The sequence below is a fragment of the Phragmites australis genome, chromosome 3 (assembly GCF_958298935.1).
Source record: "Phragmites australis chromosome 3, lpPhrAust1.1, whole genome shotgun sequence".
Lineage (NCBI taxonomy): Eukaryota > Viridiplantae > Streptophyta > Magnoliopsida > Poales > Poaceae > Phragmites > Phragmites australis.
Window position 1 is genome coordinate 6943640 of NC_084923.1, and position 70734 is coordinate 7014373.

Sequence of the window (70734 nt, forward strand, 5' to 3'; positions counted from 1 at the left end):
ATGCATGAGTCACCTAGTCTGGCTCGAAGCATTTCCAGAGTTTGTCTCGTTTGGTGTTCTCCTATTTGGAGGCCGCGCACGTTTGAAAGTTTGTTTTCCATCTAAAAAACGAACTTGATTCAATATATCATTCCACGTAGGATTGTAGGGAAGCAAGCTTTTTCTCCCCAGCCTCCACACCCATGTGTCCCGTGTTCTCCTCCCAAGCGTCTCCTTCTCTCAGTGTCTCGGTTGGTGCATGGCCTAAGACTACTCCCGGTGCATTGTATCATGTGTCACGTATGAATTTTTTCTGACATGTTAAGGAATTAAAGATGAGAGAAAAGAAAGATGTATCTTCTATATAATGAATAAGCTTAATTATCCTCACTTATAGATTCTCTAGGAATTACAAGACCGGTCATCCTCCTCTTAAAGAAAAAGAGAAGAAAACCCCAACACCAGACATTCTCCTCTCAAAGAAAAAAAGAGAAAACACATACCCAAAACTGCCACTAAAAGCCAGTTTCATCTAAAGGTAGGCTCTACCACTCGGAAGTGAGAAGACGGCTCTGTCGTCGAAAGAGCCTTAAAAAGGGTTAATTAACTCGTGTGAGTTGAGCTAGCTTAGGTCCTCAACTTAGTTCGTATTTGGGCCATCCCGATTTCCCAACAGGTTTGATAAGAACATCCCATATACCACGTCACATTAGGTTTGGTAAGATCATCGTATACACCACGTCACATCAAGTAATAAGGTCATCACATATACCACAACGGTTCTAGTAAGATCAAATCAGCAAGGGTTAGGGCCTTGTGCCCTATAGGCCTGGTGCCGGATTAGGAGAGGCTGAGGTGGCAATGACCGGGATGCCAAGGACTGGGGATGGAGCGATGAGGGCCGAGGTAGTGGACAGGGGTGAGGCACCGAAGGCAAGAGCAGGAGCACTAGCAATCAAGTGTGGGTGCCTAGGCGCGGGAAGGAAAGTCCATCACCTTTGACGAGCAACTTCTACGATCCTGTCCATCTTGGCAGCTTCTTTCGCTACTTTCTTCAAGATGAGGATTTTGGGTGCATCAATCTCCTCCTAGGGGCGGAGTTAGGATTAGGCGATAGGGGGACTGAAGAGAGATAGATTTGAATCGATTTTAGAAAAACAAATTATATGTGTTGAGATGAATCCATTTTTCATGATCAACTTAAAATATCTTTATTCTTGTTCACATATAAATTCATCTATAGTAGTAAATGCATGATCTTTTATATAATGGATGATGATATCTATCTATTCAATGTTTTGATATTGCCTTTGCTAGTTCGATATGGGTTTACTATAAAAGTTGCTAAAAATCTTTGTAGTTAAAAATAGCCAGAGCTCAGATCAATAAAGACTAGAATAATTAAACATGAATAATGAACATTAAGAACAAACACTTTATACTTAGTAAAGTTTAGCAAGAAAAAAACACTTCTTTACATGCATTTACAATAACCGCGGGTAGAAAATTTTGTGTTAAAAAAAAGACATATGATACTTAAACATATATAATAAATAAAATGAGTTTATATGCCAGTGAGCTTTTAAATTCTTTAGCAATATGTTGCTCATCTAGAAAATATGAGGCTTATGTTGGTTCTACCAATGTTAATAATAAGTCTGATTCCGCGATTAAAGAGTTGTTGCCAAAAAAGAGTATAACGACACGAGTTAGAAATCAAGCACATATATCGACTTGCAGACAACCAAAGTTTACAGACATATAATGTAAAACAATATCAGTCCACTGATTGGTTCTAGGTGTTAGGTTATTAATTTATTTTCTTGAGGAGAACAAATATAACTTTCACATTGCTAATAGATGCATAAGAGGGCTGTCCCCTTGTCTCCGCCACTGCCTCCTCCTCGGTCAGACAGAAGGCAATACACATCTTACCCTTCTTGTTTCTATTGTACCGGTAGGACTTCCCAGCTATACCACTATAATTTACAAAAGAATATATAGATAAGAATGCACCGAAATTGTAACACCCAGGGACTACCATAAGCCCAGAGTACTACTAAATCTAACCTACAAGACCATCGAACATTAAAAAAAATCGCAACACCTCCCCTAAAATCAAAGATACAACTGACATAATCACACATAGAGATAAATAATAATTTATATATTAACACACTATCAACATATAAATCATAACAAACAAGGGACAAACCTCAATCATACAAAAGTACCATAACATGTCAACCATACAACAAAAGCGTCCAAAGAATCACCAAAAAGATATCACAACAGGTAAACCAAAAGATAAATATGATTGTATAAATGACGTGCAGCTATCCAACCCGCATGCTCGTCATCATCTCACAGTGCACCTGGAGAGACAGCAAATGTGAGATTCGAAAATCCCAACAAGTGAATTGCTTTAACAAGTTACTAAGCTATAGTTGATTAAACATTCATCTTTACCAATGATAATAATTGAACAAGTTAACTATATCTAAAAAAACATAATTAAGCCTGATAAAAATAGAAACAATCACATATTATCATCTGCTAGCTATGATTCACCATATCAGTTCATTCCAAAACGGTATTAAAGACTCTTTTGCAATATAAGAACAACATCGAAGCAATTAAAGTAAAGACATCCATATGAATACATATGTATACACATGATATGATCTTACTCACACTTACCCTCCATGTGCAATGTAAGAGTGTACGCCGTACCCCTCCACGGGCAACGTACGACGTTGTACCGGTACAGCCGCGGTCATAAGACGACGATAAAACTTCCAATACATAAGATGCATATGTATGACATGCTTCATGCATATGTATGACATAACTTCTGAAGATATGCATAACCCTTCAAGAGTTGCATACTATGATTAAAAATACAACTGCAAGAGGATTTATGTCACTTCTTTCACTTCTTAATTCAAGATCTAAGTAAAATTTGGAAATATAAATAGTAAAGTAACAAGTTCATGCATAATCCGAAAGACAACTTCCAACATAAGTATATACCCCATGCTTCGCATACGAGGAATATAAACAATTGCAACAAATAAAACATATCCCACTACCTATACCTCATAATCTGAGGAAAACATCTAATATTCATAAGGCGAAAAGTAACTAACATGTTCACATTTTAATTTGATAAATCATTAGTAAGTACGGCAATTAAAAAATATAAGTAGCTAAATATCAAGTTAAAGCGTAGTCATCCGCTATATTCACTTGCCTTCACCGACGACAAATACGGAAGTTAGCTACGTCCCGAAGCGGCACCACTTGAACAAATGCATAAATTAGAACCAAAGGCCACAACAGCAAAGTCAAAAGGAGACATGCTCCTAGGCCTGAAAAACCCGCATAAAAGGCAATAACGAAAACGTTGGAGAAATATCTACTGTTTGACTAGCTCGACGAATGACCACACTGTTTTATCACTTACTCCAAAATTGTCCATCCAAAACGAACAAGACCAATGCCATCGGAAAGATATCAACGAGACCCACAACTTTCATTTTAACTATATGATCGAATTCAACACTGATTAGACCTCAATTTCAAATTAATTCGTTGCACGCTAAGTGGGCCATCGAACACTAATCCGACAACGAAATCGATCGTTTCCACCCATCTACAAGCATCTGAGGACTATTTAGGAAGTACCCTTACTGTGGAGATCGACGATTGAGGACAAATTTTGACATATCTTGAGAGAGCCCCTTTTTCTTCTTCGTTTTTCTTCTTTTTCTTCTTCTTTCTTCTTCTTCTTCTTTCTTCTTTGCTCGGTCGGCCCCCTGCCTTTTCTCTGCTCCTCCCGCCCCTGCCCCCCTGATCATTGATTGGTGGTGCTCTGGCCAGGCGACAGAGGCCGAGTTAGTGACGGTCGACGGGTGACGACCAAGGACAGCGGGGTCTGCTGGGGCGGCGACAAAATCGGTGACCGAAGGTGGCAGCTAGACTAGGGTTTGGTTGGAGCCGATCGAGCATAGGGTTGAATGGGGGAGTCAAGGTGAGGACCGATCCCCCAATCTTATCTTTTTTCTTTTTAAAATTTTTTCTTCAATCTAATGATCTAAATTTGTTGGGAAAATTATAAAAATACCATCGCAAAAGAGTGTTTGTTACTAAGTACCATTGTAAAGTTGCTGAGTTGCTAAATACCACCGCAAACGCGAAAAACTCTGAAAAATACCATCGTCGGCGTTAAAACGCCATAAACAGTACTCGACAGCTCCAATTTCAAAATAGTGGTCTTCTGTTACTCCAAAAATCTTAAAAATTTTGTATGTGTTCCATAATCCATGTGCAACCCATTTTAATTAGATTCACCTAAAAAAACCTATGTATAATTTAAACTAAAATTCTCCAAAAGACTACTTTTATAACTTCTAATAATTATTAGGGCATCAAATAAATTCCAAATAATCTAGGAAAATTTACTAATATTCTTATTATATGATGGAATAATTTCTAAAATTATTTCCTCTATTAGGTTATATGGTGAAAAAATGAGTTTCTTTGTAATGCTCTATTTTTATGCATTTTTATCATTTCATGTGATATTCTTCTTTTAATTAAATTTGATTGTCACCATATAACTTATAGCTGAAAATAATTTTAGAAATTTGATCCATCACATAATAAGCATATTAGTGAATTTTTTCAGATGTTTTGAAATTTATTTGAGGCTCTAATAATTATTAAAAGTTATAAAATTAGTCTTTTTTAGATTTTTAGTTTAAATTCTACATAAGACTTTTTAGTGAATCTAAATAAAATAGGTTGCTCATAGATTACGGAACACGTACAAAAAGTTCTAAAATATTTGGAATAACAGAAAACCACTATTTTGAAATTAGAGTTGTCGAGTACTGTTCATGACGTTTTAACGCCAGCAATGGTATTTTTCAGAGTTTTTCGCGTTTGTGATGGTATTTAGCAACTCAGTAACTTTGCGATGGTATTTAGCAACAATCGCTCTTTTGAGATAGTATTTTCATAATTTCCCCAAATTTATTAGGATCGTTACGGCTTGTCCAAACAGAGCGTTGGATAGCAAAACGGAATCATCTCGATGAGATCTACGCATCCGTGGTCTCTGATCATCTAGACGAGCAACGATTCAAAAGGTCAAATTTCTGCTCCTCGCAGGTCCCACGGTCAACATCTTTTTTTTTTTAATTTCTAGGGTATTACAGAAATAAGCGATAAAAAATGCATGTAATAAGATTACTTTGTAGATTCACCGAGATGTCCAAACAGAAGTCCAAATCAACGATGCATTTCACCTAAGGAGCTACCACACCACATAAAGCTAAAACACACATGTAGGCAAGTTACTTATACTCTATACGGCATATCATCAAATACCTTAGCAGAAAAGCATAGAGAAGCATACTTCTATCACTCAACCAGGGTACAAATGGAAGTGGGAGCAATAGAAAATGTGAAATAACTCTGCTAGCCTGGTAATATGCTTGCACCAGATGTCCAAAACGACAGTATTATTATGACCGGAGGGAGTAGCTTTTAAAGAGAACGACAATAGTAGTAGAAACAACAGGTGTCTACATGTGCTACAACAAGAAAGCTCAGCTGTAGATGAGATGGATCACAATAACCTTTATCCATTCTTCAAAGGAGATTTGGATTGCGTTTTTGCTAAGGAGATTTGGTTCAAGACTCTTCAAAGGGTCCGTTTACAGGCTTTGGCGCCGGGTGCCATGGACAGCGATTTCCAGTCTTGGTGGTGCAGAGCGCAGCATAGAGTGGCCAAGGAGGTTTGCAAGGGCCCAAACTCTTTGATTATCCTTGTGGCGTGGTACATCTGGAAACATCGCAATCGATGTGTCTTTGAGGGGGAGCGACCGTACGTTGCTGACCTGTTAAGCGCCATCCTCGAAGAAGCCTAGTTGTGGTGTTTGGAGGGTGCTATAGGGTTGCGTCGGCTGTTAGATTGAGTATGTAGAACTGGGTCATTCTTTGATGTCTATGGCGCGATATAACTCAAACTATAACCCGGCCGTTGGCACAGTTTTGTATTTTCAACTTCACTTCTCTTAATATAATGATACGTAGCTCTCCTACGCGTTTGAGAAAAAATAATAATCTTTATCCATTTATCATCAGTTGCCAAAAGCAAGCAGAAAAGTATTGTATCACTTGTGACTCAGGATTACCCATCAGGTGGAACAAGCTTTCAGATTTAATCAGAATCAGATGCACATAGTGAAGACAAAATGTATACCGCTGCAATAGAAGATATATGCCCATAAAACAGCACACAGCAACATTCGATGAAATTTGTAACAGATACCACTAAGAACCAAATCATCCTCACCACTTGTTCTTGAAAAGGGATTTAAGAACACAAGGGTATAGTCTTATAATCTGCAGGAGGGCAAAACAGGATAAAAACCATCAAGAATGACAGTCTGGCTGAATTGTGCCTCATCCCGTTAAATCATCAGGTGCAGATATCTAAATCACTTGACTCAAAAAATTTCATTAGGTGAAACACGCTTTGATATTTAATCAGAATTAGAAGCAGATAATGAAGACAATGTATATCACCACGATCAAAGATATATGTCCATAAAAACAGCACATACCAACATTTGACGGGATGTGTAACACATAGAACCAGAACCAAATTATCTTCACCAATCCTTCATGGCACAACCCCCACGGCCCCACCCCTTGTTCTTAAAAAGGGTTTTAAGAACACAAGAAGGGGTAAAGTCTTATAATTGGTAGGTGGGCAACAAGGTAAAAAACGATCAAGATCGACAATCTGACTATGCTGTGGCAATTGGAAAACGCAAGAGAGGACTCTCATAATGTCTATGCGTGTCACTGCAGTACGTGAAATTTTTCCAGGTGGTTAGTGAGTGAATCTGAATTCCCTCCTCTAAGAAAGAGAAATTTAATCAAACTGAAATTAAAGAAATTTAATACCAAAAGAAACAAGGGTAATTTGGCCAAACAATCATAATTGTCCATTGCGTATACAATTTCCACAACATGATAATTTGGGAAGCAGTACTGGGTCCTTCTTCGCAGGAAGCCGAAAGCCATCCAAAATCCGCAGGTAAAACGAACCAAAATGCAGTAACAAAATGTTGAACCCTCTATCCAACCCCCTCCCCCTCCCTCCATTCCTCCCTCTCACTATCCCTCCATGCGACCCCGCTTCTCCCCTCTTTCTTTCCCCTATGCCGTAAACCCCTCTCAACTACCATCCAAACCCCCATTGTCCCGATCCTACAACTTTCCTACCACGGAAACCACATCGTCCCGGATCGAGGGGAGAGGAGGAGAGGGAAAGGAAGGGTTCTTACAGAGTCATGGTGTGGGCACAGGGGTGGTGGTCGGCGGCGCCGACACGGAGACGTTGGTCGGCGGCGATGATTTGGAGACTTCCTGCTCCTGGGTGGAGCGGAGAGTGGCGAGCGAAGCGAGTGAAATCGCGCGTTCCGTACGGCGGATATTTATAGGATGAGATCACCCGGGTGGAGGAAACGAAGCGCTGGGTGGTTTCTGTCGTCATGCACGTCAAAGGAAATCGGGTCGCTGGGCTTCCTGGGCCGGATTGGTAGGCTGGGAGAGTGGCCAGGCCAGACTTTTATTTATATATTTTTAAATAAAAATTACAAATATATATACGTTCATTCTGAAAAATTACAGATCCAGACTCATATCGTATTAACGGGAGACAGGGGTTTAGATCTGTAATTTTTAAAATGAACACATAAATTTGCAATTTTTTATTTAAACGATAAAAAAATAAAAAATCCGCCAGGCCATTGTCCACCTCCACCGAAGCTACTGCCATTTTATTTTTTTTATTTTTTTTGCGATCACCATGTTATGGGTTTATTTTTTATCAGTTAGAACTTGTGTCAATAGATTTCGATGCATATCTGGAATTGGATGTGATTTGTCAGAAGCTATTCCATACGAAAGCTATTGCGCCATCAAACACTAGTAACAATGCATGTTCCTCCAAAGCAGATGACTACATAGATCTGCATTGAAGCGTCTCGGATACAAAATTACAAACCTTTGGGCAACCCAGAAGGTAACATGAACAATCAGGATGAGTGTGCAACACTGCACGACGCAACAAGTACTTCAGGACAATTAATCTCTATGGCATTCTCATTTCATATGCTATTTTTTACAATATAGACTAGCAACTATGTGTGTGTGTGGGGGGGGGGGGCAGTAGCTGAGTGCTTGATCTCTCGTATAAGTGCCAACAAAAATGTCATTTACAGTTCCCGCCCTTCAAAAGTGAGCGCCACCGTCAGCTAAAGCCCTGTCATTCCTTGCATATGCTTCTTCATTGCCCGATCTCTCCTGTGATGATTCCGGCCACCTCTCCTTCCACCGCTGCCACCACGAGGAGTTGGCCCTCCTCGAGCAAAACCCTGTGCTGGATCATGGTCTTCATTATCCTCAGTTAAATGGTCATGGTTCCTATCGCCTTGTCTAGCATCACGGCCAAAACCTTGCTGGCCATTAGGGTTCCCATGTTCCTCAGCCGGGCTGCCCTGATTCCAGCCCCCTCGTCTAGAACCACGGCCAAAACCTTGCTGGCCATTAGGGTTCCCGTGTTCCTCAGCTGGGCTGCCCTGATTCCAGCCCCCTCGTTTAGCACCACGGCCGAAGCCTCGTCCATTAGAGTTCTCATTCTCCTCTGGAGGGTTGCCTTGACCTCTGCGACCTCTTCTGCCTCGGCCGCGGGGATTCAAACCTCCTCTGCTGAAGTTGTTTGCATCATCAACCTCCTCTTCCTCCACATCTATATGCTGCCTGTTGGGAACTCCAAAAGGAACATTTCCTCCACGGCCAAGACCATAAATTGTATCTTTTTGAGTTTGCCGAATGACAGCTGCTTCTCGAGCACTAGATACCGCAACTGAACCAGCAACCTTATAACTGTAATTTTTCCCATCCTTAACAAAAAACTGAGGTTTCTTTTGTGAACTCCATCTTGGGCCCTGTGATGAAGCTTCGGTGTCATTGGCATCATCAATTTGCTCATAACTTGACTCTACCACACTGAAGCCAAGATCATCAAATGAATCATCATACTCATCTTCATATTCATACTGGGATTCAAGGACAGCAGATCTAACGGCATCTTTAGCTTTTTTTGACTCCAGAGTTGCAGTGTCAGGCAAATCATCATTGGCCTTCCTTGTAAATCTACCTTGTGGGACAGATGATACAGATGAGGATGGGCCTTGGGATGCTGATGAAATTGAAGATGGGCCCTGGGATGCTGATGAAACTGAAGATGGGCCATCTTCAACAATGTAACGTGTCTCAGCAACTTTATAGGGTTTGTTTCTAATTTGAGTCGCAGTCTCCACTAATATGCCCTTTCCTTTATCTTTAACAGCAGTTGGTGCGAGTTTTTTCTGTGGCATCTCTTCTGATGAAGTATCCAGAGCTAGAAGATCTTGATGAAGTGTGCCTTCTAATATCCTTTGGATAACTTCCTCGGGGTTCAGGTTGTAGGCTTCCAGGCAAGCAGCAAGGAAACCCTTCCCATAATCAGGGAAAAGGTCCTTTATCTGACTTATCTTGGACTCAATTATCGCCGTTTCCTCATCCTTCTGTTGTAATTCACCACCAGAAGAGACTGGCAAATCAGGTACACTATTCCAAGATGTGTGAGTAGATCCACACAAACGCGATATGAACTGGAACTGCTCATCATCCATGTATATCCATCCTGTTAAGAGTGGGAGGAACACAAAGTACATTTCACAAAAGGTTTCCGGCATCAAAATGATTTGAATGTACAAGAAAATGTGGCATATAGATCAATTAAATAATGCTTCTTTACATGACAGAATCTAGAGAAAACTGATACAAGTGAACACTTCCTTATGAAATCATACTCAAAAGTATCAAGGATGATAGCAACAAAAGTAGAAGCACCACAACAGTTGAAATGTTGAATACAAGCTTTAATGGGGGTAAAATTCTCCTTTACTCCAAAATTGACTGCTAATGCAGCACCACATTAGTATTCAGTTAAAATATTAGTCCTCAGATCTAAAATACCTAGGACACGCTTTGATCAGACGGCTTTTAAGTGAAATGGTTGAGGTTTCTAAAACGGCATGTGTGATTTCACAAAAAGACACCCTTCCATTAAAAGACAACTCTCTATATCACCCTTTAGATATAAATAGTCTAGAAGTTTTAATATGCAATTAAACATCACTGAAACAACAGAAAGCAAAGCGCGGGCTATAACACGAACAACAACAAAGCCTTTTCATCCCAAGCAAGTTGGGGTAGGCTAAAAACACAGGCTATAAGCTAGTGCTAAAAAAACTCAATTCAAATGAAGACATCAAAGACTCGCAAGCATGAAAAACTCCTATTGGATGGTGAATCTGACAAGAACATTTCCTTTTAACAAAGGATAGAGAGTTCCTGTCTTCAAAAATTTGCCGTAGAATGAGAGCTGATACTTTCTAAAACTGGAAGTTCTAAGCTTCTAACTTTCTAAGAAACAGAACTGAAGCTTACCAGCTTTTCAATTGTGTTAACTAACACAGTGATTGTAAGAGCAGGCATCATAGCAGGATAAACATATTTGATGAATATATGCTGAAAGTGTCCTCATATGAGGTATTAACACTTTATGATGACCTCTACAAATAAGTTATAGATCATATACTAAACATTATAAGCACTGGGTAAGTATTTGAGTGAGAATTTTGATTGTATACCTTTGTTCCGGATATTGCCTATCCGGTTCATTAACTGAAATTCATTTTCAAGAGCTTGGAGGAATGTATTTCCATGGTTCGCTTGAGAAGTGTTAGTGGCTTCTCCATTCATATCCTTGAGTGTTTGAACCAAGATATCTCCCCTGATCATAGGGTCTTCAACTTTAGCTGGAAACATCTTAGTATAGTCTTGAGTATCATGCTCCCTAAGTTGATCATTTAAGTAGCAGTAGTGCAATAATCTCCAACCAAATCTGACTGCTCTCTTTGACAACATCTTTATACCTAGAGCTATGTCGCTAAGTATGATATCAGATGATGCCTCTCCATTGCTCTGGGACCTGGACATAACTTTAAACCCCTGAAGCAATGATGGTAACAATGAACCATACAGTCTAGAAAGGGTATTCAATAATTCGTCAACCCCATAGCTGCAATCAAACATAAGTATCATTACAGAGTGAGGAAACAGGGGGAAATATCAAGGGAAAGCACAATCATTGCAATGAATGAGAAGCTTACCTCATTTCAAAATTAGTACAGAACAATAAAGAAGCAGGTTGATAAGCACCAACAAAGGAATCCAAAGTGACAATTGCATCATTTATAAAATCTAGCACCTGAGGTACATTGAATTTATCATCAATTCAGGAAGATATATCAAGCAAAAATATAGCAGGCACATCAGAATAAGTCTGGCACTGATAAAAAGTAACCTCCAAGAAGTCTTTCTGAAGCTGGCCATATCCATTAGCATTAGATCCAGGTGAAGTGAGCACCTGCAATTCAACTGTGATTAAAATGGTTCATACATATAAGACATCAGAAAAGAACTAATATCTGATAAGTGAAAATGCATGATAAAATTCATTATTGGTACTATTGGTCTCAATGTTTAATCACATTAAGAAAAAGACTTGAGTTATGGTATTTTAATACAAGATTTCTTTAAAAGGAAGACGTGAACTCTTAATCATAATCATTGTCAACTGCTGAGTATGATAATGTTAATGCATGTTCTGGAACAGCTAATAGATCATGTCAACTGTCAGCAATAAAATCACTTAACCAAACTAAGCATGTACCAGGACTGCTCAAAGGAGCAGGGAACAGAGTCAATGAGGAAGAACAGAGAGTATGAGATTATATACATTATTCTAAGCTGCCTACATATTGCACTCCCAAAGGATCAGGAGCCACAAACAATATGACTAGATATTGCACAGCACAGTGGAACAGATAGAACAAGGAGACCAGGAAAAGAGGGTATTTTGCACTTCAAGGAAGTGGCATGGTAGTGAATGTTGAAAAATATGGATCACCCTTCACAACAGAAGAAAAAATCCACAAAATTATATATTGTAAGAAATCCAGGAATCCGGAATAAGAATCATTGAGAGGGTAAATGAATGAACTGAAATCATCCACAAACAAGGCCATAAACTATTCAAAAACTTGATTTAAAAAAGAGAACATGTAGTAAAGGAGATATGAGATGTTCTACCACACCCACGTGATTTCTCCAGACTAAAGCATGCAAACAGTGATTATCAAATGATGCTCTGGAATGTTGCTACAAGATAAATAAGGAGTGAATACAAGGTATAAAAACAAATGACAAAAGATCACCTGTAATGATGTCATGCACCTATCATGCATTGTGTGGAAAATGCCGAGGAATTGAGGAATGGCTATATTAATGCTATCCAGAACGTTTGGCTGCACGTTGATAGCATTTGTAACCTGGAGATACAGAAAAAGTGTGCTCTTTATCAACAAACGTGTCCATATTTAAGAAAAATTAGCCAAAGACATATGAAAGAAATATAGATCGCATTCAAAATTTGTAAAAAAAAAAAAGAGAGAGAGCACAAGACAACAAAAATAATAATTCAGGAACCAACCAGTGAACTTGTCAACTTGCTGTTGTCATGCTCATAGATAGCACATATATCCAACAATTTTGGAAGATCAAGCAATTTTTTCTCCAGCACAAGGGCTACAAAGGAACGTTGTGGAACCGTAAATATTGTATACTTAAACCAATGATGCACCTCAATAAACCCCACTCAATGAATAAAGAGGTAGTAGAAATTTCACCTGTATGCTCCGTCGTACTAAGGGACTCACCACGGCCTGCTCCAGGATCCTTGTTTGAAGATCTACAACACAAATAAGAAGCATATCATAACAAAGCATGCAACTTAGTGAAAAGGTTGTAAAGAAAATTACAAAAAAGATGGGAAATGATAGAAATCTCACATGCGGTAGAGTACCATAAAGACACGACGGCAAAGCTCAAGCTCCCCAACAACCAAACCCGCTACTGTCCCTTTTGGGCCTCGGTGTGGCAAATCATACCACCGGTGCCTAAATTGTAGGTAACTATCCAGGAAGTCATGCAAAGAAGTATTCTGTGCCACTGGGAAAGGGTAAAAATTAGCATTAATATGTCATTCACAGTTTAGACGCATCTGTCTTCATAAGTACCAATTGTGGAAGATTGTCGTATCAAATTAATCATGTTAACTCGTCTAGTGATTCAGTTATTGTTTATTGGGATAACTTGAGTTCAAGAATCACGGACATGTGAGGACGGATCCTTATGCGGTTAAATCCAAACAGTAGTATTGGTAGCCGATAAGTCTATAAACATAATATTTACCCCTTTTCTCTAACTGCCTATTCAAGAATATGGCAAGACCCTGCATGTGCACAACTATCTAAGTATCTAGTACTTAGTGCAAAATAAAATGGGATTGTTAATTGTCTGACTAGTAGACTCCAGCTAGCGCAGTTCTTCTGTGCCAACCGCCATAACTTATATGTAAACCACTGCACAGGCATTTCAGGTGTAAGACAGTGACTTAATGCAATTCTGATTGCATTTTAAAGCTTTGAACAGATTGTCTGAGGTTTCTATTACATCATTCTGAGCATAATCGGAAATACAACTAGTAAATAACTAATAGCTAGAAATATGTTTTCCTGGAGCTCTCACTTGAATTAACCACAACGAACTGGTATAATTTAAATTGCACCGCAAACCATAAATTTGTTACGAACCATGACCTGCAACTTTACATATAGGCAGGAAACCATCACAACAATGCATGTATTATTTCAGAACAGGAATCAAGTTGTTCAGTAGGAATCAAACTACATGCAGACTCTAAGTGTTTTACAATCTTATCATATAGTACAAGTCCAACCACGAATCCTCAATTTAAGCCACTAAATTGTACACATACCAATACATAACAAAAGCTACAGTAAATCACTGAAAGAGAACTACAAAATTAGAACCCCTACCAGATCCCAAGCATCTATCCTTCCTACCAGAATCAAACGTTTCCTAACAAGTCAATACCCACTAGAATTTTATGCTTAATCGGCAGCATTGACTGATTACACAAAAACGCATAGGCATAACCGCATAAGAGAGATCATTAAGTTCATTCGAGCAACACTAAAACGCATAGGCATCCAAACAAGCACACCGAATTAACAGATTCGATCAGCGACTAAATGCACAAGCGAGTGTATTCGGCTACCCTGGCGCCAGAACTCGCGGGGCTTGGCGCGGAGGAGCGCGGCGAGCTCATCGTTGAGGAGGTCTACGACGTCCTGTGACTCCTGGGCGTCGAGGCCGCCGAGCCCCGCCGCGACCGCCTCGTCGTGCGGCAGGTACGCGACGAATCCATCGGCCGCTCCGCCTCTGCCTCCTCCGCTGCCGCCGGCGCTGGTGCTACTCCCGCCGGCACGGGACGCGGACGACGACGAGGCGACCGACGATCGGAGCGCGGTGGTGAGCGATGACTGGGGCGAAGGCGAGGCTTTTGGTGCGGCGGGGGCGGCGGATTTGGGAGCGTCGCGCTGCTGCGGCGGCGGCGGCTGCCTTGAGGCGGGGTGGTGGCGGCGGTGGTGGGAGGAGGAGGTTTTGGATTGCTGGGCAGGCGGCGCCGCCGACGACATGGCTGGATCGGGGTAGGCGGAGGAGGTGGATGCGGCTGGATCCAAATCCTCAAATCCTCTGAAAGTTAAAAGAGAACAAGCGATTCGCGAGCGGTAGACAGTAGTGAACAGTAACATCAAATCTTATCCGTCCATACGAAATCAACGACTCATGGTGGAATTGATGCGCTTGCCTTTGGTTAGACCGCTGAGGAAAGTAGGGAACAGAAGGAATTCAGCAGTTAAAAATTGTAAAACCTCACTTGTATAATAGTTTTTTTATTTACCTACTTACAGAAACTTTCAGTTTAATCTTACACCTACGAATTTAAAGTATTTTCAAATACTCTTTAGATTTATATGTTATTTTGATCATCATACGTGTGCGCCACATAGCTGTAGATCCTGCTACATGCCCTCTGTTGGCTCATCCAGTTTGGTGGGTGTGCAAATTGGTTTATCTTCGTAGCTCTCATGGCTTGGCTCCACTGCATCGCTCTCCTCTCAACTCCTGAGCTCGTCGCCTTAGCACACCTCTGCCCAGCGCTGATCTGCTTAGCGTTGAAGTGGCCAGCGCAGATGATCTACCAAGCGCAGAGGGCCTGATCATGATGATCGTCGTGAGAGCTATGGAGATGAGCTAATCCATATGCCCACCACGCTGGACAAGCCAACATAGTCCACGTGGCAGAATACACGGCCATGTGGTGCACACGTGTGACGTTCAAAGTGACATATGGATCCAAGGGTATCCGAAAATATTTTAAATTTGCAGATATAAGACTGAAGTAAAAGTTCTTGTGAGTGGTTAAATAAAAACATCCTATTATGGATAGTAATTGGACCCGTGTGTCCAGGTACCCGCGGGTTCTGTACCAGACGAATTCGGGTTCGGGTTTAGTTTTTCACCAACGGGTCTGGCGGATCGGGTATCTAAAATAGGTTAAGTTGGGTTCGGGTTTTCAGTTTCATCCACAGGTGCCCATGAGTCGCTAAAATCCATTCTCAAATAGTAGCCCATCCCTACTCCCATCTTAGCCCATCAAACACCCAATCTCCCCCCCCCCCACCTCCACGCCTCGACCTCCCCTCTGCCTCCACGCCTCCCCTCACCTCGGTGCCTCCACGACCTCTTGGCCCGGACGCCGCCCCTCCCTGGCCTACCCGCCCATCAGTCGTCCCTCTCCGACTGTAGCAAATATGGACCTTTTAGGTATTTATTTGATTTTGGTGATTAATGATAACATAGTCAATATGACTAACATGTTTGTCAAATATATACTTTAGTAGGTCTTATAGATGCAATACATAAAGAAGCAACTGATGCCGAAACTCAAGAAATATTGAATTGGAAGTTCTAAAAAGATTGCACACGCCGAATAGTCCATCGCTAAGAGATTTGTACATGCCAGAGTGTTTTCAGCAAAAGGTGCTCAGCAAGGTATACACGTTGGATGGTCCGGTGATAAAGAGTTGGCAACACCGGAGCATTTTTTGGAGATTTGCAAACACTGGTCTGGTGTGGGTGTACACACCGGATGGTCCAATGCTCGGAATTATACATGTTGGATGGTTTCACCGAAGCATTTGTTTCTGAGGAGGTTGCAACTATTGAAGAATGGAGATCAACACACCGAATGGTTCGACGACTTGAAGATCTACACATCGGATAATGAACAATGAAGAAGAGGAGGCTCGGTCGGCTCAAGTGTACATGTCGAATGGTCTGCGATAGAGCTGGTGAACACGCCGGAATATCTGATGTTCACAAATGAGTTAAGTAGGGATCCAATGGCTAGTTCATGGATAATGTACACACTGGATGGTCTGGTGAGTATAATTTGTTTACACCAGATCATTCGACGTATACAGAAAATTTGAGCCGTTGCAGCAGCGGCTAGTCTGTGGGTTTAAGGCTATAAATACTTCCACTCCATCATTTGAAGGTGCTGGAGTACAGGAAAGCTCATAGACACTTGAGAAAATATCCAAGCTACCAAAATGCTAAAAGTGATCACCTAAGGTAATTAAGCATGATATTAAAGAGTGATTAATGCTAATATGTCTAAAGAGAGTTGTGTCTAGGTGTTGTTGCCTAGAGAAGGGATCAATAAGTGATTCTAGCTTGTACTAAGAGCCATGCCAGCACTTTGGAGTCTTGATGACTCATCAGCACATTGGGTCTTGGTGGCTCAAACTTGTTGACCATTCGATTTGATATGGAGTGACGATAAGATTCTTGTACAGGAACGCAGAGACCCTTACCTTGATTTCACTTAGTGGCTCAAGCGTCATGAACATGTGTTGTCCAAGATCTATAGCCTAGATAGCTGCTCCAATGTGAACTGAGGGTGGTGTTATGCCATCGATACCACGAGATAAAAATCTCTTGTGTCAAGTTTGCACTCTCCCCCATCTTTACGTTTCCACATTTAATTCTTGCAATCTATCATTGTATGTTTACCTTTATAGAGTAGTTTGTTAGGATTGACTATAGGTGGTAAACCTTTGAACGGTAGAATAGATATGTTTGATGAATCTAGAGCATATTTAAATATAAATTGATATATATTTATCTTGTGAAGTTTTTGGAGTTAATTAGTTTTAAGTGTCATAATTCACCCCTCTTATAACGTCACTGATCCTTTCGCCGACCTCCCGCCCAGCCGCCACCCCTCCCCGGTGGCCAGGTCTTTTGGCCTGGTCGCTGCCCCTCCCCGCCCGACCCTGCCTCCACGACCTCCTGGCCTGACAGCCACTCCTCCACAGCCTCCTTGCTGCCCCGTCGTCGCCCCTCCCCACATAGCCCTGCCTTCACGGCCTCCCCGCCCCGCCTCCCCACCGCCCTTCCCCGGCCGCCCTGCTGTTGCAGCGGGACGAGCTCAGCGAGGCTCTACGACCCGACGGGCACTCGGTAGGTGCGGGTCCCAAATTTCGCTCGTTTACCATTTTAGGTTCGGGTCGGGTTGGGACTATAGAGTTTCGGGTCGGGCGTGGCTTTGCTCCACCCGGTCCCGACCCGGCCTGTTGCCATCCCTACCTACTATCATGCAAGTGGATTTTTGCAATTTTCCCATTTTTGTATTATCATCTATTTCTCGTGACAATATGTTTACTTAATTAAACCCAATAAATTTATATTTTAACTAGCTAAGTGCATGTGTGTTATAACAAAAACATAAATATTGGACGCGGTAACATTAAGTACAAACTCAAAGTATAGAGATGTGGATGTGGTATAGGAGTATCGTCGAACGAATATGTCAAGAGCGATGTCATAGTTTGATTTAGATGGAATCCGAAATATGAGAATGAGATTATATGCTAATTTCACTCCTAATTTATTTATTTATTTTTATTGATAAAATGAGTCATATATACGTAACCAATAACGAGACAATGATGTTGGATGATGAGTATTGATAATAAAAGTGGGTAAATTATTTAAATTTTAGAAATTTTTATTATATATGTAGAAGGAGAGTAGTAGTAGGAAGAACTAATACAGTAACTAACTTGTGCTTTACCTTGCAGGGAGATAACTGAGGACAATAAGAGATAGACATAAAGTCCTGCAGTATTCCAGGAATAAAAGGCGCAACGGTTTATAAAAAAAAAAAAGTGCAACGTGTGTATGATCTTTACTGCACATTTTTAAGGATTGTTAGACAGCGATCGCACCTTTGATTCTTATAAAACGTGAATGATTTCCTAATTTTTCCAGAACAAGAGTCTATCTAAACAAGCCAGAACCTTAATACAAAATGGATCATAACTGTATGATCATAGCGTTCCCATCTGGATAAAACGAAAAAACTTGCAAAATAAAAATAGCTCGGAAGAGCACTAAATTTTATCAGAGCCAGGTTTCGATCCTGGGACCTGTGGGTTATGGGCCCACCACGCTTCCGCTGCGCCACTCTGATGTTGTTGCTTAAAGTGATACGTGCAACATCTTAATCAATCTTTCCTGTGGTAATGGGCCAAATACTCTGATCTTGGGACGTTCACGCGTTTTGCAGGGACAATTCGATAACTTCATTGTATGTCTACGGAATACAGATTGCGTTCCGCCTCATCAGCGGAGTAGTGGTCATTGCTATCGCCTCAAGGTCTCTCCAAAAGCATCTGGGAACAACTATTTCTACAGCAAACCTATAGGAAGGGGAAGAACCAAATCAAAATGTCAGATGAAACATAACAGCGAAAGGGAAACATTGATTATGTTCATCGGCCGAATGCTTCATTCCTCACAGCACAAATAATCAGGTTCAAGATTCAATTGTGAAATTTGGTAATCTCTACAGCATGCATCCGGAGTTGAGATCATATTTCTCTACAGTTAATCCATCACACTGGAAGTTTAAAGTGGTCACCCAAGTCGTGATAGTATGCCAGATCATATCGCAAACAACAGTTTAAAGTGCTGCCATGGAGAAGATAACAGACACCTAGGTCCCATCTGAACTAGTATCCATGCCAGATCATATCGCAAACAACAGTTAAGATTCTACGGTTCCCCTTCTTTGTTTTCCTGAATTGATTCGACAATGCTTTGCTCCAGTTGCCTTTCTTTCTTGTGCTGCGGTAATATTAGAAAACTGGTTAAACAAGGCATTGAAATAAAGCTATTTGAGGATTACATCCTAATTGCAGAAGACAAAAAAAAAAGAAGTGGAGTACATAAAGAACACAAACATAAGAAGCAACTTAACCGAAAAGAAGAATCTAGGGTGTGATTGGTTGCCCACATGTACCGTATATGCAGGCTGAACGAAGTCATATTTGTTAAGAAGAAGAATGTTTGGTTGGTTGTATCTGTCTAGACAGACTGAATTGAGTTTTTGTTTGGTTGTCCAAATCTGAGATCATGTAAGTGGATGTAAGAGTTGAGACTGTGATTGGTTGCTCGCATGAAGATGATTTTGTGACACTGATAAATGGGTCCGCCTGCAGGAGCGGATGCAGGAGCCTGCATCCACCGAGCCAGGTTGGAACAGTGCATACGGACAACCAAGCACGCTTCTCTCTGAGATTATACGCATCCGCTAGGCTAGACTGCTCTCATGCGAGCATCTAATCAGACCCCTAGGGTGTGATTGGTTGCCCGCATGGATGGATGCTGGTTCGGCGGATGCGTACAATCCCAGTGAGATACGTGTTTGATTACTTGCATGCATTGTTTCAGTCTGACTCGACGGATGCAAATATATACCCGTAGCCTGACCCAGCGGATGTAGACTCCTACATCCGCTCATGCAAGCGGGCCCACTTATCAGTGTCACAAAATCATTTCCATACGAGCAAACAATCACAGTCTCCACTCTTGTCGCTCATGCGGTCTCACATTCAGCCAACCAAACAGAAACTTAACTCAGCCTATCCAGACAGATACAACCAACTAAACACTCTTCTTTTTAACAAATATAACTCCACTCAACCTGCTTTCTCTCAGTTTGCATATACGGTCCATGCAAGCAAAACCCATATGGGCAACCAATCACATCCCTAATGTATTTGCTGTGCAGGGATGGATTTAAAAGTGGAGGGAGTAGGTGTTGTTTTATCAAATCAATCATTGCTTCTTCAAGTGTCAGTACACTTATTTGTGGACAGGTTTGAAATTATCTCAAATTAATTGTAAATAACTTCTCAAAATATGCTACTTTAGCTCAATCCAGAGGTACAACAGTTTCATGGAAATATGTTCAGTCAGCATCTCCTTTTGGTCTTAGACAGGATGCCAAGTTGCTCGCTGCTTGGACAGTATAATAAGATGATACTTAAAAAGGTTACTAGCAATAAGAATTTAAATCTATCCTCAATTTTATCACTTGATGCTTAATAAAAATGCTAGCAGTTTTTACCAGAGAATGCTATTCTGCTAGTCATTTGTCCAACATAAAAAGAAAACATTGGACACCTAAAGCAATAAAAGGAAATTATTAAGGACTACCAACTCTAACACTCTAAGCAGAATGGCATTGTTTCCTCTCGTCTTCCATCCCTCATTCTTCTACCATATAATTTATGCACTATATATCTCAGTTCTAAGTGAAATTTCAACAGTTGGCTGGCCACTCTAAAAAAAAAAGAACAAAAAAACAGTTGGCTAGATGGAAAAACGATGCTAAGATCAGCAGGTCCAAACAGAATGGCCTTAGCATTGACACTTTGGCAGCAGCAGTGTAACCTTCCAAATCATCAGTAGGTAGGTGAGCAATGTACCTTTGGAAGAAGCCCTTCTGCAGACATCAGTTCATACAACTTGCGCATGATTGTTTCTTCTTCTACCTGCAGAAAGTGGTAGCAAGGTTACTACATGCAAAAATTAATCCTGAGATGAAATATCAACTTAAAGCTCATACTAACTGAGGCTCACCTGAAGTTTATGCAACTCATGGGACATAGCTCGGTATGTTTCCATTAGTGCTTGATTTTGCTTGTCCAGATGCCTGTAGATCACTTTAATGTTATATAATGAACTGAAGCTATGATTCATTGAGTGCTAAAGGATAGTCAAGAAACTGTACTTGGACATTTCAGCTGAATGTTTTGGGTCCATTATCACGAAACAACTTGATACGGCTTCCTGCAACTTACGTAGACAATTAGACAATCCATATCAAATCAAACTAGAGAACTGTCCTCTATATAGCTGTATAATTATCAGATATCCAAATGCCATGTAATACGTTCTGAGTTATCCAATAGCAATTGCTCTAAATCAAGCTAGCGGATTGTCCACTGTATGAATATGCAGATGCTTGCATGACACATGTAATTTCACTTTTGCTATTTAAGAATGTGCTGCATGCATACATCCAGTCCAAACTGTCAACACGACGATGCTACTGACATCCACCAACTACCATTACCTAGATTAGTTTTTAAATGTGAATGAAGATTGAAGAAGGATCGGAATTTGCTACTGCAACCTATTTGAGATCTGTCAAATATGGGAAGGATTTCAAATGGATGAACACATTCTATCACAAACTTACTGCAGATATTTTTGTAGTTCAATTCACTTTGGGAGGAAATGTTACTAGGCGGAGAAAAAGAGTTTTTCGATTAACAGTTGATCAAACAACCAACAAAATTAGAGGTAATCCTAACAACGATTCAACCACAAAGATTTGGCAGGCTTTCGAAACAAACTCCTATCACTCAATTTTCCTGGAAAATAACCTGCACCCACACCTTCGGTCCGAAGTCCTATGGGACAAGAAATCGATCTTACGCGCGAAGAACAAGAGCTTAATCGAACCAAACCAGAGCCATGGATTAATGACCCCATCATGCATTAAAGCAATGTGCTACTAATTGACGGAGAGGAAGGAAAATCTTTATGCAATTGGTCACATCAATTAACCCAGAACAGAACTCGCTCATGTAAAAACCCAGGCAAGCAAGTTAGGATTACTTACCAACAAAAGAAACAAATCCAAGTTTGGATGGGTTTCCACTCCACGCCAATCCAATAACAGTACAGAGCGCGGAGCGATGGCGTGCACGACGGCGACTACGGAGGGAGGATTTCTTCGGGGTGGCTAGTGTGGTTCGGCAGCGCCAGGCGCCTGCGAAGAAAGCAGAGGACGATGGTGCTTGGTGCAAGCAGAGGACGATGGGCCCGGCCCAAGCTCAGAATAATGAGTTTTTTTTTTTACATTTTTAACATTAATATTTAAATAAATAGATTTATGACAGAAAAAATTATAAAAATAGATACCTACCGTTCTCTAAAAGAGCTGCGGTAAACATGTCATTATGGCATAGGTATCCCTTACCGTTCTCCCCTTACCACCCTTTGAAAGAGCAATTAGTGACCCTACAGCTCTCTGAGTAGCCGGTTAGCCTATCTTTTTATAAAAACAATAAAAAGATTAGAAGCTATGTAAGATAAAAATAACAAAAATTCTAGAAAATATTTAAATAAATATAGATTGTCTCGTCTCGTGATTAATCCCTGCACTTGAAGTTACTCAGTCAATTACGGACATATTATCAGGAACTAATCTTCGACAATGGTGACGGAGAAAATGAAATGTGTGATCATTCTCATCCTCCATGAGAATCATTGCACTACCTGTTCTTAGGCCAATGATAGCGTGAAGCTTTTTCGCTCCTAACAATCTTAGTACCCCACTATCTGTTTTCTGTTGGAAATGGGACCCCCTCGACTTCTAAGCATATCATCGTGGCATAGGTATCCCTTACTGCCCTCTCCTTACCGTCCTCTCAGAGAGCGATTAGTGCCCCTACCGCTCTAATGCTAGCCATCTACATATTTTGATGACGTAAGCATTATTGCAGTTAAGGTTGCATCGTGTTGCTAGATAGGATTACTGTATTTTTTTTAATATTTTCTATGTTATTATACGAATATTACTGAATTTAAATGCATAACAGGCTATTTAAACAGTAAGAATAATAATTAATATCATAGAAATAATAATAATAGAATTAAATACTGCATAATTGCTAAAACAGATGCAAAATTTAAATTCTAGAGGTACTCTTATGCCAGAAAAAGTATCTTCGGGATTTTCTATAAAGTCCTAGCGTTTATACGCAAAATTTTAGGATTTGCGTAATTTCTAGAAACCACATAATCTAATTTGCAAAATTTCAGGCCTTTTTCTTTTCTATTTCTTTTCAATTTCGACCCATTACTATTATTTCTAACCGGCCCATGTATCTTCTTATTTCGGCCAATTTCTTATCGGGCTAGCTTGGCCAATAAGGCTGTGTGGCCCGGTCCGATGACGCACTAGGGTTTACTATCCCTAATTGTAGCTACCATTCGTGCGCATGCTAGTGTGACGGGCCACCGTGCTCAATGCGGCGAGCGCTGGCCAGATGGCATGCTTGCCAGGCTGGCCACGTGCGACGACTCGGGCGCATGAGCTACGACTATTGGGCCCAGCCCGTGCTAGTGGCTGCGCACTGCAGCGCAGGTGGTGGCAGCCCGTAGGGGTAGCCGGCCATGGCTCCTGCCCGATGGTGAGACGGTAGATGGCGCGCGTTGGCCAGCCACGCTTCAGGCAAGAGCTCGGTCAACAAGGGTGGCTACATGCGCGTGTGGGCACGAAGACCAACCGGATTCACAGATGGAACGCGCGCGCATCCCAGCGGCCAGCAGGGGCATCGGCGGCAATAGCAGGTGGCCTCACGAGTAGGGGCGAAGCCAGCAGCCAAACCAGGGGGTGCACGGCCCCTTACTATTCATCGTATGAACAATAAATTATTGTTCATGCTAGCTATTATTAGCAGCGTTTTTGGATCGGAGGGGGTGCCTGTGCACCTACACTTTGTAACGTGGCTTCTCTACTGCTCACGAGGCCAATACGACGGTGACTCAAATGAGGCCGTCTTGACCCGAGCGGCAGCAGGGCAAGACGTGTGGGAGTTGCCAGTAGAATGCCGGCCTGCAATGGCATTGTGGCATGACAACTGGTCAAGGTGGCCTTCGGGCTTTCCATCTGCACAGGGATGGCGTGCAGGCCAACAAGGATGAGTGGCGCATGCAGCAGGGCCTCCAGGCCAGTGCGTGGCGTGCAGACCAACAAGGATGAGTGGCGCCTTCAGGTGCAACGGCGTGAGCACATGGGTGCACAGAGTCAGCTTCGAGCGATGGCGCATGAGCGCGATCATCATGGTTGTGAGTAGTACGGCTTGGCTGTTGTGCTTGCCGCAGAAAAACCAATCTGCAAGGGTTCTACCAATCCATGTGAATCCATCTATCACGAGCGGGATCTGTTGGGATTAAGAACGACATACCGTATTCTGTTCATGTTGTAGTGCATTCATGCCGCATAGGGTATATAGGGTAGGTCATGACCTGCCTGCCTGACAATAATATCGATGTAGTGCAGATTCATTCCACTAGCTTGATCTATGATAGAGCTTCGTGCCGATAACATATTAGGAACTACTACTACTGGGTGTAGTCCAGTAATTCTTTAGAAAAACAATCGTACAAAGGATACACAATATAGAGAAAAAACCTTTTCTTCTTCATTCATATGTATTCTACGATGATATATTCTATTTCGTATATATAGTGTCAAAAACCCTTAAGAAATATAATCGAATATTTTAGGAGATGGAGACGACATCATATTTAATTGTAAAACTCCATATTTATTAGTACTAGAATAGAAATTGTAGGAGGGCTGTAAGTGTGCCCCTAGATCCGTCCGTGGGTGTTAGTCTCTTGTCAGGACGAATGCTACTTTGGCCTCAAGTCCTCTGGTATCCGTTGATTGCGAGTCGGCCTCAAGTTGATGGAAATCCTTTTCCATCTAAGAAAATACCATATGGTAAAGGCTGAAAAAAATGTAACGCCAAGTGCACATTAGAAATTTTTCGTATGGTAGGAGTGCTGAGCATGCATACCACAAGCTAGATCTTAAAACCCACCATTTTTGTCGTGCCTCCCTGGGCGCTCTGATGGCAAATAACTCTCCTTATATATAGTTTGTGGAATTTCTTGACAGATGAGGTGGTACTAAATCAGCATATATATGCTACAATCTTAGGGCGCTCTGATGGCAAATAGCTCTCATTATATATAGGTCATGAAATTTCTTGACAGGCGAGGTGGTACTAAACCAGCCTACATCTGCTACAGTCTCTGCGTTAAGATGTAGGAACTCCGCACCATCAACATCTATTAGAGTAACATGGACTGTCCGAATGGATTGTATAGGTAGATTGAGAGAACTAGGCTGAGTAAAATTATATTTGTTGAAAAAAAGAGTATTTGTTTGATTGTATAAATCTGGACATGTTGAACATTATTTCTATTGGTTAATCTGAGGCTATATAAGTAAATACAAGAGTTATGATTGTGATTAATTGCTTACATGAAGGTGATTTGTGATACTGACAAGTGAATCCACTTGTATAAGATGATGCAAGCTCTAGACCATACTACGGAATAAAACTCAAATCGAGCTTTACTCTTGGACCAAACTGATAGCGTATATTTATATCCGTCGGGTCATACTGAAATAATAAATACAGATAAATAAATACACTTCTTTACAAGATTATACGTATCTATCAAGCTATGATCTTCAAGTACGGAGAAGCAATCACAACCTTACTACTCATAATAGATTGTCCTTCTTTTATCCTTCTTAGAAATCTGGTTGAATTCATACTCCTTAAATCACACATGATACTAATCTTTGGTTACGCATTAACTCATAGAAAAATGAAAAAGAGCAGGCGTGTCGCATCGCCTCCGTTCTTTTCTCAGTGCCAAATTGCCAATACAAAGTTCAGCTCATTACAGAGTCTCTGCTGTTCGAAGAGGCCAGCGGTGAGACTGTAAAATTCGTTCATTGCGACTGGCTGTTCTCCAGCAATGGATCAGATGAATTCAAGAGAGAAAAAAGAACATGAAAGGGAAATAATCAATGTGCTCTGCGAAAGTGCCAAGAAACTTTGTTCGAGTTCCGGCTCCAGAGTCTTCAGTGTTGCGGTGGAGAGATCCTGAGGTCGAGGCCGACGTTGACCCCGTTGTAAGCGATGGGCGCGAACATCCACATATCGTCCGAGCTCAACAACTGCGCAGAACCAAACAAAAATGCGTTCTTTCAGCATATGGAGGATCGGGGATGAACAAACGGGTTACAGATACTCGTCGTATTAATTTAGAATCAAAATGTTACGAGAACCAACCAACCTTGATTTGGAGCTGCAAGAACTTGACATAGTGAACTGCTTCTTCGAGCATCGTGCTGATGTCCACCTGAGAACCACGTCCGTACACGCATCAGAACGATTTCCTTATACTAGAGCTTGCTCTTAGTATGTGATTCTTTTTAATTGTCTGGCGATTTGAGTAACTTGCCTTGGTTCCATTAGGCACAAGATTCTGCAGTGTCTTTAGCCGCTCATTGATCCGTTCTCTCCTCTTCTGTTTCACCAAAAGCAGGAAAAAAAAAATCAGAATTCAGATTCAGACAACAACAATAGCCAAGTACTGAAACTATGCAGCATCTCATTGTGGTTGTGGACTGTTCTTGTTACCCTGGCGTAGAGACTTTGCGGATCGGTGGCCTCGCCGCGCCCAGCCCTCGCCTTCCCGCCGTGCCCACCTCCCGACGACGACTTCTTGGACGCCGAGCTCACGTTGCTGCACGCGGTCATCTCTAGCGAGTCGTCGTCAGACAGGTAGCTCTGCACATTGCCGTCGCCGTTGCTCTCCTCCTGGTTGCCTCGGCTGCACGCGCCCGCCTTCTGCGCCTTCTTGGACTGCGCGTTCTTGCCCTTCTTCTGCGCCTGCATCAGACAACCACACGCATCGTCAGGCGTCTAGTTAATCTGATGCACTAAATGCCCTTTGATCACGAGTTCATGGCACTTACCGGCATTGCCGTGGAGCGCCCTTTCTTCTTATTTGTAACGGAAATTGTGGTGCTCTCGTCCTTCTGATCCAGCTCCAACTTCCTCTTGCACGCGGGCGGTTTGCCACCGCCGCCGCCGCCGCCGCTCCCGTCGCCGTTCTGGTCCTCAAAGTCGAGGTTCAGATCAAGCATGAAGCTCGGATCCGCCATCTGCTCCTCCGGCACGAAGAAGTCGCCCGTCATCGTGACCGTGCTGGTGCCATAGTAACCGTGGTCGTAGCTTGCACCACACGAGTTGAGGTGCTGCATGTAGTACGGCGCCGAGCTGTAGTACTGGTCAGCGTCTTGCCCAGGCCAGTACATGGCCGTCGCCGTCGGCTGCTTCTGCTCGTTGCCGAAGTACTGCACCCCGAGCAGCTGGGCCATCGCCTCGGAGTCCTCCATGGCGACTGATGGATCAAACGAGTTCCAGCTCGCCTCGGAGGACTCCATTTTTTTTTGTTCCTTTTTTGGTACTAGTTAAGCGCAAATGGCCAAGCTACTGGCAAATGGTGATGCGTGTGTCTGAATTTATAGCAGTAGTGGAACTCTTAGTTTTCAGTTCAGTTAAGGTAACGTTGTCCTCGATTTTTTTTTTCAGAATTCAATCAAGGGAATGTTCCCGCGTACAAGTCTGACCGTTGCGCCTTCAACATCAGATCGGCATATTGTTTATCTCGAAGCATTCTTGGGGAAAGGATTTCCAGTTGGAGATGCTAGCTAGCTCAATAAGACCGCTGAAAATCGCGCGACGATGGAATAGAAAACTGAGGCGCAAAATTTAGATAAAAATACACGATTTCGTCCGTGGGGCGACTCAACTGGAATCGGTGCAATGAGTGAGCCTGAGAGTCCAGATGATTACATGAATGATTGGAGTTATAAGCAAGCATGATTAGGTGAGTACTAGAGTAATGCACTGTGGTAGTAGTCTTAAAAAGAGTGATTTGTGTATTGGGTGATTGACTTCACAAAATGTGAGACAAGGATGGTAGGACTATTGTTGGGAATAAAGAAAAAAGATCGTTGTGAAGGAGTTGGCAAGATCGTGCGGAAGAGTTATTTGTCATTATAATTTTACAAGTGAAAGACAAATTGCTGCTTTCATATCATTGATTCTAATATTTGCCTCCTCACATAGCGACGCCATACCTAACACTTATTTTGCGTGTTTCATACTGGTTTCTTGGCTAGACTTGGAGAGAGAGAGAGAGAGAGAGAGAGAGAGAGAGAGAGAGAGAGAGAGAGAGTAAACCGATCTTCAATTCCTGTGACTAGGTTGGTAAATCATTTGGATATATTAGTTTAGTTTCATTCGTGCGTGTGATTTGTTTGTCGATCTCCTTGTCCATTCATATCAACGCACCATCTGTTCCCTTGCTGGCAAGTAGCCAAGTATTGGTATGCTTTGGGTCATCACCCATTCACTACCTTGACAAAAGGTCAAACATTACAGTGTAGGTATTTTCCACATATTGCTCGAGCATCATGTTGTACGCTTTTTTGTTTCTTACAGCACTTGTCTGAACTTGAGGCCTGAATTACTCCATGCTCTTATCTAATTATTTGCTAACAAAAAAAAAAAGAATTTCAGAATGACGAGAAGACACTGTTTTTTTTAACTGTTGAACCTAAAGATGATCATATATGTTTTTAATTTCTTTTCCCAGCCCGAGGCTACCTCTTCTCTAAAAAAAATCTTTTTCCCAGCAAATCTTGTACTTCCTTATTTTCTCGATCAGAAAATCTGTACTTGGCCACCGTTTCTTAGTAGTTTATCTTCTAGAAATTTTGCTACAATTTTCAGTGAGCCAATTAGCAAGAGGCACCTGCCGCTGCAATCGATCTCTTCATGATTAATTTTTTGAAGGGGGATAGACAAGTCGGCACGGGATACCAATTACTAACACGTTATAACCACGTTCAACAAGCAAAAGTATCCCCCCTAAAAAAACAACCAAAAGTAAAAAAATACAAAGAAAATTGAAGCCATACGTCTGGTCTACTTTGAACAACATTTTTGCACAGTTGCACGTACGCTGTCTCTAGCCTGTAGGGTATGACCTGCAGAGAAGTGTGGGGCGTCGGTAAGAAGTTAGGAATACCACTGAAAACGAAGACGAAATGAAGGTTGGATAACATGAAGGAAAGCTACAAATATCTCATAGTGTTTAGTGCCACACGATGCTTTTTTTTTTTTTTTGAGGGGAGACTCGAACAGTTAACCAGCTACCAGGAATCTGGTTTTTCTTATGATAGCCAATATCATCCCGGATGGCTCGCACGGAAGCCAGCGTGCGGCCATATGGCTAGGAGTGCGGGTGTGCACTCATCTCACCCGGGTATGTTTTCGCGTCTACATCTGTCACATTTAAAATTAGTCAAGTTATAAAAAATATGATTAACAAATTTTTGTTACAAGTATAACAAAGTTAGTTAAAAAACTAAGTACATGACATGTGGATTAAAGGACTAAGAAAGTGTAATTTATTATAATTATAATAGTTAACTGATCAGCTAAAATTCTAGAACGTGACTAACTATAAACGTGATAAACTTAGTGACAAACTAAACTTGTCAAATACACACATGCATGTTTACGGGGAAATATATGCCCCCATTCCATTTGATGCCTCTAATATTCTTAAAATGTGTAGGGAGCACATATGTGTGTCGGCGGCGACGGTGATGAGAATGGGCATGTGTTGAGTACTTGAGTCAGTGTGTGCGTCCCTTGACTCCCTAAAAACAAAATCTTTGATGGCTCGATCAGACAGACCTTGCACGCCTCTGTTGGACAAAAAAAAGTTAATTCCGTGACGGTTATCACTTAGACCGTTACGGATGCTCCGACCATCCATGCGTACGTTGTGTGTTTCTGCGGGGACCCATGTGTATCTTGTGTGGCGGTTAGAGTTGAGAACCGGTTAACCTGCCACTAACAAAGTAACATGTGCGGATAAACATTCAACAACATGATAACGGTGATACACGTGCATCCGTCGTATTCCGGCGTTGAGATGTGCAGTACTATCCGTTTTCGTTTACTTATCAGTATTAATTTACTATAGTAATTTTAATTTTATATTTTTTTACGAAAAATTTACAAATATCTAAAACTTTCGTACCATTAGATTTGTCGTAAAATATACTCCATTAATATTGTATACTTTTAAGTATTTATAAATTTTTCGTAGAAAAAATGTAAAATGAAAATTGTTACTATAAATTAATACTGACATGTAAATGAAAACGGAGATAGTAATAGTTTTAGCTTTGATACTGAGAGTCTGAGAGCTGATTCTGCCGGTAAGTGTAGAAACCGCTCGAGCGCTGACACGGGCGCAGCGCCACGATGAATGGCGCACGACCAGCCTTTTCTTTTGTCCTAACCGTAGCTTCCCAACTCTCTGCGCATGTGTACAACCCTCGCGAACATCGTCCATCGAAAAGCTCACGGCATAGACTGGACGTTGCGTACCATGTCCGCCGCCCACTGTCCACGAACAGCTGGTGGCACACGCAGCTAGCAAGCAGAGCACGTACGTTCTTGCAATAGCCCAACACGCACCATCGATGACGTCGAGCCCAACACTGCCCACGCAGACCAGGGCGGACCTAGGCCAGTAATCGAGCGAGCTTGTTAGCTATAATAATACTAGAGTTATAGTAAAAAAAAAATCCGCAGACTATATATAAAAAAAAGAGTGGGGCTGTGCCCTAGCTCCTATAATGCTGAATCCGCCCTTGACATGGGCAGAACCTATAGCACCAGTCGTTGCCCCCGCGTGGCTTCCCGTCGGTGCACCATGATAGCCTCGTGGCAAGGCACACCTAGTACTAGTAACCAACGGCACGAGGGATCTGGCAGGCGAACAAGGTTGCATGAGAGGCCTACGCATCGTGGTAGAAACAGCGTGAGCCACGCAGCAATCTCATCGGCGCCACAATTTGTATGACTGTGTGCAGTAGCAGATACAACGCTAAGAATTAGAGGACTCAACTTTTTTTTTCTTGTTCCCCTTCTTTTTATCTTTTCTTTCCCTTCGTCTCTTCTTTTTTCTCTTCGGTGCCAAAAAATTGTACAGAGCTCTCAACAAGTAGAGGGCTCAAGCCCCCCCCCCCCATTCACTCATGTAGTTGTAGGTTGTGGAGCATGGATCGAAAGGAGATCAACTGCATATCTGTCGGTAAGAATGGATTCACTTGTATACATAGTCACACATGATACCGATTAAATTTTTATTTTTAATGACCATATACAGTAGCTCATGCGACATTTTTTAACCTATCTAATAAGATATCTGGATTACTAGCGGACCAGCCCGGCATACCTATCATTTTTCTCAGGTTCCGCCACTGTTTACCGAGCATGCGTTTGCACTCCAAAACGAGTAAACGACGCAACTTCCGCCTTCTCTCGTACAGTAAAAGCGCATCCACACGACAGCTTAACTCACGAATGCAGTTCGAGCCACTCCATGAAAAGAAGTTTCAGGCTATCAAAAGCGATAAAGGGAGATTCGCATGACAGGTAAAATTTGTGGAGTACTTTATTCCTGCACAACGACGCTGCAGCACGAAAAGATACCCGGCAAACAAGCAGTGACGAACTGAAGATCTCCATTGGCAGCTAACATATCTGCACCACAACTTACAAGCATAATTCTGGCATTCGATCGCCCATAAATTGTCTTCATCTCTGCTTGACTGCTTCCACCAGATCGACAAGTGTCCACAAGATGAGCGCATGATCCATAATTTATGCGCCTGAATAAATTAACAAAGCTTGTAAGATAGTGGAACATTAGTGGATTTGCAGAAGTTAAGCAGTTGATCTAAAGAAACAATGATTTTGTAGGATAACAGAATATCTGTACAAACTAAATGGATAATTAGGAACTAAACTAATGCGGCCGATAGAACATTGATCGGTAGATACCTATCTTGGATATGATTCGCTACCGAAATAGGGAGAGCTGCAATAATACAGGTTGCTAACTACGGCTGTCCAGCTAATCAACGTGTCCCATACCTATATAACTATTGCATGATGCGAATATTCCCGTAATTCGTTCCTACCATTGCTTGATTTTATTTAACTAAACCATTGCTTGATTTTGACCAACTTATTACATGTGGGGGAATGCAAATTTTGAACCAAAGCTACTCAAGTGGGTCGTTTTTAAAAAGGTCACAAGCACCTTTTTACCGCCTACATAACAAGACCAAACAATTTTGACAGTAACGAACCGACTAGCCCAGGAAACAAGACATCTGAAATGCACACAAGAAGATTAGTTGTTAGATTCAAAACAATAATAAACAAGTGCATGACGCAAAATAACGAACATGCATACAAAACTACTGGCAAGTACAGTAAAATATTTCTGCATTTTCCTTGTTGAAAATAAACTGAAATGATGTATTTCAGTGCCATAGAGAATGGTAAAAATAATGCACATAAAACACTTATACTGTTGTACACTGCATGGAGACTGCCGATCTAAAAAGTGGAGTTTGAGAGTATTTTTGAAGAGAAACTGCGGGGGAGATTGCCCGAACACATTTAGGGAAAAATGAACCCCCCAGTCACTCTGATTTTGAGGTTCCTCTCTGAAAGTTGTTTTTGTTGCAACCCCAAAAGTTAGTCTAGTCTGGCTTTCAGATTCTCTAGATTTGAATTTGATTGAAATTCAACTGAAATATATTTGAATTTTGTCGAGGACTAGTCCTTAACAATAATTTCGGGGTATGCTGGACAGTGGGTGCGTGAACGACGTTTCAAGAATCGATGTGTATGCGTACAATAGACTTAGGGACACAGTGAGTTATAAAGTTTCATGTCTCCCGGAGGATAATAGCCCTATGTCTTGTGTGTTATGTTATGAAGGACCTCAATTGGTTACAGAGGTCATTCTAGCTGGCTGCCAGACTTGATCTCTATCTTTCTCCTTTACAAATGGGTCCTCATCCCTTTATATAATAGGGAAGGGGAGAACTTACATGTGTGTCCAAACAGAAGATCCTGCTCATCCTAATATCTAACCTAAGCTATCATTACGGAGGACCGTTCCTGACCGCTTGCCTGATTGACCTGCTGACAACGTCTCGCCCGTCGCGCGTCGACCTGCAAAAGTCCCACTTTGTAGCATTTAATGCTACGAGATGGGACAAGGCCCCTATGCACCGTCCATGACTTCGCTCACTGGAGTTGGCGACTGGGGAAGAAAAATACTTGAGTGGATGTCAATAAATACAATTGAACATGTTGTGTTAGATCCGGCCCTGCGACCAGTGGGGCTGGTTGTGGGTTTATGTGATCGTGCAGGGAGACTGGTCGTGTATGCCTCGTACTGGTCGTGGGAACCATACCCTGGTCGCGCGACCGACCAGATTTAGGAAATATATGCCTTTGGCAGTTATACCCCTCACGGGGCCTGTTTGCTACGGTACCCCTTTAACCAATACACCGACAGTAGCCCTCGATCTTCCTCGTGACCATGGCCCGGCCTGGTCAAACCATTTGGGCCTCGGGCGGACGTAGTCTACCTAGAGAGTGGTCATTGGCGCGATCAGTCCTCAGAGTGCAACTCTGAACTTCGCGTCACGTGGGGATGTTTAAATGTCCCGAGAGGGAAAAAAGAGGGTATTAGAGAAAGAGAGACATTGATTACCGCTGGACCTGAAGGACTCCTGGTTCCTTCTGTGCACCCCCTTAGATTTCAAGCGGTTTTGAAGGCCGCGCTGGTTGGGGTGTCGCTGTGGTTTAAAAAGGAGGAGTGCTTGATGGATTTTGAGCCACCCCTTCACCTTCCTTCTCACACTCAAGCTTTTAGTGCCTATAATCCATTCGCCTCCATCCCATCTTGCATTCTGCCCCGTAGTGTCTGCAGGCCTGGAGGCCATGGCGTATTCCCCTCCCTCATCGCCGGAGAGATCGATGACCTCGGACGGCTCGACGAGGGCAGAGTCGGCTCCGACTCCGGATCCACTCACTGTGGTGCTTCCGGAGATGGTGGTTGCCGCAGGTACGCTTACGAGGTTGAAACCAGCGACCATCGAGCTCCCACCCTTCCAAAGAAGGCCACCCCCTCCAATCCATCTCGATCTCCTGCCCGGGCGAATCCCTCGGCCGAGGTCATTGATATCTCCGATGACAAGGAGGGAGTCGATTGAGACCTTCTGGAGAAGGAGATCGATGAAGAGGAAGAGTCAGAGATGAAGCGGAAGGAAGGTCTGCAGGGTCCACCGATGTCGGTCAATAGCCCCAGCAGGGTCTTTGCGTCGGCCACCTTCCCTGGACCTTATGCCGATCGTTGTCCGATCCCCGGAGTGGTGAGCTGTTGCTCCAATGAGGAGTACAGGAGGTTCCTTGACTCATTCAAGGGCAAATAGAGATGAGAGTTCGGCGGACTCTTTCTGTCAACTTTACGCTAGCTGCTTGAGCTAAGGAGGATAGGGCAGGCATGTAATAGGATAGTTAGTCTGATCGGATGCAACTAGTCAGCATGTAACCTAATCTTTCCATGAATAAAAAAGTGTGGGGGTTGAATGTGTGTTCTTGTTCTATCCGCCTGCTAGTCAGGCTCTTGGTGTGCGGAACAAGACATGGCTCAGCAAGTCCGTCGGGGTTGAGTAGCGCTCGGCCCTAATGAGTACTTGTGGCCTGGTGGTCGTTATCTCCAGCCTCCTGGTCGTTTGGCATCTTGGTCACTAAGTTCCGTAGTGGCCGTCGAGCATAGTCGCGTGCTGTGATTGGAGAATCAATATGTTGGGAGCCCGTGGCTTGGTTGTGAAGTCCTGTAAAATAGAGAGTCTGGGTTTTCTTTTTGAATTTAAGAACTTACAAGCTATATTCCACGATCATCCAGAAGGTCCTACAAAATAGAAAGACAAGCCCATCTTCGAGCGACTGTACACAAAAAACCTGCGCAACAAGGCGATGTTCTAGGAGTTGTGTAATTCACGGATGTCCTTCGTGGCTAGCTTGATCCACTAGGTCAGGTGATGGTGACCACTTTGTAGGGTCCCTCCCATTTGTGGGAGAGTTTATTCCGACCGGCCTTATTCTAGATTTGCCTAAGAATAAGGTCACATACGACCAGTGTTCGCTTTTGCACATTTAGATCGTGATAGCGTCTGAGGCTCTACTGATAATAGATGGCTTGAATTAGAGCGCGATCGTGGAACTCTTCAATTAGGTTTATGCCATCCTCCCATCGTGCCACCTGGTCGTTATCTGAGTAATTTTTGACTCAGGGTGACTGAAGGGCGATTTCAGAGGGGAACATTACTTCGACGCCAAAAACCATGAAGAAAGGGGTTTCGACTGTGACCTAGCTGGAGGTCATTCGCAACGATCAGAGTGTTGTGGGGAGTTCATCCATATAGTATCTGGGGGTCATTCAAATATATTTCAAAATAATTAGATTTTATGTTGGTTTAATATGAATCAAGGAATCTTTCAAATCAAATTCAAATATATATTATTAAACTAACATAAAATCAATGATATATATATATATATATATATATATATATATATATATGGGAATATGAATCAAGGAATATTTCAAATCAAATTCAAATATATTTCAGTTAAATTTCAATCAAATTCTAATCTAGGGGGGTCTGAAAGGCTAACTAACTTTTTCTTTGGGGGGGGGGGGGTGTTGCGATAAAACAACTTTTGGAGGGGAATATCCTGGCCTTTAGCATGAGAGAGTCCGGCCACTGTTATGATTACAAAGTTACAACACTCAGGCTGATACATCACACATCGTGATGGTGGAATAACTTAAACCAATAAAAACCAACATAGTTCTGATATTAAGAATTTATTAAGCAGTAATCCTATTACTAAATCTCCATCTATGATTGACGGAAAATTGCATCATCGTAGTTTCTAGAGCACGCCATGCAAGTCCAATATTGTCCATATCTTCTTCACACCTTTGCAGTTGGGCCCACAAGTGGAGCCAGTATGTCTCTGTGAATAGTACCTGCAAATAATTTTTAGAATGTGTTTTGTCAAACACTATATCATTCTTGCTAAGCCATATATCCCAACATAAAGCAGATGCCCTAATTAATAATTGCCTTTTGTACTTAGTTTGACGGCTAACAAGCCAATCTCCAAATAAATTATCCATACTAGATGGTATAGTGATATTAAAGGCAATCTGAATTAGCAAAATGGCAATAAAAAAACAAGTGTTTAATTGTTTCCATATTATTACAAAAGCAACATTTTTGGCTTCCATTCCAATTTCATATAGCTAAATTATCTTTGGTTAGAATAACACCTTTCTTCAAGTACCACAAAAAAAATCTTTATTTTTAAAGGACCTTCAAATTCCAAACCACCCTATTCACATTTACATTGCCACTGTTTACAAGAGCCATGTACATCAAATGAACTGAGAAAAGTCCATTTGCATGTAGATTCCACCGAAACATATCATTTTGATCATTTAGTTGAACATGTCCAACGCGAACAACCACCTGATGTAATTCCATTAGATTACTACCAACTAAAGATGTATAAAAATAAATATTTAGTGGAACTCTGTTAAACACCGTTGCAACAGATTCATTCTTCCTACGAACAATGTTATATAGCGATGAGTATTGCTCACTAAGAGTGAAGTTGCCCAACCACTTATCATCCCAGAACCAGATTTGTTTTCCATCATTAAGTTGGAACTTACCTAGGTTTCGGAATTTATCTTTGACATTCATTAGCCCTGATTAAATTGTGAATCACCTGATTTTTTCTTCACTTGAGCAATTGTTTGGAATTTTAGATACTTATTTCTCAGGAGGTCCTGTCATAAACCAACTTCATTAATTAACTTGAACAACCTTTTACTTAACAAACATTGATTTTGTAAATCAATGTTCTGAACACCCAACGCTCCTTGTCTTTTGGCTAACAAAGGATATCCCGTTTAGCTAACCTATACTTTTTTGTGGCTATCACTTTGCCAAAAGAAACCTGATCTATAATATTCCAATTTTTGTAGGACACCCCTAGGGACCTAAAAAAAAGAGAGCATAAATATTACCAAACTAGTTAAAACCGAGTTTATTAAAACCAGTCTTCCTCCAACTGACATATGTTTACTTTTCTAGTTGCTCAATTTTTTCTCAAAATTATCTTCAATGATCCTCCAATTATTGTTGCATAACTTCTTATGATGCATCGGAATACCTAAATATTTGAAAGGATATGTACCCATGCGACAACCAAACAGCTGAGAATATTGTTCCTCATATTTCTTAGCTAGCCCATAACAGAAGAGTTCACTCTTGTTGAACTTTATTTTAAGGCCCGATAATTGTTCAAAAGAACAAAGCAATAATTTCATATTCTTGGCCTATTCTAAACTATGGTCCATAAAGATAATTGTTTCATCCGCATAATGTAAGATGGATAGACCTCCATCAACTAAATGGGGTACAACCCTAGAGAATTGACCATTATTGTTAGCTCTGTTTAAAAGAATGGCTAGCATATCAACTACTATATTAAACAAGATGGGAGATAAAATATCTTCTTGTCTAAGACCTTTCTTAGTCTAAAAATTATGTCCAACCTAGTCGTTTACCTTTATCCCAACATTTCCTTCTTGAACAAAAGATCTTATCCATTCGCACTAGGTTGGCGAAAAGCCCTTCATTCTTAACACTTGTTGTAGAAAAGGCTACGAAACTTTATTATACGCCTTCTCAAAATCTATTTTTAGGATGAACCCATTTAATTTCTTACGGTGTAGCTCATGTAAAATCTCATGTAGAATAACTACCCCTTCCATAATATTCCTCCCAGACATAAAAGCAATTTGCATTGGACTTATTACCTTTGGCGCTACGCCAACAATTCTGTTCGTAACAACTTTGGTAAAAAATTTGAAGCTTACATTTAATAGGCAAATAGGCCTATAATGTTAAATTTGAGTGGCTTCATTGCTTTTAGGCAATAATATTATGGTTCCAAAATTAAGGTTATGCAGAGGTAGTAAATCCTTGTGGAAGTTCTCAAACAAAGGCACCAAGTCAGCTTTTATCAATTCCTAGAAAGCCTGGTAAAACTTAGCTGGGAATCCATCTAAACATGGTGCTTTGTTGTGTTCCATCTGAAATATAGTGTGTTTTACTTCATTCTCAGTAAACATCGTTGTTAACATTTCATTTTCTACAGCCGAAACCTGGGGAATGTCATCTCGTCTTGTCTCATCCATTGAGAAATGATTGCTCTCTGGATATCCAAACAAACCCTTATAGTAAGATGTGATGTGTTTCTTTATATCCACATCCCTTCGAATTATTTGGCTATCTTTTTCTAGCTGAAAAATTCTTTGTTTTCTATGTTTACTATTGCTACCAAATGAAAATATTTGGTATTAGAGTCACCTTAAAGTAACTCTTTGACATTTGCACGTTGATACCATTTAATCTCTTCTCTCAAAAGATGGGCTAGCCTTTCATTGAGAAAATATTTTAGATTAACTTCATTCGGAGATAACAAAGTGCTATCTGATTTTTTATCAAGTTCATTAAGCTTGTCCAAAAGTTTTTTCTTCTCTTTCTTGTACATCCCTCTCACATTTTTCATCCAACCTCTTAGATGTTATCTCAATCTCCGAATTTTAGCCTGTCATCTCTCCATAGGGGTGTTACCCCTCTTTTGATTTGACCATACTTCAGCTACCATATCAGAAAAGTTCTCCCGTAGTAACCAACCTAGTTCAAATTTAAACTAGTTTCATCAAAAAAATGTCTTTAAACTTAGGTTGAGCCGGTCCATATACTACAACCAAAGCCCATTTAAAACCATCCTACTTATTACATAACTGGAATTTGACATAATATTCACCTTCGGTGATACCTCCTATGTCATAAGTGTCTAAATCAGTCCCCAACAAGATACCTCCTGATCTGCCTCTAGGTGCTTTACTATACTATAGAAATTCTTTTCCACCACAGAGGTTCTTGAGAAACGATTGTGAGAAATTATCCCTTCCTGTTTCTGAGATAGCTATGAAGTTAAATCTTTGCTCCTTAGGTAAATCCGAGACATATTTGTGCCTTTTTGGGTCCTCGAACCCGTTGCTATTCCAAAAACCCCCTTTCATCATTAACGATATTTGGTTTTCCCAGAACAAGAATCAACTCAGATTCCATTTAGTTTATAAGGTAATGTTTTGGATTTAACCGTGGTAGTATGTTGATCACATAAATGATCACTGCCCGTGTTCATCACCTCAACCATTAGATCGCCACATAAGTGACTTAGGGCGAGATGATCCAACACCTCCTCATCTTCCAATTCCTTCTCTTCCTTTTCAAGCAGATATGATAAATTGTCAATTTTGTCAACCGCACTTAGACATAAAAATTCATTATTTTTAACAGAAGAAATAGAGTGTACAACATGGTTATCTTCATTACCCAAAAGAACACCAACACTATTAAAATTAGAAACCATATGCTCATCGGAAAAGGATAAAAAAGACAAATTTTGCGCACCTGTTGTAGCAGGTGCGTCCATGTTGTAACCCACCTTCAGTTTTGTGATCTGCTCCAGTGAGTCTTAGTCTGTCGAGGCTGCCCGTCTCTTGCTCCTGCGCGAACTTGATGAAGCAGCCTCAGGAATTGCCGCAAGATCTCCCATCGCAAGCACCGTTGCATTCGGCCTAGCTCCAAACACACTCACCCAAGTGCTCAGCCCATCGAGTGCCTCCATCTGAGGCGCATCCACCCAGGCACTCGGCGTACCCAGCAACATCGTCCGAGCCTCATCCGCTTGAGCGTATGCCGTTGGCCCAGCGCCAGACACCCCCGACCGAGCACTCAGCCCGCTGAGCGTCTCTGTCAAGGGGGCGTCTACTCGAGCACACAACATGCCCAACAACGTCGTCCAAGCCGCATCCGCCCAGGTGCATAGCCCACCCAAAGGCACCGGCAAAAGCACGTTCGCCCGAGCACTCTACGTGCCCAGAGACTTCGTGTGACCCTCATCAATGATATTGAGAGCTTCCACCACAGCTAACTTGTTGACCTTTTTCCCGATTTCAGTTTTGCCATCTCCAACAACGTGTCCCGAAGACGTGGTGTGTGAACCTTCTGGAGCATTAAGGGCCGATTCTAAATCCTCCATATAAGTGTCTTCACCTTTATCACCCTTATCATCCTTATCTTCTGTGTTTTCCATAAATAAAGGGACCAGATATGCATCATTTTCGTTTGGTTTAGCCTTGAATTGCAACTCATACAGATAGTCCCCAATAACCACATCAACATATGTCATGCCGCCTTCTTGTAAATTTCATATCTACCATCTACGTGACTCCTAAGATCGAACCAACCGACCAAATGATAAGAAAGTCCCTCAGTTCCTTTGACAACCCCCGCAACTGTTGCCATACTTTTGGCATAATATAATTTACCTCTTCACTTGCACCCCTCTCCTCAATCACCATCTTAGCATTTTGTGTCTTAGTTTGGATGACACCCCATTCCATCATTCGCTTTAATTCTGCTTTTGATGGAAAGATGGTTCAAAATGAATTATCATTGTTTTCCTCCACTACCCACTTCCATCTACCAGGAATCAACCTTTGTAGTTCCGCTGTGACATTAGCAACGGACAAGGAACCCTCAATCACTTTGACCAAGGCTGTTTTAGATTCATTCTTAGTTTTATGGCTAGATGAATGTGGGATATAGTAAAACCCAAGGCCGTCCACTGCATAGCCACAAGGTACAACAACTGGTTTGACTGCTTTCAAGAGAGGGCATCTATGAGTTATATGCTCATCGCTTTCACAGATATCGCAAAAAAAATTGTGGAGCATTCATCTTGCACATGACCTTTTGTATAACAACGAAAATAGTAGGGTTTAGATTTGTCGATACCATCTTTTGTTGCTCCCTGTGCAGAAGACTCAGGGATCTCTACAGCCATTTGAACTCCACCAACCACACCAGTTCTTAATCCCGAGCCAACCATTGGTGCAGATGCTTCTGCTGCCGGCCCACCAGCAACACCTCCAGTCCCTTCAGGAACCACCGTCGCCAATAGACCAGCGCAGCTGGAGGCTCGACACCTTGAATCGCTGGAGCAGCACCTGTGTTTGCTGCACCCATAGGATTCGCCGCTATAGGTACACCCAACTGATGAGGTACTGGAGCAGCTGCTCCCATGACGGAAGCACTCAAGTACCATTGATGAGCATGAGCACCATAGGCTCACGTCGAGCCTCCCAGGAAAGCATCATTGTGGCCGACGTTCCTGCCTAAACGACCCCAGTGTTGATGTTGGTACTGTCCACCTCTATGACCACCGTAGGGGTAGCGACCCCCTGGTAACCACCACGGTACCCTCTGCCGCCATGACCGGGATGAAAGCTTTGAAACTTGGTTGAAAACCACCTCGACCAACGAAGCCCACCTGGCCTCTGTCGTTGCCCTAAGCCAAGCCACGATTCAAAACACCACCATGCTGGGCTCTCTGGTTCACCTCTCCATGCTCCATGCCTGCTCGTACGGCCTCAGTGTAAGACCTCGTTTGTAGAGGAGGAAGAAAGGGAGATGGTGCCTTAGGATTTTCCTATCGAAGTCTCCCCGTTTTGGAGAAGAGCGTAACCGACTAAGGTGGGTCAGAAAGGAATACTAGGTCGAACTAAAGGCTTATAATTCAGAACCACCGGCCCGACATGTTTTAAAATTGAGTTTGAAATCTCCTAAAAAGACACCCTACTACCGAAATTCCCGGATCGAGCTCCCGTTCCCAACGCAGGAGACGAAGGCACCAAGTGACGATGACGTTTGCCCGGGCTCGCAGCCTCAAGCACATCTACAAACGTGAGAGGCTGTGAGACCCGAATGCCGAATTTCCCGGATCGAGCTACCATTGCTGGCGCCGGAGATGAAGGCACCAAGCGATGATGACGTTTTCCTGAGCTCGTAGACTCAAGCACATCTCCAAACGTGAGAGACGGTGAGACCCGAGGTGACGGTAAACGGCCACGCCATGGCCTAACACCCACCTTTCGTTGCACAATCGCATCAACGATTCTTCTCACCAGCGCTCCGTTCCTGTTCATCCCTGCAGACACATACAAGGGAGATACCATAGTAGAAGGCGTCGACGACAGATCCGCCGTGTCGTCCGCCTCCGCAACCAATAGGTCCTCCTCTATGTACCCTACCGCCAAGGCCTCTCGGACCAACTTCGGCGAGTCAACCTCACTTTCATCCTCCGAATCAGAGGTCCCACTGAGAGCCCAGAACCTCCCAGAGGGATGTTCCACTCCATGAGGTTGCCTAGACCTTATCGAAGAAAGGATAGCCACATGGATGGATGAAGAAAGGGTCTCACGGCCACGACGAGCTACCTCCTCTGAGTGGCACCCGGCACCACCGGACTCACAGGCGCCGGCCGAGCCACCGGCGCAAGGGTGAGCCGCCTCCGTCTCACCATTCTACTTGTGGTTACTCACTCATGATCTAATCTAAGAGACAGTCACAGAGCACAACATTCATGTTGGCATTGATGATTTCCCTGGAGGAGGATAGGATGGAAGAACTTTATACACTCCCTGTGACTTCCTGTCTCATCTCGCAAGTCTCGTCCAAGCCTCCATTGGAAACCTAACATTCCTAAACTACCTATCAACTTGACGACAGCAAGGCACCCATACAATACGCATGAAAGGTAACACTAACAGTTAAAGCTGAAAACAAATGGCGGCACACACTACATGCATGAAGCCTCAGGAGTGGCTCTTGGTGAGAGGTGGCAAACCAGATTACCCAAATATTTGAAGCCCCATGTTTCAAGCGTTAAAAGGCTAGAAGCCGCTGAAATTGGCTTGGGTCACTGAGGAAATAAACCACTTACTATCTCGAAATTATTAAGCCACTAACCATCATCATCATCTCAATTCTCAACCCCCTGTTGTGTCATTCCGACAACATGAAGACTCCTCTTCTATTTTTTGAATTCTGACTATGTATAATATCTGTTTAGCTTACAGAATAATATATCAACCCCAACCAAACACTTCAGAACAAAAATTTAGTAGCTACCATAATCATTTGTTAAAAATTTAAGAAGGCAAATTATTTTGGCCTTAATAAAAAAAGAACAAGTGAAAAGAAGAATGCCTAAAAAATTGTAACTTTAAACACCAGTTTCACTACATATCCCACCAAGTAGCAACACACTATTTATAGGTTCATTAACTTATTCGAGAAAGAAGAACAGGTTCTAAAATTTTGCTAGAACTAATGATCTTATTCGAGAAAGAAGAACAGGCTCTAAAATTTTGCTAGAACTAATGATCTTCTGTTGATCTGGGAAAAATCTAGGGAGCCTCAAATGCCAGCTACCTATCATCAAAATAGGTGACACATTATCTCAATTCTCAAGTAGTTCCAAATTTACTTAATCTTTGATACATATCAATGCAACTATACAGCTGGTGTAATATTCCACTTTACATTGAAATGAATAATAGTTGACATTATTGGTCTTGTGCAGAGAGGCGAGATGTTTTAATCAAAAGAAATATGGTCTATAACATTGAACTATTCGAAGCAGTATATCAACCTAATTATTAGGACCCAAATGACTTCACTATTGATCTAAATAATACTCTGCAAATAATAATTTTAGGTCAAATCGTAGACATGACAACCATTCTTGAATAATAGATTTACAACGTAAGAATGAAATTTATACCAACCTAATTCATGTAATTAAACAGTACGATATAGTCCAGCAACTATTATTCTGTAGACATAGTAGTGTCTCAAATATAAATTTAACTATGAAAGGACTTACATAATTGGAAGGAATGCACCTGAGAAACTGTAAAACATAGATTTATATGGAAGATCATGTTTCATGACAGTGACACTATATGTGCAAAGTCAACTAATTAATTAGCAAAACTATAATTAAGTCAGTTAAGCTAACAATAACACTTAGCAAATCTTAGACTATCATATGTGCATAGTTAGAAAATGCATGTAGTATAGAATCGAGAAGAAAGAGTTTCCATTATAGAGCAAACTAGCTGGATGATTTTTTCTACCTCCAATAATTAAAGGAATAAAAGCATACTTCTATCATTCAACCTTGGTGCTTATGGGACCAATACTAGAAGACCTCTGTTATCCTGTGGGGAAAATAAAATACAAATTCTGCTCCATGCTTGAACCATATGTAAAACTACTTCCAGAATAACCTATTAGTTTCCAAAGACATTTTTTAAAGGATTCAGGACAAAACTCTCCGGCCTCTGACCATAGATCAGATAACCAAGGTTCAGATATGCATCACAGTACTTAAGCAAAGCAAAAAAGATGGAAAAACTGACCCCAAGCAGCCAGCCCGAAACTAGACATGACAACAGATAAAAGCAACATGAGAAACTAAAATCTGGTATCAGACTCAGACAAAAATGAAAGACGGAGTAGAAGTAGCAGGAGGTGGCTACAAGTGCTTCCACAAGGCCAAAAGGCAAAAACCAGCTGAAAAGTATAAAGTCATTTGTCACTAAATATTTTCACCAGGCATAAACAAGCTTTGCTTTCAAATTTGTTGCAGATATGTTCACCAGGTATAATGAAGCTTTGGTTTCAAATTTGGTGCAGATATTTTCACCAGGTATAAACAAGCTTTGGTTTCAAATTTGCTGGTCGAGGCTTAATCTTAATGTTAATATTCAACACAGACCAACTAAAACTCTGAGGTGCTTTAGGAAAAAACTACAGGTTCCTTTTGCAATGGAGATCATTATTCTAATGAGTTGGAGTATCTGGAAAGTTAGGAATGACTAGATTTTTAATAAAGCTCATCCCTCAACTCAAGCAGTTTGGAGTATCTTCAAAAAGGAGTTTAAGTTGGTTATCCATCGAGCTTGGCCTAGTCATGTTTATGCTATGTTTCAATAGCTTGTATCTTTAGAATAACTTATTTTGATTTGTTTTTCTTTTTTTGCTTTTGGTTTATAACTTGACTTTGTATCCCTATCTCTTTATTTTTTAATATATAATCAGTAAGGGACGACCCTACTGTTTCCTCTAAAAACCATGTGGATTAGCCTGAATTACCACCCATAAGAGAGAGAAAATAATAATCAAACTGGAATTTAAGAGAGGTATATATTTATGTGGTTCACACCAAGAGAAACATTGGAAAATTGGCCATACAATCATCACTGTCCATTGTGCATGCAGTTTCCAGAAAACGTAGAACACTTGTTGCTTCAATACTAGTACTCCAAAACAGTCTGGACAGCGATGTCGAAGTGGATACATCCGCCGCAGTCAACTGAGAAATAACTGGAACCATAAAAACCATTTGGAAGGTTGATGGATTGACATTATCCTGGGCGGATCGATAATGCCAGAATAGCCAAGGGCATGCAATCCGTGAATAATAGCTGTTGCCTGGAATCAATAAAGAGCGCAACGGCAGTGGCGCAACGGACGGATGTTCCAATCCTAAAACAAGAGCCCTCTAGCTTACTCACATATCTTTTCATTTGCCATCCAGAAGAGCAAGCATTGCAGCTATATGCCCCTTTTGGCAGGCTAAGACGGCCACAATGATCTATTGTGATTGTTGACTGCAAAAGTTCATGAAGCTATAATTCAGTGTAAATCCATAACTTGTAGGCGTACTAACGCATTGCAAAAGTCCATGAAGCTATAATTCATTGTAAATCCATATTGTGAGTTTAATCAGGATAACACGACAATATGACACCAATTGGGTGGCTGTAGGATCAATAGGGCGATATGGGCTACGGCACATATCCAACAATGGAGTCAATATACATATGCCAAGTTATCTTTTCACATGCAAAACTACTCCTCTGCGCCTAGGACGCCGCCGCCGCGTTTACGCCATTCCGCAGCCAGACCTCACCGCCGCTAGCCGCCATCGCCGCCTCCGCTTGCCCGAGGGCTTGACATTCGCCGCCAATTAGTGGAAGTGCCCGAAACTGAAGTGGGCTTTCCATCCAGTTCGCCTCCGATATTTTATATTTTTATATTATAATTTTTCAAATTTAGCAATTTTAACCGGTCGTTTGAAAAAATAGCACAAATATATATCTGTCACTCGTTGGAAGGACGACAAGTGCTTGTTCTAAAAAATTAAAATACTATGTAAATGGTAATGAAAAATTTTGAAAATAAATTATGGTGTAGAGGATACTCATATAACTTTAATAAAAAAATTAGCTCAAAAAGTTACTTGTACAATGAGAAATAAAAAAAAACAGATTTTATGATGCTTGTACGTACTTAATTGAAATTTGTTTTTATTATTTCTTAGTTTACAAATAAATTTTGGATCCAAATTTTTTATGAGAACTAGATGATAACATCTTCTACGCTATAAGTTTTTTTAAAAAAATTTCATGACAATTTACATAGTGTTTTCAATTTTAAGAGCTATGGAATATTGTATTTTTATTTTTTAATATGTCAAACGTTGGAAGGGTGACAGATTTATTTTTTAAAACCTGTCGTCCATAGAAATTTTTTCAAATGACTGCCTAAAATTACTAAATTTGGAAAAAATTAAAATTTAAAATATAAAAATTCGTTCGCCTCCCACCTACTTAGGCCAGAGCGGCCCAACACTACTATTTTTCTAAGAAGCCCAACACCCCTGTCAAATGGGCCATATTTCCGGCCCAAGCTGACAAAACGGGAACGCCTTGGACCTTTCCCTGCCACGGCCTTAGTCCTAACTCCAAAACCGCGACATGGCGAGTCGTTGCCCGTAAGCCACAAGCCCCCGTCGCTCCTGCTCGGCGTCGCGCCACCGTCGCGCCTTGCCGAGTCGCCGACCGCCGGGGACGCCGGGCCGCCGGCGCGGGGGAGAAGGAGATGGGAGTTCACGGGCTGTGGGAGCTGCTGGCCCCGGTGGGGCGGCGCGTGTCGGTGGAGACCCTGGCAGGGAAGCGGGTGGCGGTGGACGCGAGCATCTGGATGGTGCAGTTCATGCGGGCGATGCGGGATGACAGCGGCGAGATGATCCGCGACGCGCACCTCCTCGGGTTCCTCCGCCGCATCTGCAAGCTGCTCTTCCTCCGCGTTCGCCCCGTCTTCGTCTTCGACGGCGCCACGCCGCTGCTCAAGCGCCGCACGCTCGCCGCACGCCGCAGGCACCGCGACGCCGCGCAGGCCAAGGTCCGCAAGACTGCCGAGAAGCTCCTGCTGTCCCACGTGAGTCGCTTCTCTCCTCTTTCGTTACCTAACCCCTTCTGTACCCATCTTCTCTACGATTAACGATGCGGATGGTGGTTGATTTAGAGGGGAAATTTTTGCGATCTCGAATAACTCAATGCACAATGTTTAATAAGTGTGGCCTACTCATTCGCTATGTTCCCGAATAACCCATCATCATAAGTGTTTCAGTAATCATTATTTTAGCAATGATATGGCAGTTTTGTAATGTAGTAGTTCTGTAAGTTTTTTGAGCAAGCCATGATCAAGTCATCAAGATAATTGATGGTGTGCAACCTTTGATTGTCAGCTCAAAGCGAGGAAGCTTGAAGAATTGGCAGAACAAATTAGGAGTGACAGGGCCAAACATGATGCCAAGGGCAAGCAAATTGAGAACAGTAGAGTTGGAGAAACTGAGAAAATAAATGAAGATCAAAACCAAAATGGTGATGGCAGCAACAGTGGAGGAACTGTTGCACCAGTCAACCAGGAGAAAGTGGATGAAATGTATGTGTCTTCCTGTAATTCTTACATGTTTTTTTGCTGGTTAAAGTCAGTGACTTGATTTTTTTTTTGCATGTGTTAAGGCTGGCCGCATCACTTGCTGCAGAGGAAGAGGCAGATTTCACTGACGAAGGGAAACACCATTCTACAAGTGTCTTGTTGCAAGGAGCTGAAATTGATGAGGATGAAGATGATGACGAAGAGATGATATTTGTTAGTGTATTTTTTTGATTGAACTTACAGTTCCCATGAAGTCGTTAAAAGTTGAAATTTCGTACTTTATTTCTTCCTTTTTCCCCATTTTATTGCTGTAAGTTTATGCTTGATTCTTGCTAAATAATTTAGATTCTGTATACTTCTGCTATATAGTTTTGTATTTGCTTATTTCTGGACTAGTTGTGGCTTTCTTGTTCTTTTATTTTAGAAAAGAGCCTATCTATGTTTTGATTGTATGTTGTATTGTTTGTTTGTTGATTGGTTTAAAATATACTGTAATTTCTACTACAACTGCAGCCTATGACAACTGGGGACATTGATCCTGCAGTATTGGCTTCGCTTCCTCCATCGATGCAATTGGATCTTCTTGTTCAGGTAAAAAGGACAAATTGCCAAACTAGTGATTCTTATGTTTTCCTTTTGTACCTTCAACTGTATATGATTCAAAGTAATGGAAGATTATCTTCTATCCTCTTTTGTGTTCGCTTTAGATGAGAGAGAGAGTAATGGCTGAGAACAGGCAGAAGTACCAGAAAATAAAAAAGGTAATAGACATACTTTTGTAAGTGTATCAGAGGCATAGGTACACTGTTTGTTGGGTGGCTATCCATCCTTGCATCCTTTTATATGATTTTACAGGACTTGTGCTGCCTTTAGTGATGAAAAGCTGTGAGAAACGGTCCTACAATGTCTGTAACTCCTTTCAGGAACCTGCAAAATTTTCAGAGCTTCAAATACAGTCCTATCTCAAAACAGTTGCTTTCCGTCGAGAGATAGATCAAGTTCAGAAGTGTGCAAACGGTAAGGGTCTTGGGGGTGTCCAGACATCAAAAATAGCATCAGAGGCTAACAGAGAGTTCATTTTCTCGTCATCATTCACTGGTGATAAACAGTAAGTGATGTATTACTTTGCGTCTGAGGCTGTGTGCATTATATTCAAGGGCTGGCCATTTGAAGCTTTCAAAGTCCTGCATATATCTTTTTGTGATATTCCAGCGTGATATCAGTTAGCTGATCATACTTTCTCATCTGGATCAGGATGCTGGCGCAAAGAGGTGAAAAGGAGCAGATTGTTGATATTGTCAAATCAAAAAAGGAAATTAATTCTGCTGTTGTCAGGTCCAACCCCACAAGTAGTTCTAGAACAACAAAGCCTCCTAACAGCAAGCCTTTGAGGGATTTTGGGCCTGATGTCGAGACATATCGTGATGAGAGAGGACGAATTAGAGTAAGTAGGGTCAGAGCAATGGGAATTCGTATGACTCGTGACATTCAAAGGAATTTAGATTTTATTAAAGAGAATGAGCAGGTCAAAAGTAGGGAACAGACCGATGTACACAAAGGATCAGCAGGCAATGAAGAGCCTTCAGATTTCCCGGAACATCTTTTTGCAAGTAACGAGCTCCGGAGTTCTCTTAGTCTTGATGAAGATTTTACTGACGTTGCCAGCGACAACCATCAGACGTCATCACTAATAGGAGGATCAGATAACGTTTCCAAGAGTTCCTGTCATGGAAACAAGGAAACAATGGAGATATCTTTCACGGATGACCAGACTGAAGTGAAGGACAACGATGAGGAAATATTTTTGCATTTAGTCTCTGGAACAGCATCTAAATTATTTGCTGAAGACGACTGCTTGGCTGAAAAGACGGAAGAATATGAAGATTCCGAGTGTATTTGGGAGGAAGGTGTAATTGAAGGAGAAACAATTCCTATGAAAGTTGATGAGAAGGATCATAAGTCATCTCTGCCAGAGAATTGCAGCGATGATGAGGTGGAATGGGAGGAAGGAGATTGCTTTATACCTGGAGTTCCTTCCAGTAGTGAACATAATCCATGTAATGTACCGAAAGGGGATCTGGAAGAAGAAGCGCTTGTACAGGAAGCAATAAAGAGGAGTTTAGAGGATTTCGAGAAGCAGGCTTCTGAAAATGTGAGCACCGAAGATTTGCAAGCATCTGTTGAGGATAGATCTTTGCAATCCGCTGATGATGTTCCTAAAACACCTGAAGCTGCTGGCAAAACTGATTCACATACCGAATCAACTCTCGTGAAAGAGACAAACGAAGAAACAAGAACAGAAATTAATTCTGATGAGAATGATGTGATGCATGGTACTGGACTGCTTGGAGCTGATAGACAAGAAATTGAAAACCGAGCTCAACTGGTGAATAATGATGGGCACATGCACAGAGCTCATTCGTTGGAGTCCCTTCTTCTATGTTCTATATCCACTAGTAATCTGGCTGAAAAACCATCTGACAGCTCAAAAGCTAACGGTAGCAATGTGATGGTATTTACATCCACAATTCCTGAAATGCCTTTAGGTGATGGTGATAACAACAAAAAGCAAAACAGTATGAAGTCTGATAAATCAAAATGCAGCAAAGATGTTGCTTATATTGGAGAAACCTCGAAGTCACCCCAAAAGGATCTTTTGATTGATGAACCAACTGGCACTGCTGTACGGAAAGAAAATGCTACCCAGGGAGATATGAAATTTTCCACTTCTGAGATAAATTATGCACAAGTTGGTGACTATGATGACAACCATAGCATATCAGCAACTTATCTTGATGAGGAATTATCTGTTCTCAGACAAGAACAGATAAATCTTGGAAATGAAAGGCGAAAGCTTGAAAGTCATGCAGAGTCTGTAAGCAGTGAGATGTTTGCTGAATGCCAGGTTTGATACAATCCTTATTTTCCACTGAACAACTTAAGATTCTTGATGCAAAGTTTATATCTGAATTCAGGTCCATTGGAAGTAGAGATAGAAGTAAATAATGGTTTAGTAGCGAAAGAAAATACTAGCCCTGTTTTTCTTTTGAGGACAAAGTAGCACTCTGATATAGTTGCATGATGCAGGAGTTGCTCCAAATGTTTGGCTTGCCATATATAATTGCACCGATGGAAGCTGAAGCTCAATGTGCATACATGGAAATGACTAACCTCGTTGATGGAGTCGTTACTGATGATTCAGATGTCTTTCTGTTTGGAGCAAGGAATGTTTACAAGAACATATTTGATGATAGGAAGTATGTGGAAACATATTTTATGAAGGTCTATGCTCTTTCTGCATCTTGGTTCAGTTATATATTCATTATCTGTTCAGCACTTCAGCCAAAGCAATAACGGAAGTATGCACCTTCGAGCTGTATCTTTTTTCAATCAATATTGTAATTTTTTTCAGGACATTGAGTCTGAGCTTGGGCTAACAAGACAACAATTAATTCGTATGGCTCTGCTTCTTGGGAGTGACTACACTGAAGGAGTTAGGTAATAGCAAAACACTATTAGGAATTTCTTCTACATATTCTTGTTACCTCTTGAAACAATTCTGCAAATGTACAGTGTTTATTAGTTGTAATGGTGCAATGTCCTGCCAGCTAACTATCTGATTTAACTACTTTATGAAAGTAACATCAAAGTATCATTTTTTAGTTGGGTTGTTACATTTTCTTTTGTAAGAAGTGCATCTCGAATTTCTGCTCCAGGATTTGAATGCGATTTTGGTTTTCTAGGAAAGGTTTTTACATTTTTTTCCGTTCCGTTAGTAACTGGATCTTGAATGCATTTCAGATGGAAATAATTCAGTTTAGTAATACTATAACTATGCCATTTTAGTTTTGAGTTTCATCATTTGCAAATCAAGCTTATTCAGCTCAAGTTGAATTAAGAAGTTCCTTAGAAATAGAACTTCACTGAATTGTATTTTCATTTTATTGATACTTGATGTATCATAATTAAGCCAACTGTGAATGTGATGCAACATTTCATTTTGTCCATTTATTTTTGTTGGTTCTGCACTTCTGTTTATTATTTAATATACTGGTGTGCAGTGGTATTGGCATTGTGAATGCTATTGAGGTTGCACATGCATTTCCTGAGGAAGATGGACTTCAGAAGTTTAAAGAATGGATTGAATCACCGGATCCATCAATATTGGGAAAACTGCATATGGAAAGTGGTAGTAGATCGAAGAAAAGGAAACCTGGTGGAAATGATTCAGATGGAAAGGGAAAATGCCTGGAACCTGAATTCCTCCAAGGTTCTGATGATAAACAATCTTCTAACGAAACTGAACACATCAAGGAAATATTTATGAGTAAGCATGTAAGTATACAGGATACAACTTGTAAATTGCTGTCGTTGCTTGATTGTTATAGATACATATTCTGGTCATGTTTTTTCTCTTATTATTTCTTCATTTATCAGAGGAACGTGAGCAAGAACTGGCATATTCCTTCAGCTTTTCCTAGTGAGTCAGTCATAAGCGCATACATTTCTCCTCAAGTTGACAATTCGACAGAACCTTTTTCATGGGGAAGGCCAGATTTAGGCCTACTGCGCAAGTAAGTTGAGAATTATTTTCATAAGCGATTAACGTATCTTTCTCTGCAAGACATTTATTCCCTTGCACATTTAGGCATATCTTTTCAAGGGGAGCAGGGTTTTTCTTGCTGGTGCTAGTCTTAGATTGTTGATAATTGGCATACTGGCATTAGCACCTGGTAAACCTAACTATGCCCATATGCCAACTAGTATGCTGGTAATGCTCACAGGCTGGTAGGGCGAAACCTGAGTAAATTTATACTTGCAAGCAGTGCATGTCCTATTCATCAGGGCTATGCTTTGTTTAGATCTCTGTGAACATATCAATTTATTTTTTATGATATGGAATGCCCTTTTCTTTCCTTTTTGAGGATGAGTTTTTTTTTTTGTTGCTATCATTTCTTTTGATTTAATATTGCATGTGTGGTCCATCATTATCCATTTACCAGTTTGGACTATACTGGCTAGTGTAGATTGCATATGTAAGAAAGTAGTATTGGCGTGCGCACAAATGAGGTTGTCTGCCTGCTCAATTGACTGAAGTGCTTATATCAACATAAGTATAATGATGTTAATGTGATCATGTGCACTTACTGTACTAGTATATAATTATAGTTTTATCACTTATGTGCCATCATCTTCTGAGGTTCGAACATGCTGTTTTATTGAAGATATCTTTGCGATAAGAGATTTGATCTAATCAAATTGCTAGGAATTGATTCAAACCGCAAATAATTTGAAAGGTTATATTATCTCTAGAGCATCATATGCATGCTTTGTGTAAGTAAACTAAAGTTATGTATTACTAAAAAAAATTAAAAAAAAACTTCACTAGAGAGCAGTAAGGAATCGAGGTTGATCTGTAAAGTGTTGTTTTCTCGTATTCCTGTATATAATAATGGTTCGTGATTATCTTCTTCCACAAGAGAACCTGTATGGTTTCTTTCTTAAGAAAAAGAAATATCATATTGAAAAAACACAGGTCTGTTATGAAAGCGTTTTTCCTATTTCTTCTGCATCTTTGGTGCTACAACAGAACTAAATATTAAGTTCCTTCAGGCTATGTTGGGAAAGGTTTGGGTGGGGCAAGGAGAAAGCTGATGAACTGTTTCTTCCTGTTTTGAGAGAGTATAATAAGCACGAGGTTAGTCTGGCAAGTTTTCAATAGTATCTACTGCATTCTAGGCTAGTTTTTTTTTATGGAATGCTATGCATAATGTTGATTTTGTTTACCTACTTCTGTAGTTTGATTCTGTTTTATCTTTTTCAGAAAGATGGCACCGATGTTTTAAATGAAAAAAAAAACTATACAAACATGTCAGCATTCCACCCAACCTTGTGTATATTTTGGATCTTCTGCCGGTGGTTCAGACCATATTTTGTAGCCTTGCCATTTTAGCATATGTCAATTTAAAAGCCAAATGTTTGTCAATTCATTGCCAATTTTGTCTTGTCTTATAGCTATGTCAATTTGAAAATGATTCTCCACCTTTTTCTAAGTATCACTGTTACAATCCTCTGTTTGGGTTTCATTTAGCTAGGAATCGGGTGATTTAAATGGGAACGAGGTGATACAATCAAAATGTTTAGTATCTAAAGTTCTTGTGTTTTAATGTAAATTGCTTTAATTATATGCAGACTCAGTTGCGCATGGAGGCATTTTATTCATTCAACGAGAGATTTGCAAAAATTCGTAGCCAAAGGATTAAAAAAGCTATCAAGGGTATTACAGGGAAAAGCTTTCCTGACACAGATGAACCTGAGCAGGATAATCCCAGTACTAGCAAGACCACCAAGAAGAAAGCGGGAAGCTCCTCTTGCCGTGGTAGAGGTAGAGGAAAAGGGAACAACAATGCTGGATTCATGAATATGGAAAGTCAAGAAAATAACGAAATTGGCGATCCTAATAGATTTGCAGATACAGTTGAGCTTACTAAAGAAAATATCAATATCAGTAAGAGAAAAAAAAGGAGCCCCTCTGGTCGGTCCAAAGGAAGAGGACACAGCAGGACGAATGCTGGACATGAGACAGCAGGAAGTCAGGAGGATTCCGACATGAAATGTTCTACTTCAGCTTCAGATGAAGATTCACATGAAAGGCATACCAACAATTATAAATCAGAAGGAATGGCACTACGAAGGGTAAGCTCCTCTTATTGTGTTGTGCGTTTGTTTTTATACTGTGCTTATCTCATGTTTCTAAGTGAAGTTTTTCAACACTTCTGCACTATGTACCAGAAAACTAATATGATTTGAACTGATATTCATGCTGAATTGCTGATGGTTCATGTGTTTCATACTAAGGTTATAAATCAGTGTTGCCAATTCTTTGGTGGCAAATTATTGCCAGATTTGGATGATTCATGTTAAATTTATTTGATTTTCATGCTGAATTGCTGATGGCCTGCGTAAACCTTTGTAAAATCTAGTCTGACCTAGAAATGGCCAGTTAATGTATGGTCATTAGTGAACGTGTTTACCCCTGCTTGAAATCGCACTCTTTTGTTCTCCATATTAGGAACAGTAATATTTACATTCCGATGCCTTTCTGCAGTCAAGTAGGAAGCGGAAACAGGTAACATACGTGGAAGATGGTCATGTAGCAGATGACAATGATGTTCCCGTTCTGATGAACGATGAAAATGACCCAAGCCAAGCTGCTGCAGACACGGACATGGCTGGACAAGACACACAATCTAATCTGGTACATCAGGACACGAGTCAAATAAACAGCAATCAGACGCATACGGATCCAGGCACTGCCGAATATATCAATGAAGATTCCCAGGGTTTTGAATTACGTGAGGACAATCAGACGGATTCTGCACCGGAAGACTACCTCTTCAGTGGAGGTGGTTTCTGTATGGAGGACGGTGACGAACAAGAACCAGCAGGTGATCCATCTGGTACAGAAATGGGGCATGGAACAAGTGATGCCTGTGAGGATACCGATGGAGTTTCAGACAGCGGTAGAAGCACGAACTTGTCGACGGCTGGAGAGTGTACAGAGAACGCAAGTATGGAGACCCGAGGCGCATCTTCATCTCAGCAGAGACGTGAAGCCAGCCGTGGTTTAAGTGCCATGCCTACGCTTACGAAGCGCAGGAGAAAATCATGACATGTTCTCAATGTGTGTGTGACGCCTTGCGCGCCGCTATGGCCTGTTTATTTCAAGCGCGTGTGGTTCACATTTTGTGTTTGGCCTCCATGTATTTCACCCAGCTGCTACACTGCTTGTGTAGAGCAGTTTATAGACGCTAAAATGCAAGTTCTGAGATCCTGTTCCGTCGATCTTTTTTTGAGCTACGGCCATCGTAGGTATCAATGTATACTGATCTCTGTCGTAAACCTGCTTCAACCCCATGAAACTTCTTATTTTTCGGATATGTTATCCCATGAACTACTGCAAGGAAAGTCAATTGTGGACCTTGGTTGCAAGTCGGTGATGTTGATGCGCTGGTTTGGTTTAGACGGGTAATTCTATGCAGCGGGCTTGCTGCAGAGAAAAAGAAAAGCAGCACCAAGAAGAAGAAAATGTAATACTGACAAGATGCATGAGGCTTACAGGGTTCTCTGCAATTGCAAACAGAGTGTATGAGGCTTAGACCTAATAACTTTAAGACTACATTCTGCTCACTGACTGTCACATTATTGGATCTGGCATGCTATCACATAAAGTATATAAAGTACACGCTTCATCCGATAGGCTGTGGGAACCGAAAATAAGGAGTCCTTGCACAGATCTGAAATTAAGCCGTTTCAATTTCGGACTTTATGCGCCCCGACAGCACTTTGGTCAATCATACAGCGATAGATGAAGCGATGACAGATATAATTGAAGTAGCAAGAATATGCCTAGCTGCACCGGGGAGAAAAGTTACCATGAAAACAGTAAGCCTTCGTCTCGTGCTTACTGCCAATTGCTCGTATGACATTGGCAAGTTAGTTTGCGAAGCTATTGACAATGGTGAAAGTGAAAAGTGTGGAGCTTGCCCTACCAACTGAGAAGCTTAGTTTGTACTGTGATGAGGTGGACACGGTACAACACGCGGAGAAACTGATTTCTTTTTTTTTTTTAAGTCTCCCAATCTGTTTTAATGTCTAACAAGGCTCTTCTTTTTCTTCGAAGATAAGTCTTCGTACGCAACTTCTAAGTACGAAAAGTTTCGTCCATCGAATAATAAAATCTTCTCATTTATCTTCATATTACATATGGATCATAAAACCAGTTAAGGTCAATTAGTGATTAAACCGACTCTGATACTAAGGGCCTATTTGTTTCAGCTGGAAATTCTGAAAAGCAGCTTATAGAAGTTGGATTGTGAAAAGCTGGATTGTGAAAAGCTGGATTGTGAAAAGCTTTTAATTGTAGATTCTAAAAAAATTTGATAGACAGTTTAGTAAAATAGACTTTCACAATCTATCAAAAGCTGAGAAAAACCAGCTTCTCAGATTCCCACAATCTAACCAGCAAATTTTAAAAAGCTATAACTAAAAGCTGTCTGTTTGTTTCAGCTTCGGATTGTAAAAGCTGAAAGCCACAATCCGAAGCTGAAACAAACAGGCCCTAATTGTAAGACCGAGATTGATTACTAGAGGAGGTGAATAGACGCCTTACAATTTTTTTCAAAATAGATGATCTACTCCTTAATCACCCAACTCTCCTTAAAACATACAAACGGAAGCAAATAGAGAGAAACAAAGAGAAGACTCAAAAACATGTGGCTACATGGATGAGATATGAACACGAGATTCTATTTAGAACTATTCCATGACCATAGCCATAAAAAGCTCACAACTTGGAGAGAAACTAAAGAAAATGGTCAACGGATGAAGAAGCTCTTTAAGTTGATGACTTAGAGATAATAGAGTATGAGACCCAAACTTGTACTATTGTATGCACATTTTATGTCTCTAACAACAAAAAGAATAACTTCACAAGGGTGAAAAATCACAGTTCAAAGGCAAACACGAAAATGAACATAAAAATATATAAAAACTTGCACGGAAGGCAAGAAAACCGAAAGCAGGAGACTAGAAGGAGATAAACATAAGCTCATGCAAGAAAATAATCTTCATTAAGCACATAGGCTCAGTCCTATTTTTGGCAAATTACAAAATTATTTTTCTCACAAAAGCTCTATCCTATTACAAAAATTAAGTCTATCATCAACTCTCCTTCAAAACCTATCACAATGCTCTCAAATGTCTGGCTCAGAGCTCTCTCATAGCTTTACCCCTCTATTTATAGCCCTTGAAAGCTTTCGTGACCATTTTTCTTATTCCCAAAATACCCTTCATCGGTAGTGCACTCATATCTATCACCGGGGTATTTTAGTACAAATTTTGCTCCTTCCATCGAACAGTCACGACTTCTTTATGACTTAATTTCGTCTCGACGTAAGCTTCACGATGATACCACGTGACCCTCCAATCCTCTCGTGGTTTTGTGACCAAACCACAAAATCCTAGCATGCTTATCAAAATGTGACAAGCTGACATTTGCTTTGCCTCAAGCAAGCGCTCCGATGTCAATATGTGTCCTCCATCTTGCAATCTTGACCGCCGGCAAGTCTTTTCCGCTCATGATCCATCGGACCACCTTGTCATTTACACCGATATCCTTTTTGTTTGACTTTGTTACATGCCGTCTTCATCCTTCATCCTCTCCATACTTTGCTTGAACTCCACATATACCGCTAGGATCACCCTTGACTCCACACGATCTCCTTGATCGTCTAGCACCAAGCACCCGCTTGATCCTGATCATCCCATCATCAACCGTTAAATTACATCAATCACTTGCACACCATGAAATAAGCAAACATGTATCTCCAAATTCCAAGGATAATCTGGTGTATCTCTAGTTAGCCCATACCATAAATTCTCTGTTCAGAACTCATTCTGCAGAAAACGCGAGCACCAGATGTTCCGATGTGTCCACTCACTGAGCATCAGAACATCCAGTGAGTGTGCTTCTATTCAGCGTATTGAAAAATACTCTATACAAGAATTGGTCCGGTGTGAAGCTCCGATGCTCACTTTTCTGTCACTGAACCATCCAGTGCCTTTATCTCTGCCAGACTCTTCTTCTGCAACCTCTCTGCAAAAAAGTTTGGTGGATCATCCGGTAAGATCTTCCACTTTTCACCAAAAATTTCTTCTCTATAAGAAATAGTCTGGTACTCCCTAAGCCCATCGCCAGATAATCCAGTGCCTTGATATTTATTTTTGTTTGAGCACAGAATTGCCTCGGTGTCAGCTTCAGCATCACACTAAACCATCCGATGAAGCCAACTTCCAGACACCAGATATTCCAATGAGTTCATTTTTCCTATACCCAAGACAGAAACTCTAACTCTAACTTAGATTAGCCAAAAATAAAATTACGCACAAACAAGTTCATACAACCAGGTTCAACTCAAATCTTACATTATCAATAACTCATCACAATCAAACACACATCTCAACTTAGTTTCTCACACCTTTTCTTTTGGTTTTGTTCCATGCATAGAGGAACTGCGCCTTATTTGTTCTGCGGCAAGATATCAATCTGGACACGATTTAAGTGAGCTTCGACACGGCACCGCTGAAATACAGACTCTTACTTTGGATTTCCAAGAAGAGAAGGTAAGGATTTTCATACATGCGCTATCATCATTATGTTGCAATGTGCTTCTGTTCAACTTGGAAATAAGACTTAGTAGGAAATGCAATTGGCTAATGAGCACAACTAGGATAGAGCGCCTATTTAAGTGATTAGCTCTATTTAGATTATTTTCAACAGATACTTTAAAAATATATATTCTAAAATACTATTATAATATTCTCTAATACTATTATACTATCTTTTATTTTTTTATCTCTAACAGTTGCCCTATTTTCTATCTTTCATTACTATGCTTCTTCTTTCGAGCCTACAACCATCCTCCATGAGAGAAGAGAGAGAAGATACAATAAATTTAAAATACTCCAGTGCTATAGTACAACTACCTGTAACACTTTAGCACTGAAAATCACTTCTATTATAATAATAAAGGAGCCAAATGATGTCTCTATTAGAGCTGCCCTTACGGCATCTCCAACCAAGTCCTCATATTTGACCCCTTATTTCTCTTATTTAGGGGCTCCTCATCCAGATTTCATCCCTTATTTTTCAACGTGTTACAACCGACCTCTCATATTTGACCCCCTATATTCGAATCACCTCTATTTTATTAATATCCGGTAACTCTCTCTCCTCTCTCTCCCCTCTCTCTCCCCTCTCTTCCTCTCTCTCTCCCCTCTCTCCTAAATGAGGAGTTGGATGAGGAGCCCCTAAATATAGGGGGTGAGGGAGGAAATTTGAGGGCTTCTCAAATAAAGGGGGTCAGATAGGGGGTCGGTTGGAGATCAATTTTCATCATTTTTTTTCAAATATAGAATAGGAGGTGAGAATAGGACTTGGTTGGAGATGCTCTTAGGCACATGTATAACATTCCTCATTCTCCCCGGGTATGGATGCTACCAGAAGGAGTGAAGCTCTATACTTTATTCAACGAAAACACTTCTGGAAGCTGCACCATCTCTCAAGACATTTCAAGATAATAGCTGCTTCCTTATCCTTGTATGCCTTGTTTAGTGGTCTTGCTCTCTTTCTTCTTCTTTTTCATTTTGCACAGCATGTACTTTTACAAAGACGAAGGCTGACTATAAATCGTGCTCAATGTTCATTTTGAATTTAGGCGTGGGACCATGTGTGTGACAAGGATAATGTAAGAACCAGGAGAGTATATTCAAGAAGAATAATGAGTTGAACAGCTCCAGGGATTTGCATTTAGCAAGGCTTGAATTTGGGGGTTTCATGGCAACGAAGAAACATATGCAGTTTATCAGATCTGTTATGAGCTATGCTCTAAATTTAAAGACAATTAGTAACTACGCACGTGTTTTGCATATATAATTAAATATTAGATATCTAGATATGAAAAATAAATATTGTTCATCTAAGTATAAAAGATAAATAATAAGAGATTAAATATATTTTTAAAATGTATGAAAGATAAATATTAAATATTTTTTATGAAAAAGAAATAATAAAAGATTAAATATATTTTTAGAAAAAAGAAATAAGATCTAACTTTGTATGGTAATTATTTATCTATTTAGATAGATAATAGAGATCTATCAAATCTGTTACCACGTATATATTTTATAAGAGTATATATATAAAAGTTTATATTTTTAAGGTAAAAATCCCTGCAAAAATTTGTGAGTCAACAGCAATCTGGCATGTTCTTCGACAGATTCGATGTTTCCGAAAAGTAAATCCGAGCTATCGGAGTTTCATGCTCCGTGCAAGTGATCATCCGATCCTCACCACCACTGGTTGGCCAGCTGCCTAACTTCTAATTTGAGGCCACGCGTTAGTAGTTTAAGTCGTGCGTGACTTGGGTTGTCTCAGCAAGACGGATTACAGAAGTTCACTCGTGTTCCGATATATTAAACAGGTTTTTTTTCTTTCTTTAAAATTTTTAAATTAAAATTTTTCTCATTAACCTTTTCCTAAAACTTGTGAGCTAAACTTTTTCTTGGTATTTTTTAAAATTTTTTGAGATAACTTTTTTCTAGTTAATTTTTACCTAATTTTTTTTCTCAGGGTAATTTTTTCACAAAGATTTTAAGTTAAAATTTTTCTCAGTAATTTTTCTTAAAAAATATTTAAAATGTTTTATTAATTTTTTCTCAAAACTTTTAAACCAAATTTTTTCTTAGCTTTGCTCACGATTTCTACCGCTGCCTAAAGGGTTGTTGGCTCGTGCACAAGTAGGGTTGTGCACGTGTGCGCTAATTAGCACCGTCCGCCAACCACTTAATGCTTCCCTCTAAGCCCATAGCTACCCAATCCTAAACCCTAACTCCGATCCCAAAATCGGTGGTTGGGTGCATCGACGGTGGTCGGAGACAGCGAGAAAGGGGTGGACGATGCTTGAGTAGCTTAGGTCATCTTCAACAGTATCTTCAAAATACTATGCTGCCGTTCTCCAAAATACTGTGTCGCAGATTTGCTTCCTCCTTACGTCCGCAATATGCTCCAATAGCATCGGCTTCTGGCGCTACAGGGTTGCCGATGGAAATCGCTAGCTACAAAGTTGCGAACGAGAAATGGATGCCGCATTACTGTAGCTAGTGAATGACTGTGGGTCTAAGGAGAGATGAAAATTAATATAATGTAGGAAATATGGTAGCTGTTAGAGATAAAAAAATAGATGGTATGGTAATACTATTAAGGGATGACTTTAGGGAACATATAATATTCCCGCTAGTAATTCGCTGGAAATTCACGCCGAGGCCGGTGGCACGGCGCAGAAAAGAGCCCGCATCGCGGCGACCATTGACTCGAGTCCAGCCCGGCCCAATCAACCAGTCCTCTACGCGCGTCCCCTCCCCTCGGCGATCGCCTCTGCGCTTCCACCAAATCCACCGGCCCCGTCTTCCGCTCCGACGACCCGGACGTCTGCCCAGCCGGCAGCCGCTCCCAGCACCAACTCGGCCCGCCGGAGCTTCGCCGTCAGGTTTCAAGAGCACTTCAGTCCCAGTTCGCCGAGGCGGATCGGTAACAAGCCGATACTGGTAGCGCAGCGGGAGAGCGGTGCCGCCGTGGCAGTTTAACTAGAGCGATGGCGCGCGGCGCACACATCCTCCTTGTTCTCGCGCTGCTCGCCGCGCTACTCGCCGTCCTCCTCCAGCTCTACCGCCTCAGGAAGCCGGTCTGTCCTCTGTTCCTCCCTACTTGATGCTTCTCAAAGTTTATGAGCTAGATCTTGCTTGTGTTATCTAATTTGCGGAAGCAGTCCTGATGCTTGCAACCAATTCGGATTAAAAATCTACAGTAACATCCCTTGTTGCATAGACATGTAAATTGAATAATAGCTTGATTTAGAGCACATGCGTTTGGTATTTCGCAACTTATAGCTTGATCTAGAGCACATGCGTATGGTGTCACATTTGCGCAACTTATATAAGTGAGCTTACGCTGATAAACAATGGGATGCCTTGTAAAGTAAAATGGACTAGTTGCGGTTAGTCTGATTCGTGGCTTTAGCGTCTGAGAAACATCGACATTTTTGAGCTCTGTAACTTCCTGAAATTGAAACACCTTCGTTTTTTTTTTTGTGCCTTATTTAATGTCACATGTTCCGATGGGCAGAGATTGTGGACAGTGGAGGAGCTATCGATGTACAATGGAACGGATGAGGGGTTGCCCATACTACTTGGGATTTTGGGGTATACTTCTCTCTTGTATGCCTACATTTCTTTGTAAATTCTGATGTTGTAGAAGTTTTCCCCCTGTCATTAAAAGAAAATGATATCCAAGTACGGTGCAAAAGAAACGAAGTTTAATCTGTTCAGAAACAGATGTGAATTCAAGTACACCATTGATGTATTGTTTCTGTGGATCATGTTGTCACTAAATTCCATTGTGTTGTCTTAGCAACTCAATTGATCGGACTTTGTGAGTGATCTTGGCTTTGTTCGATACTGCAGCTCAGTGTTTGATGTTACAAAAGGAAGGTCACATTATGGTCCTGGAGGAGGTTATCATCACTTTTCTGGCAGGTTGCAATCGTATACTCTAGTGCCTTTTCTGAATTCCGTTGTTATTTTTCATATGTTTACTGCAGTTTTGTGTCTGATGTTCAAAATTCTAGGAGAATACTTCAGCAGTCACTACATTTGGAATTTGGACAGACTCCAAAACTCTCATATAATTTTCCTTGAATTGTTTCATATGCTAATATTAAAACATCATTTCATAACAGGGATGCATCACGAGCATTTGTCTCTGGAAATTTTACAGGTAAGCCTATGCATCTTATTGCTAGTTTGTTACTTAGTATGTCCTTTAGGCGAACATGCCTTGATGTTGGCTGTACAGAGCTCAAGTTGAAGAACTTTTAATCTTTACCGAATTTATGCTTTTGAACTTCAAAGACCATAAGATATTATTTTGTTTGATGTTCTGTTAATGATAGCAAATCGATCAACATTACATTGGAACTTCATAAATTATAAGGGTAATTGAAGGAATAACAAAAGCTAATATTTGTATATTGAGTTACCAGGGTAAATTGTGTATTTAATTCGTGTTATCCCCTTATTGAAACAATTATCTTGATTCTTATACATAATTTGCTTTTTTGAGAACCAATGAATGGTTGAAAGGTTGGTACACCTTCAATTCCCCGAAAAAATGCTGAAGGGGTTGCAGTTACTACTGACTCAGTGTAGGAAATGGGGATAATAGAGAGGACGAAAATGTGTATTGGTTTGGCATAGAAACTGAGTCTTGGATCAGTAAATAAGATGCAGTTGGTCTTTATATGATAAACAGGATACTAGAATAATATGGTTGTTATGGATGATGTAAAATCTATATTTTTTTTCCTTAGGGGTGCAAATTGGTGAACCTACTGACCCTCTTTAGTTCAACTAATAACACTACTTTTCACAAATTGAGCAAATTTTCAGAACATTAGTGTGATCGATTGAACTAAAGAACTAATAACACTACTTTTCGCAAATTGAGCAAATTTTCAGAACATTAGTGTGATCGATTGAACTAAAGAGAGTCGGTGGATACTCTTAGGTTAATTAACTTGCACCCCTATTTTTCCTTGTTGAACTTCTTGGAATCTAATCTTACTGTTCAGCTTCTTTTATTTTTTCAAAAAATAGCTGTTCAGCTTCTCATAGCGAATGATTGGAATGAGACATGTTTTCATATAATTCCTTTTTAACATACTTTCTATTTTATTGAGGGCAATCAAATTGTCAATTAGTCATAATATGGCAGTCGACATGAGTACTTAAGTTCACATGGCCTTATGCTAGAATAACATCTTTTCTGCTTCAACAGGTGATGGGCTGACTGATTCTTTACAGGGTTTATCTAGCATGGAGGTACTGGGACACACAATTTGTGGATTATTATATTCGTAATTCTTGTGATACAAGAATGTGAAGTTGTTTGGTATCTTACTCTAAACCTTGTGCATAATTCAATTTGACTGTTCGCTTGATCATGACACCAATCTTTTTCTTACAAAAAAGTCAGTACCACCTAAATCTTTGTTCACGTGTGCTTCTAGCTTGTATGGATAAAGGTATGCTAGAAAATATTTATGTTGACACATTTACTTCTTTGTCTCATGCATATTCTTAACTAATGGAAAGTAGCTACTTAGCACACTGAACATACCGCACACCGTGTGAGCATTGTTGTTTCTTATATGTGCATACTATAGCAGTGCTCTCTCTTTTCTTGATGTTGAATTCTTCAATATAATCGATTTCCCAAAATTTTTTCAGGTAAATAGCATTGTTGATTGGAGGAAATTTTACTTGGAGCGATACATGTGAGCTTCTTTCTTCATTGATTGGTAAAAATTTAGTCTAGTTACTTTCTAAGAGCGCATCTTCATGCGCTTGACGTTACTTTTTTCTTCCATATGCTGTAAACCACGAGGTATCAGAGAATCATATGATCACTATATACCACTTGTACTCGATGTTTATTGTTTTCCAAATCCATTTCTAATTCGTGCTATTCATGTCAGTACTCAAAAGTGTATGCCCTATGCCCCTATGAAACATGCTAAAGTAATTGTGGAAGTAATGAATCCATAATAAAAGCTTTTATGATGTATCCCCTTGTAATGTTCCTTCAAATGTGCAATGTAGATTTGCTGGTAAACTTATTGGACGCTACTACGATAGTCAAGGAAATCCTACAAAATATTTGAAGGGTGTAGAAGTAAAGGCAAAGAGAGGTGCACAGCTTCTTGAAAAGCAAAAGAGTGAAGAAGCTAAAATACCAAGCTGCAATTCAAAATGGAGTCAGCAAGAGGGTGGAGAAGTAGGTATCCATTGTACTGTGGCTTTTTTAACATAATTTCATACTTTTTTACATAGTTTCATACTGCTGCTATTTAATGCTTTCATTTTATGTGATTTGTCTTAAAACTGCTTGTTATTAGTTTACTTGTTGAACTAAATTTTTCCGTACCAAATTCCAAACTCAAACAGACACACAAAAAGAACTTTGCATATAATTCAACTCTACCGATTCATAAATTAATACTCCTTGGAGTATGCTGAATGTTGTGATTATGCATTCAAACATATTGCCCCTTGGTAGGGCAGTAGCGTATCATGTAGGATTTTTCCCTGCTTCGGGTTGGCTATAACCTTCCAGACACCAATTTCTGGTCAGTTGCCGATGGTTCCTCCTAACCCCAGACTTTAGCTCAGCCAAAAGCCAGCCAAAAAATGAGTGTTTTCAACAAAGATGGCAACCAAATAAGTCGTTGCGAAAACATAAGAGACAACTGGGGTTGATGAGAAGCAGAAATAACTTGGTGTGACATGTTGAGCTTGTTGTGATCACCCGAATCCCAGCAGTCACTAAGAAATTGAAAAATTGACAGCTACTGTCCACCGATCTTTCTCCTGCAATTTTCTCGTCCTTGCTTAGGGTCTTAATCAACTGTAGGAAGCATATGTCCAGCCACATGAAATGAATTGTAACGCTGGTACTCCAGAGTCTTGTCACCCTCTGAGTAGCAGTGTGTACATTTTCATACCTATCACTTTCCATGGGATGATATATCTGCATCTTAATGTTTGAATTGAATTTCAGTGTAATTAGATAATATGCGAAACATACAGTTGAACTGAAATATGCCACTTTAGTGGTTGTTTTGTCATTTTCTGATATAACAATGCTGTACCGAATATTACATTTTGCTTAAGATGACTGTCTTCACCTTGTTAAGATTGTACTGCTTGTGTTAGGTTTGGTGCGACACAGGCTATCCAAGATTAGTCAGGAGGCCCGGCGACATAGCTCTGACCGGACAAGTTAGCCAACGGTGTGCTTGTTTCCATGAAGATGAGCTCAACAAGCCGGGGCTGGTGGTGTACGAAGAGTGCGATTATTTGTCTACATCTTGCAAAGTGAAGTAGAATGTACATTTTTTTTCCTTTCCTTTTTCACGGAACGGTTGCTCTTGAATGCTTAAGCAATATTGGTTACAGCAGCGACACTCAAACAGCACCAGCTACGCATCATGATCTATTTTTTGTGCTGTTCAAGCTGTGCATCGATCCTTACCTAGTGGAACGTCGTGTTTCTGAAGTGAAGATACGCAATTGATTGGTGATGCGTGCAATCAAATCACATGATGGTAACACTGTACCGCCATGCATTATTCATGTAGGGCGAGAGAGCAAAGGCTGTCCATGCTAAATTGCCATGGGGCCTTGGCTGTCGAGCTGCGTACAGGATGAACCGTCGGCATCATCTTTCTTCGGATTCCAAACTCATTTTCTGTTACAAAATTGTGTCTTGAAGATGGAAATGTCTTCCTTCCAGTTCCAGCATGATGATTGTGGTGGGAATTGAATGAATAAACATGCAGTCAGTTCCCTGGGGGCTGGAGCATCGCTCATGATCCGTTCACCTGAACAACACTGCAGAGATAGTTTGGCCTATGCCTTGGAGAATTTGTCTCGATGGAGCTAACAAATTGGCAAAAACGACCAAGCTACAGATCGACATTTTGTTGAATTTTGAACTAATAGACAGATTTTGAGCAGATCACATGCAAACGTTAGAATTTGCAGCAAATCCAGACCAGAGACACCAAGCTAACCAAAGCCTGCCGGCCTGCTCGTTCCGTTCCCATCTGGCTACCTGACATTTCCTGTTTGTGCCATCTGCGTGCAGAAGTGCAGACGGTGATGCTGCAACAGAACACAATTTGTTTGCGTCTTTCTTTGTTTCTTCCATACATCCCAAGGTGTCGTCATCCACCACTGGTGTTGGTTCACAGGCCCCAGCGAGCACCTCTCTCGTTATTGCAGGTTGGTGGTGGTGCCCAGTGTCGAATTATTCACCTCGGTTGCGCACCTGCATCACTGCCCTGCACTGCACCGGCTTTTCTCGGAGCAAGGTTGCATGATGCGTCACGCCATGGACAGGCACCACAGAGCATGGGCAGGGCTTGCATCGCGTTGCATTCCCCATGGCATGATGGATACATGGCGTCCGATCGCCAGGGCGCCCGCACGCGCTGCAGCGGCTGCGATCATTTCGTCACATCGCCTTGCTTTTTCCCTCCCTGATCACACATGACGCAGAAACGCCGTGGTTTTTGTGTTTCCGAATCCGAGGTTACTTTTATTTTTCTTTGCGAGGATCTGAAGTTAGATGTGTCTAATTTTGTTTACCCAGATAAGTTTTTATAAGAAAAAACAAAAATATGAGGATGTTTTCGCCATTGTAAAAAAGATCGACGCGTCGTGAAGAACTACTACGTAACAGCAGTAGAACAGAAAAGTGATGTGATAACTCATGTCTGTCCGTACGCTCAGAAGCTGAGGATTGGCTGGGAGAGACAAATGGACTAGCTCTGACACTGGAGCCTGGTCTGCGTCCAGCGTCCGCATGATTCTCCCGTGCAAGAAAACGCATGCAGGCACTCACGGTCGTTGCCAAACTTTCAATGCGCACTTATGGTCCGACGCAGGCAGGCACGCATCGCATCGCACCGCATGCATGATGGGATTCGAATCGGATTCGCTCCGTGGAAGAAAAGCAAGGCAAGGCACCGTGTTCGTCTTCCGCGATCTGCCTTGCCTTAAAAAAAGCCAATGCTTCGGACAGAATAAAGCCATGCTTGGAGCTTGGTAGAATTTCTTTTGGTGTTATTAGAATCTTATTACTCCATAGCTGCAATTGCCTTTTGACACAGAAGATGCAAGCAAAGACTCCACAGCTCTGAGAACCCCAAACTGTAACCAACTTTACTTTAACGCGGGATGAATGAGCAACGCAACGCAAGACTGCAAGAGTGCGAAAGGTAGATTCAGATCCCGCTGTGGGACATGACCGATGCCCCGGGGTAGCAACACGTATGAGCTCGTGATGAAGCTAAACTAGCATGAGTGCATGACTGACCAGAACCGACCAGTGACACATCGACCCAGTAATCCAGAGACAAAACTTAGGTACAGGGAATCGGGACTTAATCAACTACGTCGCACTTGGGTTTACCACAAAACCCGGCCGTCTCTAGAAGCGCTCGCCGATCGGAAGCCCCGCTGTGCAACGCACAATGCCGTCTCTGTATGTGTGCGAGTGGATAGAGAGAGAGAAACAGCGAAATGAGACGATAAGAAACAAAGTACTTGTAGTACAAGATGGTAGTAGGACTGTAGGAGTAGTGCGTAGCTGCTGCTGCTGCGGCGCTCGAGTTCACCTACGTACGGGAAAAGGGGAAAAAGGGTAGGGATGCATGCAGCACAGGCACAGCACAGCAGAGCAGGAGTAGAGGGTGTAGCAGGCAGCGGCTGCTTCGTGAAGCGCAACATCATGATACGTTGTCGCGGCCAGAGCGAGCACGGCACGCCTCGAAAGCGCCGCGCACCGGAGGCGAGGCCGGTCCCTCCCCCGGCTGTCATCATAGCGTAGACCAGGCAGGCGCAGTAGAATACGACTACGGGCTCGCCTCTCCTCGCACAGTCGCACGCCATTGCCCGCCCATCTCTACGACTCTACCCGGCCACTACCCTGCCTACGACTTGTCTCTACGAACACGTACGACCATGACCCGTCCGCTTTGTATGCTAATGCTACCATCCTAGCACTTAATCTACACTTTATTTTGGGTTAATTAGATCATGTCATTATAATTTTATCTATTTTGAAAAATCCCGCTACAAAAGTTTAAATCAGGATAATTCCATTATAATTTGTCTCGAGTTCTAAATATTGTCCTCTCATTCTTCTCCAGCACACCCATCTCCTCAATTCCTTCCCCCATCCCTAGCCACCACTAACCAAGCTTCTCCTCAGGCAACCTCATCCACTTCACCCCTTCACCTAGCCGTTTGATCTCCTCGTTGAACAATCCCCTCCACGAACCATCCATGCATATCGCCCTACTAGCTCGTGGTTGCTGCTTATCGGTAAGATCGAGCAAGAGGTCAATAAGGTGCAGGGCAAGGGAGTACTTGAGGGACTCAAACAAGCCGCTCATGTTTGGGGCTACGTGGGGTAATGCCAATGCATGCCTTGAAGGCGACCATGTCCATAAGCAGCACAATCTTATTGACGTCAGGCTAGAGCTTCTGGGTTGCGCCATAGCCCTTGTTGCAACTATTGCATGAGGAGAGGGGGCACCATCGTCGCTATGAGCTTCTGGGATGCGTCATAGCCCTTGTTGCAACTACCATAGGAGGAAAGGGGGCGCCGCCACCGTCATGAGCTTCTAGGTTGCACTATAGCCCTTGTTGCAACTACCGTAAGAGGAGAGGGGGGAGTCATAGCCGTCATGGACATGGCAATCGTGGTAGAATCTGGGAGAAGCTAAGGATGAGGGGCCACCGAAGTGGTGGCGGAAGGGCAACCAAGAGGTGGGGGGGGGGAGGCGGTGGCGGCTAGAGGAGAGCCAGAGGGCTAGAAGGAGACGAGGCAAAGGAGCTGTCGGAGGTGAGGTAGAGGACAACTTAGTGGTGGGTCGAACGGGAGGAGATGGCAAAGTTGAAGATGAGGATATTTTTGTCCAATACATGTTGAATTTGTACAAAATGCATATGCTATTGACAATGTTAGAAATACAAACTATGAACAATGGCATGGTTACAATATCGACTTTTGTAATTATATTTTTCAAAACTGACAAAATCGTGATGACATAAATCTAATTAATCATTTTTATTTTGGGATGGGTCATAGCCCAAACCCCAAAGGGAAGGGAAACATGCAGTGTAACCATCTTCAAGGGACTCCAGTGACTGGATGGAGACGGTGGCCGGCCATCGATCGGCGAGGCAGCGACGCAGGTTTGGCACAAGGTTGCAATCTCTTAAAGCTTGCCGTTGGTGAATGCGACCATGCGTTGCAACCTATCACCAAAAAGAAAAGCCATGTACACATGCAATGCAGATAGACGCACAGTAAGCTATCGCATTAAGAAACTACTACAAGTGCATGGCCCGTCCCACGGCGCATGCACGCCGAGCCTCGCTTTGCAACGTCCGCCTGCCGTCACACGGCCGCGCGCGGCACACGCGTCATCGGGCGGCTCCAAAGCGGCCGTCCAAGCGAAAAAGGAGCGACGAGAGATCAGAAGCTACTGGCCGCTCTCGTTCTGGGTCGCCGCGACCGCGGGCGTGCGCAAAAAGATCTCGACCTCGGGTTGAAAACCAGCATGCGGAATATTTTAGACGCATGAAAGGCGATACAACTTTATCAG

General features: G+C 41.5%; 5 protein-coding genes, 1 long non-coding RNA gene and 1 other non-coding gene across 8 annotated transcripts; 2 read left to right on the forward strand and 5 right to left on the reverse strand.

Annotated features, from left to right (window-relative positions):
- Nucleotides 1–2125: 2125 nt before the first annotated feature.
- LOC133910936 (uncharacterized) lies at nucleotides 2126–7499 on the reverse strand. The gene is made up of 2 exons (XR_009908565.1): nucleotides 7344–7499; nucleotides 2126–2354 (listed from the first exon to the last, which is right to left on the reverse strand). It is a non-coding gene; the product is annotated as an uncharacterized LOC133910936 (long non-coding RNA).
- Nucleotides 7500–8002: 503 nt separating this feature from the next.
- On the reverse strand, nucleotides 8003–14840 carry LOC133911853 (uncharacterized). Its single transcript, XM_062354284.1, has 9 exons — nucleotides 14315–14840; nucleotides 13023–13182; nucleotides 12861–12922; nucleotides 12665–12759; nucleotides 12390–12503; nucleotides 11477–11539; nucleotides 11283–11380; nucleotides 10761–11191; nucleotides 8003–9748 (listed from the first exon to the last, which is right to left on the reverse strand). The coding sequence occupies exons 1-9, from the start codon at nucleotides 14733–14735 to the stop codon at nucleotides 8316–8318; spliced, it is 2877 nt and encodes a 958-aa protein (XP_062210268.1). The 5' UTR covers nucleotides 14736–14840; the 3' UTR covers nucleotides 8003–8315.
- Nucleotides 14841–18568: 3728 nt separating this feature from the next.
- TRNAM-CAU (transfer RNA methionine (anticodon CAU)) lies at nucleotides 18569–18640 on the reverse strand. Its single transcript has one exon. It is a non-coding gene; the product is annotated as a tRNA-Met (tRNA).
- Nucleotides 18641–18976: 336 nt separating this feature from the next.
- LOC133910937 (uncharacterized) lies at nucleotides 18977–22320 on the reverse strand. Its single transcript, XM_062353175.1, has 5 exons — nucleotides 22145–22320; nucleotides 21248–21306; nucleotides 21097–21169; nucleotides 20943–21008; nucleotides 18977–19296 (listed from the first exon to the last, which is right to left on the reverse strand). Exons 2-5 carry the CDS (start codon nucleotides 21277–21279, stop codon nucleotides 19225–19227), a joined length of 243 nt encoding a protein of 80 aa, XP_062209159.1. The 5' UTR covers nucleotides 21280–21306; nucleotides 22145–22320; the 3' UTR covers nucleotides 18977–19224.
- A 3845-nt stretch (nucleotides 22321–26165) lies between these two features.
- On the reverse strand, nucleotides 26166–27594 carry LOC133910939 (uncharacterized). Its single transcript, XM_062353176.1, has 4 exons — nucleotides 27098–27594; nucleotides 26760–27011; nucleotides 26413–26646; nucleotides 26166–26293 (listed from the first exon to the last, which is right to left on the reverse strand). Exons 1-3 carry the CDS (start codon nucleotides 27566–27568, stop codon nucleotides 26503–26505), a joined length of 867 nt encoding a protein of 288 aa, XP_062209160.1. The 5' UTR covers nucleotides 27569–27594; the 3' UTR covers nucleotides 26166–26293; nucleotides 26413–26502.
- Nucleotides 27595–46897: 19303 nt separating this feature from the next.
- On the forward strand, nucleotides 46898–55707 carry LOC133911854 (DNA repair protein UVH3). Its single transcript, XM_062354285.1, has 14 exons — nucleotides 46898–47374; nucleotides 47685–47881; nucleotides 47962–48091; nucleotides 48392–48469; nucleotides 48586–48639; nucleotides 48802–48986; nucleotides 49133–50783; nucleotides 50966–51160; nucleotides 51291–51376; nucleotides 51940–52213; nucleotides 52316–52452; nucleotides 53492–53576; nucleotides 54071–54574; nucleotides 54987–55707. The coding sequence occupies exons 1-14, from the start codon at nucleotides 47036–47038 to the stop codon at nucleotides 55548–55550; spliced, it is 4479 nt and encodes a 1492-aa protein (XP_062210269.1). The 5' UTR covers nucleotides 46898–47035; the 3' UTR covers nucleotides 55551–55707.
- A 6020-nt stretch (nucleotides 55708–61727) lies between these two features.
- On the forward strand, nucleotides 61728–66568 carry LOC133911855 (membrane-associated progesterone-binding protein 4). Of its 2 annotated transcripts, none has more exons than XM_062354287.1 (8): nucleotides 61728–62181; nucleotides 62622–62698; nucleotides 62960–63031; nucleotides 63235–63272; nucleotides 64332–64375; nucleotides 64784–64830; nucleotides 65156–65334; nucleotides 66269–66568. In XM_062354287.1, the coding sequence occupies exons 1-8, from the start codon at nucleotides 62092–62094 to the stop codon at nucleotides 66337–66339; spliced, it is 618 nt and encodes a 205-aa protein (XP_062210271.1). In that variant the 5' UTR covers nucleotides 61728–62091; the 3' UTR covers nucleotides 66340–66568. The 2 variants fall into 2 exon arrangements, with proteins under 2 accessions (XP_062210271.1, XP_062210270.1); XM_062354286.1 differs by having other exon boundaries at nucleotides 61734–62181; nucleotides 65156–65330.
- Nucleotides 66569–70734: the final 4166 nt, after the last annotated feature.

Excerpts from the sequence above, each read along its gene's own strand:
- LOC133911854 (XM_062354285.1), top strand. The coding sequence starts at position 47,036 with ATGGGAGTTCACGGGCTGTGGGAGCTGCTGGCCCCGGTGGGGCGGCGC. Across the intron at positions 51,161-51,290 it reads TGGAAACATATTTTATGAAG|GACATTGAGTCTGAGCTTGG; the intron begins GTCTATGCTCTT and ends AATTTTTTTCAG. Across the intron at positions 53,577-54,070 it reads GAGAGTATAATAAGCACGAG|ACTCAGTTGCGCATGGAGGC; the intron begins GTTAGTCTGGCA and ends AATTATATGCAG.
- LOC133911855 (XM_062354286.1), top strand. The coding sequence starts at position 62,092 with ATGGCGCGCGGCGCACACATCCTCCTTGTTCTCGCGCTGCTCGCCGCG. Across the intron at positions 62,699-62,959 it reads ATACTACTTGGGATTTTGGG|CTCAGTGTTTGATGTTACAA; the intron begins GTATACTTCTCT and ends TCGATACTGCAG. Across the intron at positions 63,273-64,331 it reads TGTCTCTGGAAATTTTACAG|GTGATGGGCTGACTGATTCT; the intron begins GTAAGCCTATGC and ends CTGCTTCAACAG.
- LOC133910937 (XM_062353175.1), bottom strand. The coding sequence starts at position 21,279 with ATGGACCCAAAACATTCAGCTGAAATGTCCAA. Across the intron at positions 21,170-21,247 it reads CATTCAGCTGAAATGTCCAA|GCATCTGGACAAGCAAAATC; the intron begins GTACAGTTTCTT and ends AGTGATCTACAG. Across the intron at positions 21,009-21,096 it reads ATGAGTTGCATAAACTTCAG|GTAGAAGAAGAAACAATCAT; the intron begins GTGAGCCTCAGT and ends CACTTTCTGCAG.
- LOC133911853 (XM_062354284.1), bottom strand. The coding sequence starts at position 14,735 with ATGTCGTCGGCGGCGCCGCCTGCCCAGCAATCCAAAACCTCCTCCTCC. Across the intron at positions 12,760-12,860 it reads TAGTACGACGGAGCATACAG|CCCTTGTGCTGGAGAAAAAA; the intron begins GTGAAATTTCTA and ends GTTCCTTTGTAG. Across the intron at positions 12,504-12,664 it reads GCAAGTTGACAAGTTCACTG|GTTACAAATGCTATCAACGT; the intron begins GTTGGTTCCTGA and ends CTGTATCTCCAG.
- LOC133910939 (XM_062353176.1), bottom strand. The coding sequence starts at position 27,568 with ATGGAGTCCTCCGAGGCGAGCTGGAACTCGTTTGATCCATCAGTCGCC. Across the intron at positions 27,012-27,097 it reads GGCGCTCCACGGCAATGCCG|GCGCAGAAGAAGGGCAAGAA; the intron begins GTAAGTGCCATG and ends TGTCTGATGCAG. Across the intron at positions 26,647-26,759 it reads CGCAAAGTCTCTACGCCAGG|AAGAGGAGAGAACGGATCAA; the intron begins GTAACAAGAACA and ends TTGGTGAAACAG.